Source organism: Elaeis guineensis, chromosome 9, assembly GCF_000442705.2.
Source record: "Elaeis guineensis isolate ETL-2024a chromosome 9, EG11, whole genome shotgun sequence".
NCBI lineage: Eukaryota > Viridiplantae > Streptophyta > Magnoliopsida > Arecales > Arecaceae > Elaeis > Elaeis guineensis.
The window spans coordinates 64,446,126-64,518,214 of NC_026001.2; positions in this window are offsets into that span (position 1 = coordinate 64,446,126).

Genomic DNA, 72,089 nt, shown 5'->3' on the forward strand with positions numbered 1-72,089 from the left:
TTCTTGATTTTTATCAGCTCATCCCTAGCCAGTTTAGCTTGAAGGGTGTTCAGATAATTATAGCCTTTATTGTCCTTTGTATTTTGATCGAGACTGAGTCGAGGTGCTTGCTATTTTGAGCATTCTCATCTTGAAGAGGCACCCTCAAAGTAAAGATTGGTAGTACTTCACCCCTCATGGGGGCTATCGCTTCATTATGAGGTTGCTTTCCTCTATTCATGGCTGAAAATGTCATTTCCTTTTCATCTCTTTGAATCTCCCGCAGGCTGGCTTCAATTAGATCTGGAGGTACCCATGGACCTCCTGAAAGAAGCATGTGGAGCCACTGCCCGAAGATAAGGAGCATCTCCATAAATTATGGTATATGATTCCTCCATTGAAGGTGCTCCTATCTGAGCAAGCTCTATACAATGCCAGTGTTAGCTCAGTCAGTCCTTCAGATATGGTCGAACTCCCTGACTTGAGCTTTTTGTTTCAATTTTGCTTTCATGTTCGACTGAGTACTGACTTCTTATTTGCTATTGCAACGATGAGGTCGACCTTGGAGTTGTTGCGATCCACTCTGAAGAAAAGGTTTGGCTCTTCTATTGGTGAGATATTAATGCTGAAGAAGAAGTGGGTGGCTGCTTCTCCACCCAAGCCGATGCTAATTTTGGGATTCTCCAGCAATGAGCCACTGGAGGTCAATGACGAGCCAGAGGTGGTTCCTGCAGTGCCGTTAAGATCAACTCCACCAGCCTCCCTAAAGATAGGCTAGGCTTGGAGTCTAAGAATGCACCATGGCCATTCTCCACTTTCAACACTGGCTCCAGTGTCGAGGACACACCATCTCCATTCTATTGAAAATTGCATCCCAAAGCCAATCGTCAGCCTATTAACGATTGAGCTAATTATTATAATTATAAATAAATTATTAGATTAATAAATATTATTTAATTTTTTCATCACTCTCTGTACATCTTATTTGAACTCCTATTTTGTGATAAAGTCATTAGGACTATTTGAATCGATATAGGAGGATATATCATTTAGTCCTTAAATCCTACTTCATGATCAAAGATATGCTATTATTAGGATGATAGGTGTTGGGTATAAAATATCCCCCAGCCGAAGTTTGTGACGGGAGTGACCCTCCGGGGATCCAACTGACTCTCGACCTCTGGCAACATCTCTTCGAACCTCCCAGGCGGTCGAGCCTCTGCCACACTCCCAAGTTTTGCCGACGGGCAGGACCCCGCCAGCGTCGACCGGATTCTTCACGGCGTCCGAACTCCTACGGGAGCCAGACCTCGCCCACGACTTCACTGCAGACTCCGCCCGGGCTCCTACAGGAGTCGGACTTCGCCCATGACTCCAGCTGCAGGTAAACTTCATCCGGACTCCTACGGAAGCCAGACTTCGCCTCTAACTTTAATTGCAGGTAGACTTTGTCCGGACTCCTACGGGAGTCGGACCTCGCCCATGACTTCACCTGCAGACTCCGCCCGGGCTCCTACAGGAGTCGAACTCCGCCCACGACTCCAGCTGCAGGTAAACTTCGTCCAGACTCCTACGGGAGCCGGACTTCGCCTCTGACATTAATTGTAGGTAGACTTTGTCTGGACTCCTACGGGAGCGGACCTCCCCACGACTTCGCTTGCAGACTCCGCCCGGGCTCCTACGGGAGCCAGACTCCGCCCACGACTCCAGCTGCAGGTAAACTTCGTCCAGACTCCTACGGGAGCCAGACTTCGCCTCTGACTTTAATTGCAGGTAGACTTTGTCCGGACTCCTATGGGAGCCGGACCTCGCCCACGACTTTGCCTGCAGACTCCGCCGGGCTCCTACGGGAGTCGGACTCCACCCGCGCTCTTACGGGAGCCGGACTCCGCCCATGACTCCAGCTGCAGGCAAACTCCGTCTGGACTCCTACGGGAGCCGGACTTCACCTCTGACTTTAATTGCAGGTAGACATTGTCCGAACTTTACGAGAGCCGGACCTCGCCCACGACTTCGCCTGTAGACTCCGCCCGGCTCCTACGGGAGCCGGACTCCGCCCATGACTCCAGCTGCAGGTAAACTTTGTCCGAACTCCTACGGGAGCCAGACTTCGCCTCTAACTTTAATTGCAGGTAGACTTTGTTCGGACTCCTATGGGAGCCGGACCTCGCCCACGACTTCACCTGCAGACTCCGCCCGGGCTCCTACGGGAGCCGAACTCTGCCCACGACTCCAGCTGCAGGTAAACTCCATCCAGACTCCTACAGGAGCCGGACTTCGCCTTTGACTTTAATTACAGGTAGACTTTGTCCGAACTCCTATGGGAGCTGGACCTCGCCTACGACTTCTCCTGCTGACTCCGCCAGGGCTCCTACGGGAGCCGAACTCTGCCCACGACTCCAACTGTAGGTAAACTTCATCCGGACTCCTATGGGAGCCGGACTCCACCCATTACTCCAGCTGCAGGTAAACTTCATCCGGACTCCTACGGGAGCCAGACTTGCCTCTGACTTTAATTTCAGGTAGACTTTGTCTGAACTCCTATGGGAGCTGGACCTCGCCCACGACTTCACCTACAGACTCCGTCCGGGCTCCTACGGGAGCCGGACTCCGCCCACGACTCCAGCTGCAGGTAAACTTCATCCGAACTCCTACGGGAGTCAGACTTCATCCTTGACTCTAATTGCAGGTAAACTTCGTCCAGACTCCTACGGGAGCCAGACTTCACTCCCAACTCCAACTGCAGGCAGACTTTGCCCGGACTCCTACGGGACCCAGGTCTCGTCCCCAACTCCGACTGAAAGAAGACTTTGTCCGGACTCCTACGAGAGCCAGACTCCAAGCTCCTCTCGGACGGGTGGTTAGCCACCTCTCTCCGCCAGACACTCCAGCCGAACTCTGACCGACAGGCCTGGACCCCCTGGCAGGCCGCAGCAACAGCCACGACTCTTTTCCACCTCCTACAACAGATTTCGCACGGCTCCATCACCCCCTGTCAGGCCACGGTAACAGCCACGACTCTGCTCCACCTCCTGCAACAGATTTCGTGTGGCTCCATCACCCCCTGTCAGGCCGTGATAACAGCCACAGCACTGCTCCACTTCCTGTGATGGATCCCACGCTGCTCCATCGCTCCCTGGCAGGCCACAATAATGGTCACGATTCTGCTTCACTCCCTGGCGAGTCACGACAACGGACGTCGCTCCACTTCATGCAACTGATTCCACATGGTGAGCCATGGTGACAGCCACGACTCCACCCCACTACTCTTCATGATAAACTCCTCCTGACTCTGGGCGGCCCACCGCCAGACGGTTACAGACATCGCTATCAGTTTGTTGCCCCCTCCGCCTATAAAAAGGGGATCCCAGATACGTTATTCTCTAAGCTCTATTTTTCTATCCTAAAACTCTACTAAAATTTTCGTTCGAGCACTCCATTCTTGTTGAGGCAGAGAACTGACTTGAGCGTCGGAGGGTCTTGCTGGAGCAACCCCACCTCGATTTAGACTTCTTTTGCAGGTCCCGACGGCGACCGCGGCTCCCTCGACTCTAGCTCCTTCGTGCAGGCAGATTTTTGTACCAACAATAGCAATATCAAGTATAGGTCATTATGTGTCATGTGGGTTGGTTGTCCTCTTAATCAAGAGTATGGAGACACTGGCATGGCATGCAAGTGAGATATAGGGGTACATCTCACTGAACGTGACCAACTATTGAGCACTCTGCTATCAAAAATAGCTCTCAAAGGATATAGGTATAATTGTCCCTCCAACTTGAGATCACCACGATGACTTGCAAGCAACTCACTATGCTTTGGTGTCGGACTATCTGAATTTCTATTTCAGTGATGAAAATTTTTTGGACACAGTCAAGTACTTACAAAATCGATGTGTGAGTCAAGATGGAATTGATCCCTCCGAATAAGTAGGAGTAAATGTATCAATGTATTTCAGTTTTATAAAATCTCGATCGGGATAATCCATATGATGGAATTTAAAAAGTTAAAATATAATATGGATGTTTTTTTTAGGATTGATAGTTAAACCCTAGGTCACCTTGAGCATTTGGATCAAAAGAATGAATTATACGGTAACCATATGCCAATAGGTTCTTGAATGATGCTTTGCAATCTTTCGAACTATCCAAACATCGGGTACCATTGCTAGATGATCACTTTGATTAGTATAAAAAGATTGTTCTTATACTACCAACTTAGATTCGAATCTATGGGATCACACTTAAAATAAGTCTCTAACTGATCATGTGGTTGATCGACGATTGAGAATTATTCTAGGATATAATCATCAATTTGATTGAGATTAACTTTGTGCAAAAGTTATAATAAATTAATTCATTAATTATTGATGAATTATAGGAGGATTGATTAGTGTTAGATTGTTAATTAGCTTAATTTAATTAAGTATTAAGATTTGGATCAAATCTAATTAAATTAGATTCAACTTAGTTTGACTCGATTAGGTTACGAGAAAACCTAATCGCTAAGGATGTTCGATTTCTGATTTGATCAAAACTTGAGTTCGATTAATTTTTAATTTGATTAAGATTTAATAAAAATTATTTGCTACCTAATTAGATTAGATTCAATGATCTAATTGGGTCTAACCTAATTTGGTTGGATTAAGAACCTAATTGGATGAGAAATCAAATTCGAGTTTCAAACTTATCATGTCCCTGCGCCTCTTTTCTCTGTGCCATTTTTTTCATCACGCGAGAAGTGTCTTTGCATGAATTTTTTCTCACACCCAGAAGTACCTTGATGCCTATTCTCTAGTCCTCAAAGGATTAGGATAAGTTTGTTCCATTTTTCAAATTCAAATGGTTTGAATTTGACTTGAAACAACCTTACTCTTATCCCTATCCTTAGATTGTCGCCTACACCCTTTGGAAGACTGATTTTTGTGTGATGATTTGAGGAAGAAATTATTAGGAATTATGTTCTAAAACCAATCATGTGATGATTAAATTTTTTTAAAAAAATTATTGGAAATTATTTTGATATTTTTTATCATAAAATAACATCTTCTTTGAACTCTTGTGCTATGATGAAGTTCTTAGAACTATACCAGTATACGATAAAGAGAAGATTTATTGTATAGTTCTTAAACATATTCACGACCAAATGATAGGTCATTACAGGATGATGATATTTATCGAGTGAAGATCATTGTGTGCTATATGGATTAGTTGTTCTCTTAACCAAAGAGTGTAGTGACACTGGTATGATATACAGATGAGATGTAGGGGTACATCATCACGAAATAAGTGACTCACCTACTGAGCGTTCTGTTGTCAAGAGGTACTCGCAAAGTATATGGTTATAAGTGTCCTTCAGACTTGAGATCACCACAGTGACTTGCAAGCAACTCAATGTGCTTTAGTGCCAGACTATCAGGATTTCTAATGCAGTGACAGAAGGCTACAGGTACAGTCAAGTACTTATGAAGCCTATGTGTGGATCAAGATGAGATTGATCCCTCTGAATTATTAAAGTTGATGTATCACTGTATTTTAATTTAGCAAAATCTTGACCAGGATAATCTATGAGATGAATTTGATAGGTTGAAATATAATATGGATGAAGCAATCTTGGTTGACAGTTAACCTGAGACCATCCTAGAACATTCATGATCAAAAGGATGAATTATGTGGTAACCACGTGTATGGGTTCTAGAATATTTCTTTGTGATAATTTAACCTATCTGAACATCAAAAATCATTGCTAGATGGTATCTCGATTAGTGCATGAATTGGTTCCTACGCTACCGGCTTAATGTTTGAATCTATGGAGTCATGCACATAAGTCAAACAAAGTAGGAAGGAATTGACTTATGTTTATATGTCCAATTTGAAAGTATTTAATTTGATTGAATATATAAGCTAACTTGAATGAGAATTTAGTTATGGGTCAAATGGGATTAAAGGGTTGAGTATGTCTAGCTAGCACTACACATGAGGTTCAGATTCGATCCTGAGGATGAATAATTTTTGATCTATGATTCATGGAGCATATGAAAGATTAAATTTAAGTACTGATTAATTTTAAATTAGATCTGAATTAATTAGGCTTAATTGAATCCAAAATCTAAATTATACTAGGTATAAAAGTCCTAAAGAGTTTGGGATTGACAGCCTTTCAAAATTGTTTCAAACCAGCTTCAAATTGGATTCGAATTAGATCTATTTTTTATGAGACATGAGAAATCTTACTTGCACTAAGATTCTCCTATCATGTGGGCTAACCAACACCTAGAATGGTGCTGGTTTGGGGCATCCCATGTGGGTGAGGGAGTTGGTGCAAAGTGGTTGTCATAAGTGATGGCAATTCTATCTCATGTAGGAATCCTTATTTTATGAGTATTGGACTGATTCAAATCAGATTTGAGATAGAACTCCTATACTTATTGGGTAATGAGATTAATATATAAATAGAGAGGGTCTCTACCTATGGATGCATAGTAAATAATAAACAAATCAGATTGAGAGAAGGGAGAAAGAGAGAGAGAGGCGTGAGAAGAGAGAAGCACTTCTTCTTCTCCTTAGCCTCTCCTTTTGGTGCCGCCCCTTCTCCCTTAGGCATGGGCCCTCCTTGGGCATCCCAACCACTAGTGTAAGGTGTCACACCAGTATATCTCCTCTCTCATTTGATTGGGTTGCGAAGATCAGAGTTCATCTTGCTTTCTTGCGACGTCTGGCGTGCATGCGAAGTAGAGGGTCTGCACATCCAGACCTCTGTGAAGATTTATATTAGATTATTTGAGATTCAATCTCTGGTTTTATTACTAATCAAGTAAGAATTTAATTCTTATTCATATAGATTAATAGTAAAATTTTTAGATGCAACCTGGGTTATCCGAAGAAAAATAGTTTCCCTTTCCTTCAATTGGTATCAAAGCAGGTCTGAAATACATATATCCATAACTAAATTTTTTGAGATTAGTTATGCAAGATGTAATTAAAATTTTTTATTAGAATTAAAACTAATTTAAATCTATTTATATAAAATTTTTGATCTGATTTTGATTGATTAGATGAGCCTAATTAATTATTGATTGAGGTTGTTATAAGTTTGTTATAACAGAATTCTGCTGTTGCTAAATTTTTGATAGAATAATTACATAAATTAAAATATATTTTAAATTTATTTTAATAGAATTTTAATAATATTATTTTCATTATGAAGTAAGATTTATTTCAAATTTGAATTAGATCTATTTCGATGGATATTTAGATCTAAATCCTATCGAAATTTAGCACTGCGCAAAAATAGATTTTACCAAAAATTTATTCCTTGTGCATTAATGTTTGCATCTAATTAATTTTTTATATGATATCAAATCTAAAATTGATATTTTATAATTAATATAAGATATATTTTAGATCTGCTATAATATATATGATACATCAAATTAATTAGATTAGATGAAGAACATAATTGATAAAATCAAAGATATGTTCATGACACAAAATTATTTTATCAATAATTGTATGTTGATGTAATTATATATAAAATTATATTTTAGATCTTAGTAGTCTAGTACTTAGATTGATAAGATCATCAGACCATCCGATCATAAAAGATTAAAGAGATTAATCTCTCTTTTGCCTATTCGATGGGTTCTCTTATGACGTGTAGGGCTGTCATTGTGATTCGATTTCTTGAAAAAAAAATGAATAAATTTTTATGTATTATTTTGATCATAAATATATTTAGATTATATCTAAAATGATTTATGATTCATTACAATGAGATAAAATTTAAATATAAAATTATTTTAGATTTGAATTGCATATTACATAAGATGTAATCGGTATTGATCTAAAAGTTGTCATGATGCGTGAGATGTATGTATGAAGTTTAGATCATACCTATATATGTTTAATTGTTAAACATATTATGAAAATTTATTTTCATGGATTGAAATATATGGTATACTTCATCTGAAATCTTTGTAGAATGGTTCTACAGACTGAAATACACGTTTCACACACTTAATTTTGAATTAAGTTTGAATGATGTAGATTTGAGAATTGAACATCATTAAGATACCACATAAAATAATAGGCAATGGGTTAGCTTGAATCAGATCCTTCTAATGGGTTAGACCTAAGGTTAAAAATACATTGGATCAAATAGAGAAATTAATTAAATCTAATCAAGTATTGAATTAGATTAGGTCAGTATTTCACTAAATCAATCTCCCATTAAGATACGTGATAATGAGTCCAATATTCTAAATAGGCATTGGAGGCACCACACACCTTGTGTCTATTACGTATTGGAATTATCATTCATCATATGACCATCATGATGTACCTTCAGATCAATGCTCAAGTTGGTGAGCCATACTCGGGTCTGGACATCCGTTTGTTGGATGTACTTAGTGTGTCATGTTAATGGTTGGACCTAACCAGAATTTTCAGTGGAGGTGCCACCGCCTGCTAAAGGGATGCCTGGGGCAAAACTCAATTGCTAGAAGTTGTTTAAAAAAATAATTGGTTAAGAACCTACCTATGGATGCTTTAGGGTTGGTTGAGCCATACTCGGGCCCGAATGCAATCCATGTGGATTCTTGTACCTGCTAAGGAATTAGCATAATTCTTCGAGTTGGAGATAGAGGCTACCAATTTGTAAAAATAGTGAAAAGACCTTTAGACTAAAGTTCATATCTTTGAGATTAAAAATATTTTATATACTAATAGGCTAATATTTTTTCTTTCAGTTATGGCCAACATACTATCCCTCCATTCACTGTTGGACAGCAATAAGCTCATCGGATCCAACTTCGATAGCTGGTATCTAAAGTTGAAGATCATCTTGGAGCATGAGAGGCTTTTATACATCCTTACGGATGAGGTACTTAAAAAATCTATAGCCAATGCTCCACGTGCTATGAGAGACACTTACATGAAGTAGTTCAATGACTGCACGACTGTGCGTTGTGTGATGAGGGTAGCTATGAATGATGAACTTAGTCGTAAGTTCGAGGATGCGCAGCTAGAGGAGATCATTAAAATATTGAATGAGTGTTTCGGCGTGCTTGAGGATGTGGAGAGACACAAAACCTCCTACGTAATGTTCAATGCCTGAATGCGAGAGGGGGTTTGAGTCATCGGTCATGTATTGTACATAATTGAGTAGATTGAACGCCTTAGCAAACTTGGCTTTCTATTGAATGAACAGTTAGGCAAGGATGCTATTCTCAATTCACGATCGAAATTTTACCTACTTTTTCTTAGTCATTATAGAATGACGAAGCCTACGATGAACTACCATGATTTACTAGGGTTACTGCAGACTTTTGAGAAGGATCACCAACTCCAGAAGGAGCCAGTAAATTTAGTAGGAGGTTCATCTGCAGGATGTCGATCCTCTAGAAAAGGAAAGAAAAAAAAGGTGTAGAAATTTTGTGCCACCAATCCTATGCAGAGCAAACCATCAAAAGTTGATAAGAGTCAGGCAAAGTGCTTCTTCTACAAGAAGTTGGATCATTAGAAAAAGAATTATCCTACTTATATAGCCACCCTTGACCCAAATAGGCCTAAAAATAAGAGAAAGAAGCACATGGTTGCTTCGTAAGGTACTTATATAATAACACCTTATAATTTTTCTGTTTGTGATACTACTATCTTGGTATTGGATACCGAAAGTCTTATTAATATATGCAATTCATTATAGGGACTACCGATAAGTAGGAAGTTTCGAGAGGGCGAGCAGTTCCTTAATATTGAAGATAGAAGTCTTGTTCCAGTTCTGACCTTGGAAACTTTGCAGCTTGTCTTCGAGTCTAGTAGTGTCATATTAGATGATTATCATTATTATCTCTCTTTTTTGATGAATGTCATCTCTGTAAGCCTTTTGGTCAAATTTGGTTACAAGTTTATAATAAAAGATGATTTTTGTGATATCATTATGAATGATACTACAATTATACGTGGATAATTAAAACATAACATATACATAATATCACAGACTATTAATGTAATGTATACAGCCAGTAAATGCCCTAAGTTAGATAATGTCAGTGAATCCTACCTTTGGCATTGTAGGCTTGGTCATATGAACAAGAGTAGGATTGACAGGTTGATCAAGGAACGTGTCCTTAAAATAGATGATTGTGAATCATTACCTACCTACGAATCATGCCTACTTGGTAAGATGACTAAGTCACCTTTAAGAAAAAAAGTGAAAGAGCCAGTGATGTTCTAGGTCTAATACATACTGATGTATGCGAACCAATGAACATAAGTGCCAAAGAAGGATACTACTACATTATATTTACAAACGATCTATCGAGGTATGAGTATGTCTATCTTATGAAGCATAAATCAAAATTATTTGAAATATTGAAATGATTCCATGCTAAAGTAGAGAAACAAACTAAAAAGAGTATTAAGACCCTTCGGTCAGACTGAGGAGGTGAATATCTCACCAGTGAATTTTTGACATATCTGGAAGAGAATGGAATTCTCTCATAGTGGACCCCTTCTGGAACACCACAACATAATGGGGTGTTGGAGAGGAAGAATCGAACCTTGTTAGATATGGTCCAATCTATGATGGGCTTTGTGAGTTTGCTAATCTCTTTTTGGGGATATACTCTAGAAACTGTTTGCTACATTTTGAATAAGATACCAAGTAAGTCTGTCGATAAAACTCCGTATGAGATATGGACTGAGCATAAGTTGGTGCTCTCACACCTTAGGATTTGGAGGTATCTAGCTTATGTCAAGTATTTAAAGATAGATAAGCTTAGATTGAAGTCTGACAGATGCTTGTTTGTAGGATACCCAAAGAAAACTAAAGGGTACTACTTTTACCTCGCTGCAGAACAAAAAGTATTTGTTAGTAACCGGACAGTCTTTTTGGAAAAGGAGTTCTTTAGTGAAGGAGCCAATGCTTGTAAAATTGAACTTGATAAAGTTCATGAGGTGGAAGGACTGACACACATAGAATTAGATTTGATTGGTGAATCAAATCCGAAGCCAATAGAGGCACCATTAAAGAGATCTGCTAGAGTATCACATCAGCCAGACAGATACTATAATTTTTTGGTCCGGAATGGTGACCCCATCGAACATGATAAGAACGATGAGGATCTGATCTCCTATATGGAGGTCATGCAAAGGCCCGACTCTTAGAAATGGCTTGAGGCCATAAAATCTGAGATGGAGTCCATGAAGATCAATGGTGTATGGATACTAGTTGATCTACCTAAAGGGATAAAATCCATAGTGTACATGGATTTTTAAGAAAAAAAGAGGAGCAGACGAGAAGGTAGAGACCTATAAAGTCTGTCTAGTTATCAACGGATACTGTCAGTGTTATGGTATCGACTATGATGAGATGTTCTCTCCTGTGGCAATGCTCAAGTCCATCTGGATTATGCTTGCTATCACTACACACTTAGATTATGAGATCTGACAGATAAATGTCAAAATTGCTTTCCTCAATGGAGAGCTAGAAGAATAGATGTATATGATACAATCTGAAAGATTCACATCCACAGATAAGTCGAAAGTGTGCAAGCTGAATAGATCTATTTATGGACTTAAGCAGGTATCTAGGAGTTGAAACATGCATTTTGATAAGGTGATCAAAATGTATAGCTTCATTAAGAATGGAGATGAGCCTTGCATCTATAAGTGAGCTTTTGATTCTGTAGTCATCTTCCTTGTATTGTATGTAGATGATATACTATTACTAAAAAATGACATCTCGACTTTGCAGAGTGTGAAGCTATGGTTATCATCATAGTTCTCCATGAAGAACTTAAGAGAAGCATCCTACATCATAGGGATGAAGATCTATGAGGATAGATCTAGAAGGTTGCTTGGATTATCCCAATACACATACATTGATACTTTGTTGAAGTGATTTAACATGGATAATTTCAAGAAAGACTATCTTTCGATAGGTCATGGAATTACTCTTTCCAAGAAGGATTGTCCGACAACTCCTGAGGAGAGAGAGCACATGAGTAAAATACCATATGCTTCGATAGTGAAATCTATCATATATGCTATGATATGTACGAGGTCGGATGTGGCCTATTCACTAAGAGTAGTAAGCAGGTACCGGTCTGATTTGGATGAGAAATATTGGAAGATTACAAAAGCAATTCTTAAGTATTTGAGAAATACTAAAGACCAATAGCTTATTTATGGAGAAATTGACTTGAAACTTATGGGATATACTGATTTTAATTTTCAGTCAGATTGTGATGATAGTAAAAGCATGTCGGACTATGTATTTATCTTGAATGGAAGAGTTGTTTGCTAAAATAGTTTCAAGCAACATACTATGGCTGATTCTATATACGAAGCAGAATACATTGTTGCATCAGATGTTGCAACATGTTCTGCGTTGCTATCACCTGATGGAGAGATCATGAACCGAGGTGATATCGAGCTTTAGAAGATCGACGGAAAGAAGAACTTAGCCGACCTCTTCACTAAAGCTCTCAGGATCAAAAAGTTCGATAATTTCAAATGAAAGATGGGTATAAGATACTGCCCCGATTGGCTTTAGTCCAAGTGAGAGTTGTTGGAAATTATGTTCTAAAATCAATCATGTGATGATTGAGTTTCTCTTTGTATATAAATTATTGATTAATGAATAATAATTATTTTGATATTTTTCATCACAAAATAACATCTTTCTTTAACTCTTGTGCTGTGATGAAATCCTTAGAACTATGCTAGTGTATAAAGAGAGAATTTATTATATAGTTCTTAAACATTTCACGATCAAATGATATGTCATTATAGGATGATAACATTTATCGAGTGGAGGTCATTTATGCCATATGGATTATTGTCCTCTTAATCAAGGAGTGTAGTGATATTGGTATGGCATACAGGTGAGATATAGAGGTACATCATCACTGAACAAGTGACTCACCTGCTGAGCATTCTACTATCAAGAGCTGCTTCGAAGCACATGGGTATAAGTGTCCTTTAAATTTGAGATCACCATAGTAACTTGCAAGCAACTCACTGTACTTTGGTGTCAGACTATCTGAATTTCTAATGCAGTGACGAAAGGTTACTGGGTACAGTCAAGTACTTACAAAGTCTATATGTGGATCAAGATGAGATTGACCCCTCCAAATTATTGAAGTTGATGTATCACTATTTTTTAATTTAGCAAAGCTTTGCTAGGGTAATCCATGAGATGGATTTGAAAGGTTGAAATACAATGTGGATGAAGCAATCTCGGTTGATAATTAACTTGAGACCATCCTTGAGTATTTAGGGTCAAAAGGATCAATTATGTAATAACCATGTGTATGGGTTTTGAAATATTTTGTTATGATAATTCAACCTATCTAGATGTCAGAAACCATTGCTAAATGGTATCTCGATTAATGCAAAAATTGGTTCCTGTGCTACTGGCTTAGTGTTTGAACCTATGGAGTCATGCACACAAGTCAGATAAAGTAGGAAGAAAATGACCTATGTTTATATATCTAATTTGAAAGTATTTAACTTGATTGAATATATAAGCTAACTTGATTGAGAATTAAGTTATGGATTAAATGGGATTGAAGAGTTGACTATGTCTAACTAGCACTATACATGAGATTCAGGTTCGATCTCGGAGATGAACAGTTTCTGATCTATGATCCATGGAGCATATAAAAGATTAAATTTAAGTACTGATTAATTTCAGATTAAATCTAAATTAATTAGATTTAATTGGGTCTAAAATTTAAATTAGACTTGATACAAAAGTCCTAAAGAGTTTGAGATTGACAGCCTTTCAAAATTGTTTCTAACCAGCTTCAAATTAGATTCGAATCGGGCCCATTTTCGATGAGATATGAGAAATCTTACTTACACTAAGATTCTCCTATCACGTGGGCCGACCAACACCTAAATGGTGCTGGTTTGGGGCATCCCATGTGGGTGAGGGAGTGGGTGCAAAGTGGTTGTCATAAGTGATGGCAATTCTATCTCATGTAGGAATCCTTCTTTCATGAGTATTGGATTGATTTAAATCAGATTTGAATTAAGACTCCTATACTTATTGGGTCATAGGATTCATCTATAAATAAAGAGGATCTCTACCTATGGATGCATAGCAAATAACAAACAAATCAGATTGAGAGAAGAAAGAAAGAGAGAGAGAGGCGTGAGAAGAGAGAAGCCCTTCTTCTTCTCCTTAGCCCCTCCCTTTTAGTGCCGCCCCTTCTCCCTTAGGCATGGGCCCTCTTTGGGCATCCCATCTGCTGGTGTAAGGTGTCACACCAGCACATCTTTTCTCTCACTTGATTGATTTGCGAAGATCGGAGTTCATTCTGCTTTCCTACGACATCTGACGTGCATGCGAGTAGAGGGTCTGCACATCCAGACCTCTGTGAAGGTTTATATCAAATTATTTGAGAATTGATCTCTAATTTTGCTACTAATCAGGTAAGGATTTGATCCTTATTCATATAGATTAATAGTAAAATTTTTAGATGCAACCTAGGTCATCTGAAGAGAAATAGTTTCTTTTTCCTTCAGAAATGGTGCGAGAAATGTCTCACACCTCAGCCCTTCTAATGCCCCAATTGGATAAGGATCAGTTGGTTGAGTTTTGAATTCAAATTGATTTGAATTCAATCTAGATCAAACCACTTAATCCTTATCCTATCATTTCTCCACACCACACTTTAAATCCTTCTCATTTTATGCTACAAAATATTGGAGTTTTATCATGAAAAATAGTTTCTCAAATAGAGGGGGCATTAAATAGAGAGGGGCAGGCTTCTGTGCATGAAAAATAGAGGAAGTGACCTTCCTCTTTGGGCGTGAGGTCTGGGGTGGGTTTTAGGGTTTCGATTCTAGTCTTTTGTGTGAGGAAAAATACAAGAGAGTCTTGTTTTAATCTCCTTCACCACCACCTCCTCAAGTAGCTCCATCTTCTAATCCAAAAGTATCCGGGTGATCCAAAGGAAGGAGCTTATTTCAGCCATCCAGTGCCTTCTGTGTGAGCTAGCACTCTCGAGAAAGACGATCCGATCAGAACTTTGAGTGGACTATTTATAAAGGCCAGACGAGCTGTGCAGCTACTTGACATCAGAAAAAATCTCGTACCATACCTATCAGTAGTAGTGATGATCGATCCATGATAAGATAATGAGTTCTGAACTCATCTGATCAGATCTAACTGTTAGATGTAATCTAGGGCATTGATGTGATCGATATAATTTTTTTTTACATCAGATTTTTGTATGCAAAATTTTGTATCATAGATCCTAAAAGGTAGTTTAGATCTGATCTAAAGTATGTGTAGGAGATTAAAATATTTAATCTACTATCTTTGTTGTGCAAATTTTTAAAAAATGCATACTTTGAACTGTTGATTTTTCTTCAAATGGTATCAAAGCTTCGTTGCTCATGACATAAAATTATTGCATATAATCTGATTTTAATCTAATTTTAATTATTTAGATTAGATCTAAATAATTAATTTTATGTCCAAGTAGTGCAGTAATCGAATTGGATAGATCGCCATGGCCGTCCGGTCATAGAAGAAAGTAGAATTTTATGGCCCTCTCCTTCCATTCGATGGGGATCTCCTATGGCGTATAAGGGTGCCGCATAATTATTTTCCATGAAGATGAACAATGAAAAGAGATTAATTTTTTTTTTTTTGGATCTGATACAATGTATGTTAGATCTAAAATTAAAATTTATTTGATTGTATGACAATCTGTAAAATTATTTTACAAAATTTGAAACTATTTTCAAATACCGAACCCCAACTTATGTCAACCTAAAACTTAATGGAGAATTAAGTGATCTAGATTTGAGGATCAAAGATCTAAGGCCTAATTTTCATAAATCATGGGTTTATGGGTTAGCTTGAGTAAAGTCTGTTTAACTGGGTTAGATCTAGGGTTAGAAATCATTGATAATGGACTATGTTAGTAATTGATCAAATCTAATTAATAGTTAATTTTGATTGGATCAATTCTTCTCTTGATCAATTCTCAATAGTTGTAGTTGGTCAGAGTCCATGTCTTTGATTAGACCAAGATGGACCTCGATCATAACTCCATGGTCGAACCCAAGTCTATAAGTTGATCGAATTGAAAATGATTAACTAGTTAGTATCTAAGGTAAGTATGGCAATCTTGATCGATGGTCATTAATTGTGAGCTACTCGTATAGATTGAGTCTATGGCGAGTTAATGACATATTCCTCCCATCGATCTCACTTATTTAGCCAACATGGTGAATCATATTTTGATCAGATCACTTCATAATTAGGGTTGACCAATGCTAGCTAGGAAATTAATATGACTGATTTAGGTGCTCCTAGTTTGACTTGTCTACAGTCCTCTTCATGACTTGATGAAGTCAATGGGAGGATTGTGACTAGTCAGCTAGACCAACTTGTATCTAGTCATCTTTAATCTGACTTGATGAAGTTAGTAGGAGGATTATGATTAGCTAGTTAGCCTTTTCTCTTCTCTCAATGCATCTAACTGAATCCTCTAAAATTATTAGGTCCTAAAAATAAAATAGTTATGGTGACAACTAGATCATAGCCTCCCATTAGCATAATAATAGGTCCAATAGCTTAGATGATCATTGGAGGCACCACACGTCTGGTGCTCATTTGGCTATCAAAATTATCATTTATAATATATTGATTTAGATGTGTCTTTTCAATGATAGTCAGGTTGGTCGAGCCACACTCGAGCCTGATCATTTGTTTATCAGATACACTAAATTCTGACATGTTAATGGTTGGACCTAACAAAGACTTTCAGTGGAGGTACCACATGCCTGCTGAAGAGGTGCCTGGGGCAAAATTAACTGCTAGAAAATTATTTGGTAAAATAATTAGTAAAGAACTTATCCAAGGATGCATAAGGATTGGTCAAGCCACACTCGAGCCTATGTGTAGCCTGTGAGGATTCTAGTATCCGTTAAAGAATTAGTGTAATTTCTCAAATTAGAGATGAGGCTATCAATTCGAATAAAATAGTGGAAGAACTTTTAGACTAAAGTTCATGTCTTTAGACTTAATTAATTCATATACTAACTAGATTTTGAATTTTCTTTTACAATTATGGCCACTACCTTATCGCTCCGATCACTATTAGATAGTGATAAATTGATGGGATCCAATTTTGATAGTTGGTACGAAAGCTAAAAATAATCTTGAAGCATGAATAGATCTTGTACGTACTAACAAATCCAACACCCGAGGAGCCAGCTCTGAATGCCCACAGTATAGTCTGAGATATTTATCAGAAGTGGCTTAATGATCGAACTGTGATTCGTTGCATTATGCTGATGGTAATGAATGATGAGTTCATTCACAGATTTGAGAATGCTCAGCCACAGGATATGTTACAAATGTTGAACAAGTCTGTTGGCACACCCGATAATGTTGAAAGGCACAAGACGAGTTGTGCCATCTTCAATGCTCGAATCATGTACTATATATGATCGAGATGATCAAGCGCTTGAGCAAGCTTGACTTTTCGCTACATGAATAGTTGGGGAAGGATGTCATTCTGAACTCTTTGCCCAAATCCTACCTCTCCTTTCTTATTCATTATCGAATGACAAAGCCTACAGTCAACTACCATGGTTTGTTGGGGTTGCTGCAGAACTTTGAGAAGGATCACCAGCTCCATAAAGAGTTGGTGAATGTGATGGGAGGGTCTTCTTTTGGATATCAACCCTTTAAAAAAGGGAAGAAGAACAAGAAGAATAAGAAAAAGATGTAAAGTGCTAGGATGCCTAAGCCCTGCCAGACTAAGAAATTCAAGTCCGACCACAGTCAAGTGGAATGCTTCTACTGCGAGAAGCAGGGGCACTGGAAGAGGAACTATCCTCAGTACATTGCCTCCTTAGATCCAAATAGGTCGAGAAAGAAGCAAGTTATTACTGGATTAGATAATTATATAATAGCATCTTATAATTTCTCAATTTGTGATTCTACTACTTGGGTATTAGATATCGAAAGTTCTTTTAATATTTGCAATTCATTGTAGGGTTTGCAGGTCTATAGGAGATTTGAAGAAGGTGAAAGATTTCTTAATATTGAAGATGGAAGATTAGTTCTAGTTCTAGTGTTAAGGATTATTAAGGTTGTATTCAAGTTCAATATAATTATTCTTAGTAAATGTTGCTTTTGTCCTTCATTTTTATTAAATATTATTTTTGTAGGCCTTTTGGCAATATACAGTTATGAGATTTTAATAAAAGAAAATATTTTTAATATCATTATGAATGGTGTTAATGTGATGAATGGATAATTGAACAATAAAATTTATATTTTGTCACAACCTATTAGTATAATGTACACGTTCAGCAAACACCCTAGAATTGATGATGTCATCGATATCTATCTTTGACACTGTATATTAGGTCATGTTAGCAAAAATAGAATAAATAGGTTGACTCAAAAGAAAATCTTCGAAGTCTGTGATTCTGATTCACTTCTAGCCTGTGAGTCCTGTTTACTGAAAAAAATGACTAAGTCATCTTTTACTGAAAAAGGTAAGCAAGCTAGTGAAGTTTTAGATCTGATATATACTGATGTATATGGACCCATGAACACTAGTGCAAGAGGTGGGTATTATTATTTCATTACGTTTATAGACGATCAATCGAGGTATGGGCACGTCTATTTAAAGACACATAAGTCAGAATCGTTTGAAATATTTAAATGATTCTGTAATGACGTAGAGAAATAAACTAAAAAGAGTATTAAAACTCTTTGATCCAATCAAGAAAGTGAATACCTCTCTAGTGAGTTTCTGACATACTTAGAAGAGAATGGGATTCTCTCGTAATAGACCCCTTCTAGAACACTACAGCAAAATGGTGTGTCGAAAAGGAGGAATCGAACCTTATTAGATATGGTTCGATCCATGATGAGCTTTGCAAGTCTGCCGATCTCTTTTTGAGGATATACACTCAAGTCAGTTTGTTATATTTTAAATAAAATTTTGAGTAAGTTTGAAAGTAAAATACCATATGAGATGCGGACAGGACGTAAGCCAGTACTCTCTCACCTTAGGATTTGAGAGTGTCTGGCTTATGTCAAATATTTGAAAACTGACAAGCTTAGACCTAGGTCTGATAAGCATCTATTTGTAGGATATCCAAAAGAGACTAAGAGATATTACTTCTACCTTACCGATGAATAAAAAGTGTTCGTTAGTAATAGGACAGTATTTTTAGAAAAAAAGTTCCTTGGAGAAGGAACTAATGTCTCTAAGATTGAACTTGATGAAGTTCGTGTTGAAAATTATGTCCTAAAATCAATTGTGTGATGATTGAGTTCCTTTTTATATATGAATTATTGATTAATGAATAAAAGTTATTCTGATATTTTTCATCACAAAAGTTACATCTTCCTTATAGAACTCTTATGTTGTGATGAAGTCCTTAGAACTATGTTAGTGAACAATAAAGAGAGGATTTATCGTATAGGTCTTAAAACATATTCACGACCAAATGATATGTCATTATAAGATGATAACATTTATCGAGTGAAGGTCGTTGTGTGCCATATGGGTTGATTGTCTCTTAACCAAGGAGTGTGGTGACACCGGTATGGCATCAGGTGAGATGTAGGAGTACATCATCACTAAACAGGTGACTCACTTGCTGAGCATTCTACTGTCAAGAACTGCTCATGAGCATATGGGTATAAGTAATTTTCATATTTGAGATCACCATAGTGACTTGCAAGCAACTCACTGTGCTTTGGTGCCTGACTATCTAGATTTCTAATGCAGTGACGGAAGGCTACTGGGTACAGTCAAGTACTTGCAAAGTCTGTGTGTGGATCGAGATGAGATTGATCTTTTTGGATTATTGAAGCTGATGTATCACTGTATTTTAATTTAGTAAAGCTTTGGCCAGGATAATCCATAAGATGGATTTGAAAGGTTGAAATACAATATGGATGAAGTAATCTCGATTGACAGTTAACCTGAGACCATCCTAGAATATTCAGAGTCAAAATGATGAATTATACGATAACCATGTGCATAGATTCTGAAATATTCTTTTATGATAATTCAATCATCTAGATGTCAGAAATCATTGCTAGATGGTATTCCGATCAGTGCAGAAATTGGTTCCTATGCTACCGACTTAGTATTTGAACCTATAGAGTCATGCACATAAGTTAGACACTGTAGAAAAGTATTGGCCTATGTTTATGTGTCCAATTTGAAAGTACTTAATTTGATTGAATATATAAGCTAACTTGATTGAGAATTAAGTTATGGATCAAATGGGATTGAAGAGTTGACTATGTCTAGCTAGCACTACACATAAGGTTCAGGTTCAATCCTAGGAATGAACAATTTCTGATCTATGATCTATTGAGAATATGAGAGATTGAATTTAGTACTGATTAATTTTAGATTAGATTTAAATTAATTAGACTTAATTGGATCCAAAAATTCAAGTTAGACTGGGTGTAAAAGTCCTAAAGAGTTTGGGATTGACAATCCTTCAAAATTATTTCGAACCAGCTTCGAATTAGATTCGAATTAGATCCATTTTGGATGAGATATTAGAAATCCTACTTGCACTAAGATTCTCCTCTCCTTTGGGCTGACCGATACTTGGAAAGGTGCTGGTTGTGGGTGTCCCATATGGGTGTGGGAATGGGTGCATTGTGGGCATCTTGTATGGCTCCAATTCTATCTCATGTAGGAGTCCTTCTTTCATGAGTATTGGACTGATTCAAAGTATATTTGAATTAGGAGTCCAATACTTATTGGGTCATAAGATTATCTATAAATAGAGAGGGTCTCTACCTATGGATGCATAGCAAACAAATCAGATTGAGAGAAGAGAGGAAGAGAGAGAGAGAGGTGTGAGAAGAGGGAGCTCCTTCCCTCTTCCCTTCCTTGGCATCTCCCCATCATTGCTGCCCATCTCTCCCTTACCGTGGGCCCACCTTGGGCCTCCCCCTTGCTGGTGTGAGGCATCACACCAACACCTCTCTTCTCTCATTTGGTTGGGTTGCAAAGGTGATTTAATTGGATTTATCCCGCTTTCCTGCATTGTCTGGCGTGCATGCGAAGTAGAAGGTTTGCATTTTCAGGCCTCTATGAAGGTTGATTCTAGATTTTTAAGATTTGATCTCCTATTCTACTACTATCTAGGTAAGAATTTGATCGTTATTCATATAGATTTGTAAAAATTTTTAGATGCAACCTGGGCTATTCGAAGAAAAATAGTTTCCCTTTGCTTCAATTGGTATCAGGACAGGCTTTTGATACATGCATGTATAACTAATTTTTTTTTGAATTATTTACATATTACATATAATTAAGATTTTATATTAAATATTAAATCTGATTTAAATCTATTTAAATAAAATTTTTAATCTAATTATGATTGGATTAGATGATCCTAATCAATGGTTGATTAAGATTGTTATAAGTTTGTTATAACAGAATTTTACTGTTGCTGAATTTTTGATGAAATAATAATATGAATTAAAATTTATTTTAAATTTATTTTAATATAATTTTAATATTATTATTTTCATTAAAGAGTGGAGTTTATTTCAAATTTAAATTGAATCTATTTCGATGGATATATAGATCTGAACACTAATGAAATTTAGCACTACATGAAAACAAATTTTATCAAAAAATTATTCCTTATGCATTTATGTTGCATCTAATTAATTTTTTATATAATATTAAATCTAAAATTGATATTTTATATCATTATAAGATATATTTTAGATCTGATATGATGTATATGATGCATCAAATCTAATTAGATTAGATAAAGAACATGATTGATAAGATCAAGGACATGTTCATGACATAAACTGTTTTATCAAAATTGCATATTGATGTGATTATATATAAAATTAGATTTTAAATTTTAGTAGCCTAACACTCAGATTGATGAGATCATCAGACCGTCTGATCATAAGAGATTAAAGAGATTAACCTCTCTTTTGCCTATTCGATGGATTTTTTTATAATGTGTGGGGGTGTCATTGTGATCTAATTTCATGAAAAAAAAAGTGAACCAATTTTTATGAATTATTTTGATCATAAATATGTTTAGATTAGATCTAAAGTGATTTATGATTCATTACAAAAAGATAAATTCAGATATAAAATTATTTTAGAATCTGAATAGCATGTTATATAAGATGTAATCTGTATTGATTTAAAAGTTGTTGGGAAATGTGTCCTAAAGTCCATCATCTAAGTGGTAGATGATTGGAATTAGTATATGAATTATCTAATAATAATAGTTATTTGCGAGTTCATCAAAAAAGTTCTATCTTCCTTAAATGAACTCCTAAATTATGATGAAGTCCTTAGAACCACAATCAATCGATAAAGAAAGATTTATCGGATGGTTCTTAAATTGTTCACGACCAAATGATAAGTTATTAACAAGGACGATAACTTATCAAGTGTAGATCCTGTATGCCATATGCGTTGGTTGTCCTCGTAACCAAGTGGTATGGAAACACTGGTATGGCATCTAGATAAGATGTAGGAGTACATCTGTATTGAACGTGATCAATGTAACACTCTACTATCAAGAGTAGTTAGCTAAGACCAATGGGTATAAGTGTCCCTCTGACCTAAGATCACCACGGTGACTTACAAGCAACTTATTGTGCTTTGGGGTCAGACTGCCTGTATTTTTAATATAGATTCGAAAGATTTTTGGGTATAGTCAAGTACTTGTGAAGTCGGTGTGTGAGTCAAGATGGGATTGACCACTCTGGATTAACTTCAGAAAGAGAATGTCTCACTGTGTTTCAATTTAGCAAAATCTAGGCCTGGGTAATCCTCATGAAGAGTCACGAGATTTGTAAAATTTTGAGACATAATAGAGATGACTTGTATGAGTGATTGACAGCATACTCGAAATCATCTTGAGCATTATTGATCAAGGATGAATTATATGGTAACCATGGGTCAGGGTTCTTAGAATGTTGCTTTGCATACATTCGACCTATCTGGACGTCGGAAACCATTGCTAGATAGTTACTTCGACTGATACAGAAATTAGTTTTTGTACTCCCAGCTTAGGTTTGAACCTATAGCATCACATACATAAGAGATTGTAACCTAATTAGATGGTTAATCGACGATTGAGAATCATTCTAAGGTTAAATAATCAATGTGATTGATGTTTGACCTAATGCAAGTGTTGCAGGAGGATTATTAGCAATTGAATTGCTAATTGGCTTAATCTGATTGAGCAATTAGGCTGAGATCAAGTATAATTGAATATGATTCAATTAAAATTGATTTAGATTTAATTAGATTAAGTCTAATTGGTTTATTAGATAAGTCAGTTGCGAGGGAGAACAAGTCCCTATTTGACTAGGACTTATATGCACCTAATTCCTAATTAAGTTAGGATTTAAATTAAATATGATTTAATCTGATTTAATTAAACTCCTAGTTAGACTAGAATCACCATTAATTAGGTTATAATTAATTTAAATTGGGTTCAAAGTATTTGACCTAATCTAAATAAAAATCTTAGTTAGACTAGGATTCCATCTTCTCTTACGCCACCTAAGAAAATCAAAGCCCACACCCACTAATTAATTCTAGATAATTTTTCTATAATTTTTATATTTAAGGAAAGTAACCTCACACCACTTATTCTAGAGATTTGAATTAGATTTGATCTTGTTTAATATGAAAATTAATTTGGTTCATTGTGCAAAGTGGTTTAGACTATTTCTCTTTTTGAAAGAGTCCTCTTCACAAGGACTCTTCCCCTCCCTCTCTTGTGCCAACTTTTTCCATGTTTATCCTCCTTTTTGTTGCCCCTTTTGTGGTTATTTTCATGCTATCCATAAAATAAATGAGATAGGGGGCATCCAAGAGTTGGACGCCCCAAGGACTCCTTGTTAGACTAGGTCTTATGACCTAGTCTGCTATAAAAATGGAGGCCACCCTATATGCCATGATATAGGAGTCAAAAATTTATGGAAAATTGAGAGACTTACCAAAGGAGAATGAGGAAGACCTGGGAGGTTTTAGGCACCAAAATTCATGGAGGAGAGTCCTCTAACAAGAGATCAAAAGTTGATGTCTTGTAGAGAAGAAAGGTAAGAGAGAAGATTGTCTTCACTTATTGGTTTTCTTTCATATTTTTTTCTCTTTGTTTTTGTATTTTTATATGATAAAAATATGAGAGAGAAAGAAGGATTACATGTGTTGCTCCTTGGATTAATTTTGATGATTACAAAGTATTTGAAGGAGTACTAATGATTTTCACTTAAAAAAGACTTATTGCTCTTTAGGGTCAAAATCATAATTTTACCAAAACCCTGATTTAAAAGTATCAAATGATAGAACAAAAGATTTGTGATCCATTGGTGAAAATTTTATTATTTTTGGACTTATATTTTGAAAGATATGCATGTTTGAAAATCATGAGTCGACTCATGAGTCAACTCATGGCATAATGAGCTGTTTGGCACGCAGATTTTTTGGCTTGGCACAACCTGTGAGTCGACCCATGAGTCGACCTCCAAAGCATGAGTCGATCCATGAGTCGACCCTTGCTATTTTTAGGCCAAAAATCACAGAACCTTATCTTCTGGTTGTTTTCTGGTGTTCTTCCACAGAGGTCAACCCATGAGTCGACCCCCAGGCATGAGTCGACCCATGAGTCGACCCCTGTGATGGGATTTTTTCACAACGACTAATTTTTAACCCATTTTAAGTACTTTTAATGCTCATTTAATGTGGTCTAACGGCTCTATTTTAGCCTAGAATATTTTTCACTATTTCTTGAAGCTATAAAAGGGACAAAAAGGTGGGAATCAAAAAGAAGTATCAAGAAGAGAGATTTTGAAAAAGAGATTTCAAGCAAACTTTTCAGCCCTAAGCAAAAGCTCACTCAAAGCATTCAAGAAGCCTTTGATCCAAGCTCACCAACTCCTCAAGTGCACATTCTAGTCTCCAACCACCTTGAGGAAATCAAAAAGGGTCTTCTTCTTCTTGAGTAAAGAGTATTTAAAGTCTCATACGCTCATTAAAGGAGTTTTTTTTATGCTATTCATTGTTATACTTTGTTTTTTGTTATTATTTTTATTTTGGAGGGTTTTAAAATAAGGGAAGGTTGATCCGAACCTTGAATCAGAGTGTATTGGGTTGGCTTGTAACCAAAAAATAAGTGGACTAGCTTGGGATAGCTAGAGTCAGAGTTTTCGATGTTTGTATTCGGGTTGAATACAAGATTAGTGGATTGGAATTCCCAAGTAGGAGCTTGGAGAGTGGATGTAGGTGCAAGGTTGGCACCGAACCACTATAAATCTTTTTGTTTGTGGTGTGTCTAATTGTTCTTCTTTAACTCTTCATTATTCTTTTGCATTCTAGCTTTTAGCCATTAGCCTTGAATTAATTTTACTCTCCCTATTTATTTAGCTTTTGTCAAACATTTTTCATAAGTCATAAGTCAAGCTTAAAATTTTTAGAAACCCAATTCACCCCCCCCCCTCTTGAGTTGCATAGCTGGGCAACAACATGGGTGGTTTGAGGTACCAAAATCCTTGGAGGAAAGTCTTCAATCAAGAGATCAAAGGTTGATGTCTTGTAGAGAGAAAGGTAAGAGAGAAGATTGTCTTCTCTTATTATTTTTTTCTTTCATATTAATATCTCTTTATTTTATGTCTTTTTATATGATAAAAAATCTGAGAAAGAAAGAGAGATGGCGTGGTGGATTCATGCTCCAATGAGTTGGGGCATGGTGATCTTATTTTGGACATGATCTGATCATGTTCTGATGAGAGAAAAAGAAGAAAAGGTCTTTTCTTAAGGTTTCTTTTAGAACCCTTCTTCTCCATAAATCATGAGATTTTTCTATGAGCAAAAATTAAATATCATAAGATCTAAAAATTAGAAATATATCAAGAGAAGAAGGTCTTCTCATGTCCTAGCATAGAGAAGTTTTTAGGATATCAATTGTTGATGTACTAAAGGAGAAGATCTGTCTTCTCTAAGGACCCTTTTCTATTAAATATTAATTTTGATTTTAGAGAGGTAAAAAGGATTGACTTCTCTCTTATTCCTCCTCATATTCTTTATCTCTTAAAATATCCAAGAGATCCGAAGAATATTTTTTAGATTAACCATCTGGAGGGATCTGCAAGAAGCTAGCACTTCGAGCGGATCTTCGTTCGACGAACCTCTGATTTTGTTGCAGCCTCATGTGGATCACCTATAGAGGCCAGACGTATGTGCGGCTTTAAAGACAATAAAGAAAATTAATTGTGGAGTTCTCGACCCGCATGAAGGTAAGAGATCTGATCTCTTCTTTTATCTAGATATGATCTAGGTTTTAGATCTGAAACTGTTTCAGATCTAGGGTATTGATTTGATCAATACCAAATCTTTTATTTTCTGATTTATAAATATAATATGACATGTTATAGGTCTTAATTATAGAATTTAGTAATTTGATTACATATATTTATAGATTAAATTATTTAATTTACATATTTCACTGCGTTATATTTCAAAAAAAAATTAAAATTCATGCATAAAATTCTGCACCTTTTCCAACAAAAGTTGTCATAATGCATGAGATGTATGTATGAAGTTTAGATCATACCTATGTATGTTTAATTATTAAACATATTATAGAAATTTATTTTCATGAATTGAAATATATGGTATGCTTCATCTGAAATCCTGGTAGAATAGTTCTACTGACTAAAATATATATTTTTCCATACTTAATTTTGATGTAAGTTTGAATGATCTAGATTTAAAAATTGAAGATCATTAAGATATCACATAAATTGATGGACAAAGGGTTAGCTTGAATTAGGTTCTTTTAATGGGTTAGAGCGAGGGTTAGAAATACATATGGATCAAGTAGAGAAATTGGTTAAATCTAATCAAGTGTTGAATTAGATTAGGTCAAAATTTTTCTAAATCAATCTCAATAGTTGAAGTTTGATCAAGTCCATGTGTTTGACTCTAATAAATGGACCATGATCATGGCTCTGTGGTTGAGTCTGAATCTTTCGATAGACCAAATCAAAACTAATTAACCAATTGGTGTCTAAGGTAAGTTTGGCATATTCGATCAAGTAATTTTTAATTGAAAGCTACTCACCTAGATGCATCTACGGTGAGTTAACGGCATATCCCTCCCACTGATCTCACTTACCTAACCGACAGAGTAGATTATATTTTGATTAGGTCACTAGTCAATTCGAACCAACCCATGCTATCAAGGTTAATCAGTGTGACTGATTTAGGTGTCTTTAGACCAGCTTGTATCTAATCTCTACGTGACTTGGTGAAGTCAGTGGGAGGATTTATAATTTGCAGGTCAACTTTTTCTGTTATTCTTAAATCAATGAAATCAAATCTTCTAAATTATTAGATCCATAAAATGATACAGTTATGGGATAACTTGTTCATTGTCTCCTATTAAGGTGTGTGATAATGAGTCCAATATTTCAAATAGGCATTGGATGCGCCACACGTCTGGTATCTATTATGTATTGAAATTATCATCCATCATATGACCATCATGATGTACCATCAGATCAATGCTCGATTGGCCGAGCCACACTCAGACCTGAATTTTTGGATGCACTTGATATTATCATGTTAATGGTTGGACCTAATCAGAATTTTCAGTGGAGGTGCCACATGCCTGCTGAAGGGATGCCTAGGGCAAAACCTAATTGCTAGAAGTTATTTAGAAAAATAATTGGTTATGAACCTACCCATGGATGCACTAGAATTGGTCGAGCCACACTCGGGCTTCAATGCAGTCTGTGTGGATTCAAGTACCCGCTAAGAAATTAATGTAATTTCTTGAATTGGAGGTAGAGGCTATCAATTCATTAAAATAGTGGGAGAACTTTTAGACTAAAGTCCATATCTTTGATATTAAAAAGTAATTCATATACTAATAGGCTTATATTTTTTTTTTTCAATTATGGCTAACACACTATCCCTCTATATGCTGTTGGACAGCAACAAGCTCATCGGACCGAACTTCGATAGCTGATATCACAAATTAAAGATCATCTTGGAGCATGAAAAGATTTTGTATATCCTTATGGATGAGGCACCTGAACAACCTACTGCCAACGTTCTGCGTACCACGAGAGATACTTATATGAAGTGGCTCAATAATTGAACGACTATACGTTGTGTGATAAGGGCAGCTATGAACGACGAGCTTAGCCGTAAGTTCGAAGATGCATAGCCTGAGGTGATCATTCAAATGTTGAATGAGTCCTTCGGCACCCTTAAGGATGTGGAGACACAAAACCTCCTATGCAGTGTTCAATGCCCATATGCGAGAGGGAACTTTAGTCACCGATCATATACTGTACATGATTGAGTAGATTGAATGCTTGAGCAAACTTGACTTTTCATTGCATGAACAGTTAGACAACGATGCTATCCTTAATTCGCTACCCAAATCCTACCTATACTTTCTCAGTCATTATAGAATGATGAAGCCTATAGTGAACTACCATGGTTTGCTAGGGTTACTATAAATTTTTGTGAAACATCACCAGCTACAGAAGGAGTTGATGAATTTAGTGAGAGGTTCATTAGCAAGTTATCGATCCTCTAGGAGAGGAAAGAAGAAGAAGGTGCAGAAATCCCATGCCGCCAATCCTAAGTAGAGCAAAACTTCAAAAATTAACAAAAGCTAGGCAGGATGCTTCTTCTGTAAGAAGTTGAGTCATTAGAAGAAGAATTGTCCTGCTTATATGGCCATCTTTGACCCAAATAGGCCTAAGAATACGAAAAAGAAGCAAACGATTGCTTCACAAGGTACTTATATGATAACTCTTTATAATTTCTCTATTTGTGATACTACTATCTGAAAATTGAATACTGAAAGTTCGATTAATATATGCAATTCGTTGCAGGGACTGCAGATAAATAGAAAGTTTCAAGAGAGAGAGCAATTCCTTAACGTTGGAGATGGAAGTCTTGTTCTAGTCCTGACCTTGGAAATTTTGCAGCTTGTCTTCGAGTCTGTTGGGTATAAAGTGCCCCCCGACCGAAATTTGTAGAGGACTGATCCTTCGGGGCTCCTCCGACTCCCGACCTTGTACGTGATGCCTCTCCAAACTCCCTCGGCCGTCCGGACTTCTTCGATGATGGGCCTCAGTGTTCACCCATCGGGCCGCCCCAAAGGCCCTCTGAGCCTCGCTGTTAGCCATCCTTCTACAGCAATCGACTACCCCCGAACTTCTTTCGGGCTTCGTTAGCATCCGAGCTTTCCCGACAATGAGATTTCTATAGTAACCAAGCTCCTTCCATGTTTCTACGGTGGTCGACCGCCTTCAGGATTCCAGCTGAGCTCCTGCGATAGCCGAACTTCTACTGCGAGCGGCCTACTCCGAACTTCCACTATGAGTGGTCTGCCCCAAACTCCTGCTGCGAGCAGTCTACTCTAAACCCTTACAGCGGACGGCCTACCTCAGATCCCTACTATAAGTAAATCCCATCTGAGCCTCTGTTGGAAACATATTCCTTCCGAACTTTCATTACAGGAAGACTTCAGCCGAGCTTCTTCGTAGTCAGTCTCACGACAACCAATCTTCGACCGAGCTTCTACAATGGGACAGGACTCATCGGCCAGGTCGCTACTCCTAGCTCCCACGACAACTGACCTTCGATCGAGCTTCTACAATAAGCAGTCTCCTTTTAGCCTTCTACAAGAACCAGACTTCGATCGAACCTCCATAGCGGTTGGATATTGGATGAGCTTCTACGATGATCGAGCTCCAGCAGCTGGATTCCTACAACGATCTATCACCTCTGATGTCTACCGAACCTCCCCAATGCCATCCGAAGTCCATCACCGACTGCCCTCCACCAGATCCTTCATAAAATCAAACTTTCCCAACGGATCATCTTCAGGTGAGTTTCCACATCGGGCGAATCTCAGACGGACTTCTCTAGCAATCGAATTCCTACCGGGCTTCGCCAATAGAAAGTCTCAATTCGAGCTTCTACAACAGGTGACTCTCACCTGTAGTATCAGCACCTAAGCTACCCGACAACAGTAGACTCGTTAGCAGCTTCGGTGACATTCGAGCTTCTCTCAGACCAACAATAGAGAGCCATTCCGCTCCATCAGATGTCCCAGTCAAGCTCCAGCCGACGGATTTGAGCTCTCTGATAAGTCACGACAAGAGCCGCCCTCCTGCTCCACTCCCTGCAATGGATTTCATGCAGCTCCACCACTCTTTGGCAAGTCCTGACAACGGACACCACTCCACTCTCCGCAACAAGCTCCACGTGGCCCTGAACGACCCCTGACGCCACTACTCTCCGTAACAAACTCCACGCGGCTCTAAGTGGTCCACTACCAGATGGTTACAGATGTCGCTGTCGGTTAGTTACACCCTCCGTCTATAAATAAGGAACCCCCAGACATGTTCTTCTCTAAGCTGGTAACTCTATCTAGAAATTTTGCCAATTTTTTGCTCGAGCACTCCATTTCTGTTGAAGCAGAGTACTGACTTGAGCATCGGAGGGTCTTGCCGGAGTACCCCCAACTCTGGTTTAGACTTTCTTTGTAGGTCCCGATGGCGGCCGCGGTCATTCCAGCTCCAGCTTCTCTGACTTCGATGAAATTCTGCACCAACATAATTGGTGCTAGAGGAAGGGGCTGTGTCTTTGCAGTACCCTTGTTCTTAAAGGAGTGTTCAACGGGACCGATTTCGATCATCTTCTTTGACATTCTCTTCTCCTTCTTCTACTAGATCCTCACCTGATGCCTCCCCGCAGAGCATCCACTAGGCGATCCACGGCCTCCGCGGCCAGATCTCAGGCTCCGACCTCACCTCCAGTTTCCCAGGCTCCTCCTCCTCCTCCTCCAGCAACGATGGTCGGAGCAGAGCAATTCAACCTTCTGGTTCAGCATGTCAGGGGCCTCACTGAAGCAGTGCAGGCCATGCAATAGTAACAACAGCCACAGGCGTCGGTGCGGTTGGAGAGAACATCGTCGGAATTCCAAAATCCGACGGTAGGGCGGGCCACTTGGGCCAGTCACCCCATCTTTCCCGAAAAGATGAATCCGAGGGTGGAGAGCCCTCAGTTCGATCATGATTCTACTCCCGGAGGATCTCTACCTCCATTCTGCTCGAAGACCCTCGAGATCCGCAGTCGCGAGGACTTCCTGGATTGAAGGCTCCAAGAGATGAACCGACGGATTGAAGAACTCCACCACACTCCCTCTACTTATGGTGAGGATATCTGTACTGACCCCCCTTTTTCTCAAATGATCATGCAGGAACCGATCCCGCCAAACTTCAAGCTCCCTCAATTCGAAAGCTATGACGGGACCTCGACCCGATCGACCACCTGGAAGCCTTCTGGACAATGATGCTGCTCCATGGCGTGTCAGACGCCATTCTGTGCCGAGCTTTCCCATCCACCCTGAAGGGAGTAGCAAGAAACTGATACTCGACGTTGAAGTCGGGTACCATCTTTTCCTTTGATCAAATGAGCCACCAGTTCGTGGCTCATTTTGTTAGCAGCTGGCATCTCCGGAGAGGTTCAGAGTCCCTCATCAACATCAAGCAAAGGGAGGGGGAATCCATCTGGGCTTATGTCAACCGTTTCAACGTCGCTGTGTTGGAGGTCTGGAACTTGGACCAATCAGTCGCGATGGTCGCTTTGAAGGGCGGCCTCTGGAAGAAGGACCTTCTGTTCACCTTGGAAAAGAAGTACCCCAGGGATTTCACCGATTTGCTGACTTGGGCCGAAGGATATGCCCGAGTGGAAGAAGCCTTCAAGATGAAGGATGAGGAGACCGTGAGAGAGCGACAGGCGGGAGACTCGAGCAAGCCCGCAACCGGAAAAGGGCCGAGTGAAGCTTGGCCACGCTCTCAAACTCCTCCCGGGCATGGGCACACTCGGACTCCTCCCCAAGCTCGTAAACAAAGAAGCTCGGACTGTCGAGTTCGGTGAGGCTCTCCTCCTGAGAGATTTCACAGCTACACCTCTCTCAACGTATCGAAAACTCAAGTGCTGATGGAGGTCAGGGAGCAGCTCCCAAGATCGGAGAGGATGTGCTCGCACCCCTGAAAAATGCAACCCGAACAAATTCTACCTCTATCATCGTGACCACAGCCATGATACGGAGGAGTGTATTCAGCTCTGAGATGAGATCGAGAGCTCATCAGATGGGATCAGCTCACAGATTCATTCGACGCCGACCTGAAGGAAGAAAAGATCAGCCTAGGGCCCCACCGTAGCCAGAACCGCCAAGGAGGGAGGAGCAGCCAGAAGATCGGCCTCCGATTGGGATTATTAACTCCATCTCGGGGGGACCCCGGTGAATAGCAGACCTTCCGCGGTTATAGAGTTTGAAAAATCTACGAATGTATTACCAATAACTTTATCTTGAATAAAAATTTTCTTCATATTTGTGCATTCTTTCTTTCAGTATGAGCTTACAACGATGGGAGATAACTCCCCCATACAAATGAAACTAAGCGTGTTAGGAACAGGAGGAGAACCTCATCCTGACATGAGCAAAGTCGAAGGCCCGATTTCCTAAAGATCGGATGGGGGGAGAGGCCCTTACAACGGCCCTTATGTGCCCCCACAGCCTTGTTAGGAACAGGAGAGAACCTCATCCTAACATGAGCAAAGTCGAAGGCTCGATTTTTTAAAGATCGGATGGGGGGAGAGGCCCTTACAACGGCCCTTATGTGCCCCCACAGCCTTGTTAGGAATAGGAGGAGAACCTCGTCCTAACATGAGAAAAGTTGAAGGCCCAATTTTCTAAAGATCGGATGGAGGGAGAGGCCCTTACAACGGCCCTTATGTGCCCCCACAGCCTTGTTAGGAATAGGAGGAGAACCTCATCCTAACATGAGCAAAGTCGAAGGCCAGATTTTCTAAAGACTAGATGGGGAGAGAGGCCCTTACAACAGCCCTTATGTGCCCCCACAGCCTTGTTAGGAACAGGAGGAGAACCTCATCCTAACATGAGAAAAGTCGAAGGCATGATTTTTTAAAGATCGGATGGGGGGACAGGCCCTCACAATGACCCTTATGTGCCCCCACAGCCTTGTCAGGAACAGAAGGACAACCTCATTCTGACACGAGCTAAAATCGACTGTCGGGAAGAGGGGAGGACCTCATCCTGATGCAAACAAAGACTCGGTTGATCGACAAGGAGGAAAGCTTCCTCAATGGCTCCTCCACACTCTCACGACTCGTCAAGAGCAGAGGGAAGATCCTCACTCAAAGAACAGAAGAAAAGGGGAGACGAAAAGAAAAGGCGACGAACTACACCGGAATAGGCGAAAAATGAACCACATCAAAGGCATAAGGGACCTCATCCCGATGAGAGAAAAAACCCTTGTCGAAAATCTCTAGTCCCTAAGGATAAATCGACACGGTGGCAATCAGGAACCTTCAAACTATGTCGGCAACGAACAAGACAGAAGACAGAAGAAGTTCGGTGAACGATGAATCAACGCAAGAATCAGCAATGAATTACAAACTACGTCGATGCCAAACAAGATGGAAGACAAATGGAGTTTGGTAAACAACCATTCAATACCAGAATGGGCGAGGTAATAAATGATTTCATTCACATTTCATTGGTGAAGTATGCATTACAAAGCCTTAAAGGCCAAAAAAAAAGAAGAAGAAAAAGAAAGAAGAAGAAGAGGCTCTAAGGAAGCCCATTTTCTTCCGACTTCGAGCTCTCGATTCTGGCCCTTGCTATGGATTGCCTTAAATCTTCGACTTCCTCTTCTAGTTTCCTCTTTTTCAGTAGCATATCTTGGAACATCTGATGGAACTGCCGGTGCTCATCCTCTGACTCTCGAAGCCTCCTCCTCAGGACCTCAGACTCTGCCTCGGCATCCTTGACCATCTGCTGCTCGTGGACTAGCTGAATCTTCAGCCACTGTAGTTCGACCTGCCCCCACCCAAAGGCCACAGACAATTCTGCCATAGTCTCCCTCAAGAAGCAGAGTTCATCAGAGCCTCGTGCAGAGGCAGGCTGGACTCTCCTAGACAACTGCCTCCGAAGGTGGGCTACTTCATCGGTCGCCGTCTGGAGCTTCCTTCGGTAGTCCTCTACCTGTCCACTCCAGCCGACTCGGTAGGTGTTATAGTTCGCCTCAATGTCTTGCAGCTGCTTTTGAAGGTTGGAGAACTTCTTCGACCAGTCTCGATCGGGTCGGCTTGGACTGTGAGCCAGGATGAGCTTCGTTCCAGCTGCCGATCTTCTCCCGTGCAGCCGCCAGCTTGACCTCGAGATAGCTGATATTGGAAGCTTGAGCCCAAGATCGGTCGCTGGCATGCTTTCGGAGTTCCTCGAGCTCTGTCATGAAGTCGGCCTTCTTCCAGGTGAATTTCATGAGCCCCTTTTTGTGGAGGTCCTGAAGGTGAATAGCCTCCGCTGTAACTTTCGAGTGGCTCTTCCTCAGCCGGTGAAGTTCATCTTCCAACTTCTTAGATTTTCCTATCAACCGACGAACTTCCCTTTGGAGGTCTCATATCATCGACTTCATGGGAATACCCTTCGACAGGGGAAGAGCTTCGGCAGGACACTGTCGTTGGAAGACAAGAGCGCCACGACTCAAATCAATGCAAGAAGACAAAAAAAAAGAAAAGAATACGAAAAGGGGGGAGGGACCCTCCGTAAAGATGAATCCAGCTTCATTGATCAAATAAGTTTCAAGTATAAGAGAACAAAAGAAATATATATATCACCACAAAGGAGAAATACAAAGCTAGAGGTTCCGAACCTCTGGGATAGATGTAGAGGGGGTCGGCATCCCTGGAAGATCATCAGCGGTGGCCACGGCAGTCAACGAGGTCCCGACTGGAAGAGGATCGACGGTGACTTCGGATGGTCCGGCCTCATCGTCGGATGCCTCATTAGGAAGCCGAGATCCAATTCAGAAAACCTCCCAGCCACCTTCTCTTGGCAGAGTTCAAACCCCTTGATGAAGGCATCCTGGCCGAACTAGACCTTTAGATCCTCCATCTCGGAGGAGGCTTTGAACTCTTCCACTGCTGAGCCCTTGCCTCCGAGACCAGAGATGGAATCCGTGCTTTCAGCTCGAAAACCTGCACCCTCAGTCCAGAGATTTGGCCTCAGCCTTCCCTCTCTCCTCCTCCAAGGCGGTCCTCAGATCAGACAAGGTTTGTCCCTCCTTTTTCAGCACCTCCTAGAGGCTCCGGACCTCGGTGATCTTCTCCTCAAGGCGGGCGGCCTCGGCAAGATGACCTTCTTCTTCCCGAGCTGCCTCTCTTTGGGCGATCTTCGCTGCCTCGATGTTGGTGACGAGCTGATGCCCAATCTGCAAGAAAGGTCGGGGAGTCGATATAAGGGCTGAAGAATAAGCTAAAGAGGCAAGAAGGAGGAAAAAGGGTGAGTTAACCTACTTCGAGGAAGGATCCCAGGGAATCCCAGACCCACAGTTCGGGATCGGTGAGGACGATCCTCTCGACGACCTCGAGCAGGATGCACCCTTCGACCAGCCTCTTTATCAAGTCCCTGTTGTTGAAGGGATTTTCTCCCAAGTCTTCCTCAGAGCCGCCGACCCCCTCGGTGGCAGCCCTACGACTATGACTCCTCCAGGCTAGGGTCTTCTTTCTCTTCCTCCCTTCGGCCCCAGGCGTCCCCTCGGGACGAACCTCCAAAATGGGACCCTCGACCGGGGGGCTCTGTGAAAGGGTTCGGGGGACTTCAGATTTGACGTCGAAGGGGACTTCGACGGCGACGGGCGTCGGAGCATGCGCGGCCGAGCTTGTCCCCTCTGTCCTGGCTTTCTTCATCGAACCCAAAGTTGAGGCATCCTTTCTCTTGCGGGTCTTGAGATCCTGGGCTAACCTCCGAGCCACACTTGCGTCTATGTCTGCGATAAAAGAAGATCAGCATGGCTTCAAGATGGAATAAGAAGAAGGAGAAGTACTATAAAAAAAAAAGAAGAAAAGAGAGAGACAAAAAAGGGAGAGGTACCGACAGGGTTAAGGGGGCTCAGGCCGACGTTGAACAAAATTTGCTCCTTCAGAAGTTCGGGGAGGAGGGGGGCTCGATAGGCCTCGAGCTTTTTTGAGGCCTCGAGGTCATCCCTTTCCAGGCTAGAGGCCCGGTGGGCAGAATCCCTCAAGAACCCCAAGGGGGTAACCCTAGCTCTAAGGTTGGGCATCAGACGTAGAAGAACCTCTCCTTCCAGTTATGGATGGAAGAGGGGGCACCTTTCAGTAACCTCTTTTTATCGAACTGGGGGGAGAAGTACCACCAATTTCTTGTCGAGGGATAGCGTTTGAAGGTGTAGAAGCTCCTAAACAAAGAAATAGTCGGCCGAACTTCGACTAAACTACAAAGGGAAAGAAACCCTATCGAAAACCTAAAGGAGTTCGGTACAATGGAAGCTAGAGAAATATTCAGAAAATGAAAGAGAGCAACAACAAAGGGCGGCAGCGGGAGCCGAAGTCTGGCATAGAAGGCCTCCTGATACAGATAGAAGTGACCGAGAGGAGGGGTGCTAGCCCGATCAGATGGCCCGGGAAGCTCCAGCTCGTACTCCGGAGGAACTCCATATTGAATCCTTATCAGTGAAAGTTCATCCGGAGTCAAGGAGCCAGGGATGGTATCCGGCGCAAAGGCCGGACAAGGTTCGATTCTAGCTACGGGTTCGTCTATGATACCAGTACTATAGGAAACTGGAGCTGACGAACTCCTAGAATTACTAGAAGAGGAGATATCAAAAGATATTTTGGATCGAACAAAGGCTACAAAATCTCAAAAAAATCAAAAAAATAGCGAACAGGCCCTTAAGGAAGCTAAACGAATAGGGCACAAAAAAAAAATTGAAAAACAGCAAGAAGTTCCAAGAGTAACCTAGGTTGGCCTGGGAGTGCGGGAGGGTGGCAAGGATGATGGGAGACCCAGAGGATGCTTAAGGTCGAGAAGGATGCTAGAGAAGGCTGGAGCTCTCGGGGAAGAAGAAGGGACCGAAGGACTCTCTCAGACAGGGTGAAACCCCTAAGGAGGAAGACGTGTTTAAATAGGCAACAGGACCTGGAGCGGTTATGATCACGGATCTCCTCTGACCGGCCTGTACCTGCGCGTGTCCCACTCACTTTGACAGGCTATTGAAAATGGCTGGCAGCTGACAAAATAATTATTGCATCGTACCTAGAGCCACACCCCAATGGAAATTTCAAAAAGAAGAAACCTTTTTCAAAAAGGCTCCAGTACTAGCATACTGAGCATCAAAATATCTGGCGATTGCTGAGTATGAAAATTGAGGAGAGCAGCTTCGATCGTGAGAAATTCTCTGTACTTCCTTCGTTCAGAATCCGAACTCGAAAGTAAGGGGACCGTGATGGGTATAAAGTGCCCCCCGACCGAAGTCTGCAGAGGACTGATCCTTTGGGGCTCCTTCAGCTCCTGACCTTGTACGTGATGCCTCTCCGAACTCCCTCGACCGTCCGAACTTCTTCGACGATGGGCCTCAGTGTTCACCCATCGGGCCACCCCAAAGGCCCTCTGAGCCTCGCTGTTAGCCATCCTTCTACAGCAATCGACTACCCTCGAATTCTTTCGAGCTTCGTCAGTATCCGAGCTTCCCCGACAATGAGATTTCTACAGTAACCAGGCTCCTTCCATGTTTCTACGATGGTCGACCACCTTTAAGATTCCAGCCGAGCTCCTGCGATAGCCGAACTTCTACCGCGAGTGGCCTACTCCGAACTTCCACTATGAGTGGTCTGCCCCGAACTCCTGCTGCGAGCAGTCTACTATGAACCCTTACAGGGATGGCCTACCTCGGATCCCTACTGTAAGCAAATCCCATCCGAGCCTCTGCTGTAAACATATTCCTTCTGAACTTCCATTAGAGGTAGACTTCAACCGAGCTTCTTCATAGTCGGGTCCCCGACAACCGATCTTCGACCGAGCTTCTACAATGGGACAGGACTCATCGACCAGGTCGCTACTCCGAGCTCCCACGATAATTGACCTTCGACCGAGCTTCTACAATAAGCAGTCTCCTTTCAGCCTTCTACAAGAATCAGACTTGACCGAACCTCCATAGTAGTTGGATATTGGATGAGCTTCTATGACGATCGGGCTCCAGCAGTTGGATTCCTACAACGACCGATTGCCTCCGATGTCTGCCGACCTCCCCAATGCCATCCGAAGTCCATCATCGAACGACCCTCCATCAGATCCTTCATAAAATCAAACTTCCCCAACGGATCATCTTCAGGTGAGTTTCCACATCGGGCGAATCCCAGACGGACTTCTCTAGCAATCGGATTCCTATCAGGCTTCGCCAATGAAAAGTCTCTATCCGAGCTTCTACAGTAGGTGACTCCCACCTGTAGTATCAGCACCTAAGCTACCCGACAATAGTAGACTCGTCAGTAGCTTCAGGGACATCCGAGCTTCTCCCAGACCAACAATAGAGAGCCATTCCGCTCCATCAGATGTCCCAGCCGAGCTCCAGCCGATGGATCCGAGCTCTTTGACAAGTCACGACAAGAGCTGCCCTCTTGTTCCACTCCCTGCAATAGATTTCATGCAGCTCCACCACTCTCTGGCAAGTCCCGACAATGGACACCACTCCACTCTCCACAACAAGCTCCATGTGGCCCTGAACGACCCCTGACGCTACTACTCTCCGTAACAAACTCTACGCGGCTTTGAGCGGTCCACTACCAGACGGTTACAGACATCGCTGTCGGTCAGTTACACCCTCCATCTATAAATAAGAATCCCCAGACACGTTCTTCTCTAAGCTGGTAACTCTATCTCGAAACTCTGCCAAAATTTTCGCTCGAGCACTCCATTTCTGTTGAAGCAGAGTACTGACTTGAGCATCGGAGGATCTTGCCAGAGCACCCCCAACTCTGATTTAGACTTTCTTTGCAAGTCCCGATGGCGGCTGCGGTCATCCCAGCTCTAGCTTCTCCGACTTCGACGAAATTCTACACCAATAGAGTCCATATTGGATATATGCCCTATAAGCCAATCTTGGCTAATACATATTATATTTTTAAGATATATTTTTATACTTTATGGGCATTAATATTATCATTCATATTTTATATGTCCATGAATCATCTAAGGGATTAACAAGATGATGACACATATTCTCAAAGAGTTGAGAATTTGAGACATGTGTCATTGATGGTTAATTCCTAAATTACTCCTGATCATAGGATCATTATGGGGATGGTGATTGATCCAGATAGACCAGTGCATGGATCGCTTTCTTCAGATAGATGAGTCTCAAGTTTGTGGTGTAGTGACACTAGAGCGAGAGTGCAGGTGGTTGTTAAAGAATAACTAGCACTGAGCGTGACCAACACGAGAAGTCACATAGACGTCTGCTCACTCATTAGTGACTTTCTCGATGCTGCATTGTATGACTAGTCTTTTGATTTGAGATGGCACTACTGCTCGTAGTGAGACTGCTGGAGTTTGATGGATATATAAACATTGGTCTCAATGAGCCATTATAGTGGATGTCGGTGATAGTTGATCCACTGTAGGAGTAGGGTGCACATCAAGATAAAATCTATCGATCCTAGCAGAAGGGAGTAGTCCTATGGAATTTAAGAAGTTGAGTCTTTAAGTCTATGGCCATAGCAGTGTGATTAATGGAAAAGAGTTTTCATGATAATCACATATGGACTCGAGCTGATTGAATCTATATATGATCGATGATGAGGTTTGATGATTCATTCATGATCTGCCATCTGGTCGGGGCTCATAATAGAGGGACTGTATCATATGTTAACTGCTAGGTATCACTGGTGGATTGTGAGACCCACGAGCATCATCTTGATGATCGATGATCTTTGATGGGCAGAGTTGGAATAGTTTCAATCCATTGAAAGAAGTTTTGATGATATTGTGATAGAGATTACAATATATCATACTATCAGACATAATAGAACCTATAAAATCACACACAAAGAGATTTTCGACTGATCAGATGGTTGAATTATGATTATAAATCATGTTAGAATTTGATTATCAATTTGATTGATAATTGATCCAATGCAAAAGTTGCAATAAGTAACTTGCTAAAGAGCTAGTGAGTTATAAGAGGATTAATTAGTAATTGGATTGCTAATTGATTTGATTTGATTGAACAATAGGGCTTGTATCAAGTCTAATTAAATTAGATTTAATTTGATTGACATGAATTTGATTTGATGAAGCCTAATTGCATTATGAGATAACCAAAGTGCGTGGGAGAATGATTCCTTGTTGACTAGGATTTGAGTTTGATTTAATTTCTAATTAGACTAAGATTTAAACAAGAATGTTTGAGTTCCTATTTGGATTAAGAATTTTCATCTTCATGGGTGCACCAAATCTTAATTGGATTAGGATTGAATTGAGTTTGACTCAAGCACCAAGAGAGAGTCCAAAAGGACTAGGACTCCTTTAATTAGGTGACATCTAATCTAAATAGTTTGGGCTCTAAATCAGATTTAGATTTTAATCTATTTGATCTAATCAATTTCTAATATGATTAGAATTGATTAGAGTTTAAATTAGTTTAAAATAACCACCTAAAAGAAGAGTCCCATTAGATTGAAACTCTTCTTTTCCATGCGCCAACTAAGGTCCCATGCCAACCAGACTTGGATGCTATATTTTTCCACACCCCCTCTCTTATTTAGCGTGTAATAGCCATAGGAAAAATTCTCTTTTTCATGAGAAACCTGGGCACAAAAACATAAAGGGTGGGGCGGCATAAAATTTCTAGAGTCCAGAGGAGTTTGGACTCTTATCTCCTATCTAAACTCTATCCCCTTTGCCTATTTAAACCATGCACCTTATGAGGCATTGGATGGGTTGATTGTGATAAAATTTGAGAAGCCAAAACAAGAGCAATGTGTGCATAGAAAATTGCAAGGGAGAGGGTGTGTTATGAATGTCGTGGGCGTGAGGTAAGTGAGGTGGTATTTTTTCTTTCTTACCAACAACCAAAGGTGTTTGTTTGGGGCTTCTTCTCTCTCTCATTTGTTTATGTTTGGACATGAGTTTTTTCTCTCTTCTTTATCCAAAAGTTGGATAAAAATTCTTATATCTCTATCATAGAGATTTGGTGCACGAGTTTTAGAAAGAAAAGAGAAGAAAGGATTCTTTTCATGATCTTTAGTGTAGAGATCAGCATCATCCTATTTTCTTCTTCTTCTCTAAGAGTATCTTAGAGAAAAAAAAATTTAACCATTAAGATATAATCTCTGTAAGGAAGCTAGCACCCCGATGAGATCAATAAGCTTCTAATCAGATCAAAGTCTCATATGGATACTCGTAGAGGTCGGATGCTTGTGCGGCTTCAAGGGACCTTTGGAAGACATCCATGATTATCAGTTCACGGTAAAGATTGACTTGTGCCAAGGTATGAAGCCTATTTTTTTTTTATTTAATTTCTATATCTGAATCCTATCTCACATATGTCGATCTTGTTTATGATTTTAAGATTTGATCTTATGCATTATTAGATTAAATCAGATTTAATCTAAATTTTTAAATTTTTACTGCAATTTATTTTGAAAAATTTTTGCATGCATGAAACTATAAAATTTTAATAGTGGTATCAGAGCCATGTCATATGCATGAGATTAAGATTTAGATTTGAAATCTGTAGAGAAAAATTTTAGGTCTAAAAATTTTTGATATCATTCTGATATAAGGTTGCCCTGACATAGCTTGTTTTGCTGTATGGTTGTCCTAGAATGATATTAAAATTTTTAATTAAATAAAATTTTAGATCTAATTTTTTAGCATATATGTGATATATATTTTATTGTTTAGATCTAAAAAGAGTTTCGAGATCTATTTGTTGAAAAATATATCCTAAAGCTAATCATGTGATGATTGCACTAATTATAAATATATATGAATTGATAAATAATAAAAGTTATTTGGTAATTTTCATCATAAAGATACATCTTCTAGCGAACTTTTATATTGTGATGAATTTCTTAAGACTACTTTGATCAATATAGGACGATTTATTGGGTAGTCCTTAAACTGGTTCGCGACCAAACAATACACTATTACTAGGACAATAGCGATATCAAGTGTAGGTCGTTGTGTGCCATATGTATTGGTTATCCTTGTAACTAAATGGTATGGAGATACTGGTATAGCATGTAAGTGAGATGTAAGGGTACATTGTCACTGAACATGACCAACTGTAGAGCACTCTGCTGTCAAGGGTAGCTCGCGAAGGGTATGAGAATAAGTGTCCCTCCGATCTGTGATCACCACAGTGATTTATAAGCAACTCACTATACTTTGATGCTAGACTAACTGAGTTTTTAATTCAGTGATGAAAGATTTTTGGGTATAGTCAAGTACTTGTCAAGTCGATACATGAGTCAAGATGGGATTGATCCCTCCGAATTAGTAGGAGATATTATCAGTGTATTTCAATTTAGCAAAATTTGGACCCGAGTAATCCATATGATGGATTTAAAAAAAATTAAAATATAATGTGGATGACTTATCTAGGATTGACAGTTAAATTCTAGGTCATCCTCGAGCATTAGGGGTAAAGGGATAATTATACGGTAACCATATACAAATAGGTTCTTGAATGTTGCTTCACCATCATTCAACCTATCCGGAGTCGGATCATCATTGCTAGATGGTTACGTTAATTGGTTAGAAAGTTATTCCTATGCTACTGACTTAAATTCGAATCTATGGGGTCACACTCAAAAATGATTTCTGACTGATCATATGGCTGATCAACAATTGATAATTATTCAAGGGCTTAATCGTCAATTCGATTGATGGTTAACTTTATACAAAAGTTATAATAAATTAATTCACTAAGTGTTAGTAAATTAATAAAGAGATTAATTAATAATTAGATTGCTGATTAGCTCAATTTGATTGAGCAAAAAAAAAAAATAAAATCTAATTGAATTAGATTCAATTAGGTTTGACCCGATTAGGTTATGAGATGACTTAATCGCTAAGGAGAATTATCTTTGATTTGATCAAGACTTTAGTTCAATCAATTTTTAATTTGCTTAAAATTTAATTAAAAATTTATAAATCTAATTAGATTAGATTTTATATATTTTATTTGGGCTAAACTAGATGTAATTTGGTTTGGATTCAAATAAGGAAACACAGAGTCCTTATTGGAATAGGACTCCTCTCCCCTGTGCCAATCCAGTTTGCACGCCATATATCTCCATGCACAAAATTGTTTTGTATGAAATTTTTTTATACTAAAGATTTATTTTTCTTTTCTATCTCATACTCAAATTTATTTAGTTTTGATAAAAGAAAGAATCTAAAATTAGATTTTAAAATATTCTTTATCAGGAGAATCTGTTCTCATCCAGATCAACCTCTCTATGCCAATAAATTTTTTTCTCCTTATATGTGCTATATTTTGATGTAATTTTTTGTAGAAGATCAGTTGGAGAACTATTTACCATAGAAAAATATAGGAAAGGGTGTCCCATATCTTTTTAGCATGTTTTGGGATGTGGAATTGTGAAGGGAGGCAGAATCCTGTAAGAGTCCAAGATCATTAGGACTCTTCACCCCACTTCCTTACAAGCATATAAAAGGGGCTTTTGTGGTTTTTTTTATGTATGTAAGATACTAGAAGAGATATCTTCATGTGATAAAAATTTAAGCATGGTTCATGATGTGAAAAATAGAGAGGAGTGTCCTTTCTCTTGGGGTGTGTGCAAAAACTTGAATACCAAATTTTTAGTTCTAAAGGTTTGGAAAGAGAGAATAAATTAAAGAAAAATTATTTTTTTCTTTATCTTTCTTTTATCTCTTCATTTTTTTTAGAAGTCTATCTTCAATCTCTGAAAAAATTCTAGAGATTTGAAGAAAGAATCCAGATTGGTCAAGAAGAAGGTGTTCGCGCAGCTAGCACTCCCGAGAAGACTGATCAGATTGGGGCTTCGAGTAGATTTTTTATAGAAGCTGGATGCGTGTGTGGCTGCAAGCAACTAGCAAGAATCTTCTCTACCATATCTCTAAGTAGTGGAGATCATCAATCTGTGCTCAGGTATTGAGTTCTGAACTCAGATTAGAAGTAGATGTAATCTACTGCTCACATGCATGCATGCTAATTTTATCTTCAGTATTTTTTAGATCTTAAATGAGACATATCATATCATAGATCTTAGAATAGGTTAATTTGATGATTAGCTTTATGCATCTTAGATTAATTTGATTTGATTATCTTTCACTGTAATTTTTTCAAAAAATTTTAAAATACATGCATAAAATCACCTACGCATCCCAACAGTGGGTTCAAAGCTTAGGTTCATTATGACATGTTATATGTGCATATTAAATCTAAAATTTAATTTTATTTAGATCTAATATGTGATATCTTAGATTAAATTTAATTAATAATTAATTACATAAACTAATATAAGGTTATCCTGCTGTAGGGTTTATCCCTTATAGTGAAAAGGTTGTTCTAGTTTATGCTGATCGTTGATAAAATTTGATTTTATGTCATGCATGTGATATTTATGATCTGATTTAGATATGATCTAAAGTTATAATCAGATCTGATATAATTTTGATTAGATCTAAATTCATATATATATGACATGTGATTAGATTAGATGATCCGATTAGTAAGTACTTAAATTGGGTTGATCACCAGGCCGTCTGGTCATAGGAGCAAGAAGGGTTTAAAGGTCCTCTCTTCTCATTCGATGGGGTGCTCTTATGATGTGTAGGGGTGCCATATGATTAGATCCCATGAAGAAGAGCACGAAAGGAAGAACTTATCTTTCTACAAAATCTTAGATCTTGAAACCATAGGTTTGTTATATGTGATACAAAATTGTATAAAATGTAAGACATCTAATCTATATGATTAAAATTATTTTAATCATGAAAAAATAAAATCTTAAATCATAAAATATTTTAGATATAATCTAAAAAATATTTATGATTGATTTTATTTTAGTGTTATACAAAAATTTTCAGATCTGAAATTTCTTGAATCGTGCTCGCAAAATTTTAGTGTAGAATCGATTAGATTTAGAATTATGAATTAAAGATCTAATATCATTCGCATAAAACATGGGGGCATGGGTTAGCTTAAATCAGGTCCTCTTAATTGGGTTAGACCTAAGATTAGAATCAAAGAGTTAATGGACTAACTAGAGAAATTGATTAAATCTAACTAAATATTGAATTAGATTAAATCAAGATTTTTCTAAAATCAATACAATAGTTATAGATGGTCAAGTTCATGTCTTTGATTAGATCAAATGGATCTTAATTGTGGCTTAGTGGCTGAACCCGAATCATTAAGTTGGTCAAATCGAAACTAATTAACCAATTGGTGTCTAAGATAAGTTTGGCATTTCGACCGGTGGTTTTTAATTGGGAGCGGCATACCTGACCATTTCGATGGTGTCTAAGGCAAGCTTAGTGGACCCTCCCATCGATCTCACTTACCTGGCTAATTTGATGAATTATATCTTGATTAGATTGCTAAGTAATTCGAGTTGACCCATACCATTATGGTTGATTAGTGTGACTGATCCAGGTGCCAGTTCAACCAGCATAACCTTAATCCAATTCAATGACTTGGTGAAGTCAGTGGGAGGATTGTGGTTTACTCGTTGATCTCTTCTCATCTCTTCTTGAAATTAATTATTAAATCTTCTAAACTATTAGGTCCATAAAATAAGTAGTTATGAGGACAACTAGATCATAGTCTCCCATTAAGGTGAATGATAATGAGTCCATTATTTCTGATTGAAATTGCAAGCACCATCCATCTGGTATTCTCTTTGAATGATGGAGTTATCATTCATCATATGATGACTCTGTTGTACTATCTAATGATGGTTGTGAAAGAATAATACCCTATAAGCTAATTGCATATGGGATGTGATAGGGTGTTTATTGTAATTTATCTTTCAGACTCATGTAATTGATATTTATGATAAAATAATTTATTTTTGTTTCATTATATGCTGCATCTTATTTCTTTTAAGATTGTAATGAACCCTATAGGTTTGGGCAATGATTTTAAGAACCTGATGAGATCATGCCAGTGAGACCTAATTCCTTGATAGCCCTAATCTAAAATATTCTTAGTCGTTGGTATATTGAGTCAGAGATCAATGATATTGGTAAGACTGGCATGTCCTATGTATGCTCAAAAATGAGGGTGGTTGATCTCACAACCGCTTATGTAGTGACACTAATACAAGGATATGGGTGCTCATTAGAGAATGAGTTTACTAAATTGACCTACGAGAGAATATTAGATAGAGTCTTATTTACATGTCAACTGATGCTTCTCTAATGGGAGTTGTGTAAGTGATCCTTAGACCTGAGGTCACCATGGTACCTTGTGTACATAGATCCATATTTTGGTTCACTACCTAACTTGATTTTTTGATCTTTATGTAGGGTGTTTTGGATATGGTGAAGTGTGCATGGATGTTATGAGTGACTAATAAGGGATCAGTCACTTCTAATAAAGGGAGCGAACATCCTATGTGATCTCATAAGATGGTGATTCTGAAAGTCTTTGGCCAAAGCAAGATGATAATTCGAAAAAAAATTCTAATGTATCATCAACTGAATCATCATCTTCTGATCGAGATACATAATGATAAGTGATTGAGTTTGACATGTTTCCATGCCCATAGCTCATCTAGGATGTTGTTTGACTGAAAGATTGAATTATACGAGAACTTGCCATTGAAAGATATTTTGATAATTTTTTATCAAAAATTTAAATCTTTTGGGTCATCATGACATGTTGCTAGATGTCAATCTTAATTTATGAATTTATCAGAATTAAAAGAATTTAATTCTGGAGTCAATTTGGAAGAGTCCAAGTTGATTAGGACTCTTCGGATGACCTAATCTCATCAGATTAGGGTTACGTCAAAAGTCTTGATCTACTGTTGGCTAGATTTGAAATTCAATGGATCACACACTTTAGAATTTGACCTTGGTTTAATTTAATTAGAGTTTAATATAAATTTTATGGGTTAATTTGATATGCTAGCATATTGTATTAACCCAAGTTCCTAAATTGATTTAGATCAAATTGTTTGAGCTAACCTAGACCAGTTGCCTTTGACATAATGGGATTGGGCCAATTTGAATTGGATCCTTATCCAACTTGGATCAGTTTTAAGTGGAGAAGGACTCCTCTATGCCTATTAAAACCCATGCATAAAATAAATGCCGCCCCCTTTATTTTTGGCATGTGAGAGGAAGAGTCCTTCTTAAAGAAGGCTCTTAATTTTTACGCGTTCCCATAATTTCCCAACCAAATCTCTTATGTTTTGATGCCAAAATTAATTAATTTTTTTTATGAAACATAGAAAGGAAGAGTCATTCTATTGCAATATCTAGAATTCCAAAAATTTACTTGATAAATTTATTTGGCATGTGGGAAGTTGGAGCGCCAAAGCTTGGCGCCCCTTCATCCCATGTGATATCTCTTGGTCCCCTATTTATAGGGGATTTCTCACTAGATTTCCTATTGATATTTTTGGTTAAAATTAGAGAGAAGGGATGTGAAAAATATAAAAAAAAATTTGAAAAAAATTGAGAAAAAAAAAAGAGGAATTTGAGTGGCAAAAGTTGCAAGAAGGGTGGTGAGATTTTCAGCAAGTGTTGCTTGAGTGCACTAGGATTTATTTTTTTCATGTGTTAGAGTTAAAAATTAAATCCTAAGTTGTATGATATCTGAAGAGTGTCTTCTTGGTATTGTTCTAGTTGTAAGATCAAAAGCAACTGGGCTTTGACACGATCATGATGCAAGTTCAAAGCCGGCAGTGTTCTTAAGAAGACCAGGCTGCGGTAGTGCACCAGTTGGGAAGGACCTTGGCCAACTTTCGTGTGAATCACCATTGGAGGACTTCTACCTTAGAGTCTGTGGAGAATACCAATATGCCACTTTTTTATTTTGGTGAAAGTATAAAATTCTATCCCTATGCATGCTTGTCTTTGCTTTGATCGTTATCGACAAGGTGGTTCTAGGATTTGGATTTCGGCTCGATAGTTTTATGTGATAGAACTACTGATTTGTATAATTTTAAAATTTTTAAAAATTACTTTTCACTATGTGGATAGAACCCAACAGTGGTATCAGAGTCAGATTTGTTTGATTCGATCAAACAAGTATAATTTTGTAGCATAGAATCTTTCTTGTTCATATCCTGCCAAAAATGTAGCATTATTTTTAGCATCGATTCTTCAGACTCAAAAATTATTTTTGACTTTTAGTGAATTATGATTTTAAATTTTAATTATTAAATTATAAATTTATGATAATTTGAAATTTTTATTATCATGGTATCATGATGCTTAAATCGATGTATAAAAAATAAGGATGTTATGCATACCTAATTAGATTAGGATTTATTATATTATATGAATTTGTTAGTCAATGTTATGACTTTGAATGCATCCTTATATGATTTTTGACATGATAATATGATTGCTATTGTGAATAGTTCAAGCATGCAAATTTGCATAATTTGTAGTATACATTTTATATGCTTATAGTTAGGATGTGCCGAGATCAGTTTAAAGTTCCTCATTTAATTATATTAAGTTGTAATATCGGGATTCACTTTTTAATCAAAAGTTAAACTCTTAAGATCAATTGGTGTTGAAAAAAGTGTGAATGATGATTTTTCTAATTAGGTCCATATGCTGGCCTGGCCAACTCTGTTGGTGTTTAGAAAAGCTATGGAAAGCCTCCCACCTACTTACCTAGCCAATTTGGTCTTGTTGAATTTCAGACTTAGATTGATTAAGTGATGTAGACATTACAAGGGCCCTCCTTCAAACTTGATCGATAGAGTATGTCAAGATCTTAGTGAGCTTGTTGTGCTATCCACAAGACTTATTATAGAAATTGACATGATGTTGATCAAGTGCATATTGATGCTTATGGTATATTTGAATAGTATTACTTTGTTATGCTATCCACAAAGGCAGTATTGTTTAAGTATGACCATATGGATTGAATGGTCAACTTAACTAGAACACTATAGTTTGTGTACTATCTACAAGACTATATATGTCCAGAGGGCAGAAAGAAAGATGTTGAGAATTGTAGAGGTATAATGGTAAAGAGTTACCTACTCTTGAACTCATGAATATTTGTTGTGCTATCCACAAAGTGTTTATGAGAAATTGAGATCTCAACCCCACTAAGAAATATTAGTATGTTTCTCAATTTTCATATTTGAGGGGTATAAAGTTCGATAAAATAGTGGGAGACACAATTAGATAAAAGTCTTAGTCTAGTTGTACATGTCATCATGAGTTGACCGCTTATATTGTTCTTATTATTATAGATTAACTACACTCATGGCATCCTCACTTTCACTTAGAGATACTCTAGATGCAAACAAGTTGACTGGACCCAACTATATGACTGATTAAGGAACCTGAGAATTATTCTCACTCAAAAAAAAGTCTCCTATATTTTGGATACACCTACTCTAGATTCTCTTAGGAAAGATGCTTTCGAGGAGGAAAGGACCGTATATAAGATGTAGAAAGATGACAGTATGACTGTCAAATGTATCATGCTTAATTCTATGAGCAACGAGCTTCAGAGACAGCATGAGGACATGGATGTTCCCTCTATTCTCTTTAATCTTAAGGAGTTATACAGAGAACAAAGTCAAACTGCTTGATATGAGATATCAAAATAGTTGTTCCGTACATGCATGATTGAAGGCACCTCCGTGCAAACGCATGTCCTTAAGATGATTGATTTGATCACTCATCTACGATAGCTAGGTTTTGCCATGGATGATGAACTGAGTCAGGATTTAATCCTACAGTCTCTCCCTGACTCTTTTTCTCAGTTTGTTATTAATTATTATATGAACAAACTGAACATTAGCCTGTCTGAGCTACTGAATATGTTGAAAATAATACAGTGTCATTTCAAGGGTGAAAAGGCTCAAGTCTTTCATGTTGATAAGATCAACAAGAAGAAGGCAAAGAAGGGTTCTAAGAAAAAGATGAACCCTAAGGCTGGCATCTCCAAGAAGAAGGCGAAGAAGGTCTCCGTCAAAAGTACTTACTATCAATGTGGCAAGGAGGGCCACTGGAAGAGCAATTGCAAGGCATACCTTGCAATCGTGAAATCAGTAAATGTTGCTAAAGGTTTGTATATGATACAAACTAATTTATCATTAAGTACTTCAATGTCAAATTCTTGGGTATTGGATACCGCCTGTGGTTCATACCTTTGTAAATCATTGTAGGGTCTACAGGAAGTGAGGAATGTGAATAAAGGTGACTTTGAGCTATTCAGTGCTAGTGGAGAGTCCATTCAGGCCGAAGCCATTGGAATCAGGATTTTGAAGTTACCTTTGGGCAAAGCTTTGGAACTGAAGACCTATTATTATATTTATGATATTATTAGAAATATTATTTCTGTACCATTATTATTGAAACAAAGTTTTGAAACAATTGCAAAGAACAATGGTTATTCTATTTACTTTTCTAATGAATATTATAGAAGTGCTTTTATTGATAATGATATTTTGTTTCTTTCACTTAATGATAATGCATTTCATATTGATAATATGAAGAAAAGAAAGAGAGAGGATGTGAATATCATATATCTCTGACACTGCCGACTTGGCCATATCAATGAGTCAAGGATTAACAAGTTATTCAAAGATAATTTTTTTTGATCCTTATGATTATGAATCATATGAAACTTGTGAATCTTGTCTCATAAAAAAAATGACCAAGACTCTATTTACTGGATATGGAGAAAAGACAAGTGATATTTTGGACTTTATACAAACTGATGTATATGATCTGTTGGGTATAAAATACTCCCCAGTCGAAGTTCGTGTCAGAAGTGACCCTTCAGGGATTCTACCGACGTCTGACCTTCAGCGACATCTTTCCGAACCTCCCCGACGGTCGAGCCTCCGCAACGTTCCCAAGTTCTGTCGATGGATAAACCCCTACCAATGTCAACCAGATTCTCTACGATGGATGGACTCCATCCAAGTTTCTACGGTGGTCGACCACCTTCTAGACTTCATCCGATCTCCTACGGGAGCTGGACCTCTTCCCCAAACTCCAACTGCAGGTAGCCTTCATCCAGGCTCCTACAGGAGCCGGACCTCTTCCCCAAACTCCAACTGCAGGTAGCCTTCGTCTGGGCTCCTACGGAGCTGGACCTCTTCCCCGAACTCCAACTGCAGGTAGACTTCGTCCGGACTCCTACGGGAGCCAGACTTCTTCCCCGAACTCCGGCTACAGGTAGCCTTCATCCGGGCTCCTACGGGAGTCGAACTCCTTCCCCGAACTCCGACTGCAGGTAGACTTCATCCAGGCTCCTACGAGAGCCGGTCTTCTTCCCCGAACAGGTAGACTTCGTCCGAGCTCCTACGGGAGCCGGACTTCTACCCTGAACTCCTGTTGCAGGTAGACCTCACCCGAACTCCTACAAGGGCCGAACTCCGAGCTTCTACTGCAAGCGATCTACTCCGAGCTTCTACTACAAACGATCTACTTCAAATTTCTACTACGTGCGGTCCGCGCCGGATTCCCACTGTAAGTCTTCACCCGAGCTTCCATTGTGGATGAATTCCTTCTGAATTTCTATGGTAGGCAGGCTCCGATCGAGATTCCTCGATAAATGATCCCCATCCGGGCTTCTATGGAGATCGGACTCCGATCAAACTTCTGTAGCGGACAGATTCCGGGCGAACTCCTACGACACATGGAATCCAGTAGCTGGACCCTCCAGCAGATGAACCTCTCCAGCACCGTTCGACATCCACTGTCGGTCGACCCTCTGTCGAATTTTGCACGAAATTGAACTTCATCTGTGGAAAGCCTCTGACCGAGCTCCTACGGCAAGTGGCCCTCGCCTGCAGTATTAACGCCCAAGGCACCCAACGGTAGAAGGTTCGCCAGCAACATCCAAGCTCCTCTCAGATGGATAGCTACTTCTCTTCGCCAGGCACCTCAACCGAGCTTCGGCCGACAGGCCTGGACTCCCTGGCAGGCCACAGTAATGGCCATGACTCTGCTCCACTTCCTGCGATGGATACCGCGTGGTTCCACCACTCTCTGGCAGGCCACAGTAATGGCCACGACTCTGCTCCACTTCCTGCGATGGATTCCGCACGGCTCCTCCACTCTCTGGCAAGTCGTGACAACGGACACTGCTCCACTCCCTGCAACAGGCTCCACATGGCAGGCCACAGTGATGGCCACGATTCCACTCCACTACTCTTCATAACAAACTTCTCCTGGCCCCGAACGGCCCACTGTCAGGTGGTTACAAACGTCACTATCAGTCTGTTGCACCCTCCGCCTATAAAAAGGGGACCCCATATACGTTATTCTCTAAGTCTAATTTCTATCTCAAAACTTTGCTAAAATTTTTGTTCGAGCATTCCATTCTTGTTGAGGCAGAGAATTGACTTGAGTATCGGAGGGTCTTGCCGGAGCACCCCCAACTCCGGTTTAGACTTCCTTTGCAAGTCCCGGTGGCGACCGTGACTCCCTTGACTCCAGCTTCTCCGACGTCGGTGGATTTTTGCACCAACAGGATTGGCGCTAGAGGAAGGGCTGTGTCTTCATAGTACCCTTGTTCTTAAAGGAGCGCTCAACAGGACCTTCTCCTGTCATCTTCTCTGACATCCTCTTCTCCTTCTCTACCAGATCTTCGCCCGGTGCCTCCCCACAAAGCATCCACTCGGTGATCCATGGCCTCCGTGGCTAGATCTCAGGCTCCGGCCTCACCTCCAGTTTCACAGGCTCCTCGTCCTCCTCCGGCAATGGTGGTTGGCACGGAGCAATTCGACCTACTGGTTCAGCAGGTCAGAGGCCTCACTGAAGCGGTACAGGCCATGCAGCAGTAGCAATAGCCGCAGGCGTCAATGCGACTGGAAAGAACGTCGCCGGAACCCCAAAATTCGATGGTAGGATGGGCCACTTGGGCCAGTCTTCCCATCTTTCTCGAAAAGATGAATCCGAGGGTGGAGAGCCCTCAGTCAGATCATGATTCTACTCCTAGAAGATCTCTACCTCCATTCTACCAGAAAACCCTCGAGACCCGTAGTCGAGAGGATTTTCTGGATTGAAGGCTCCAGGAGATGAACCGTCAGATCGAAGAACTCCGCCACGCTCCCCCCGCTTATGGTGAGGACATTTGTACTGACCCTCCCTTCTCTCAAATGATCATGCAGGAATCGATCCCGCCAAACTTCAAGCTCCTTCAATTTGAAAGCTACGACGGGACTTCAGACCCAGTTGACCACCTGGAGGCCTTCCGGACAATGATGCTACTCCATGGCATGCCAGACGCCATCCTGTGTCGAGCTTTCCCATCCACCTTGAAGGGAGTGGCGAGAAACTGGTACTCAGTGCTGAAGTCGGGTACCATCTTTTCCTTTGATCAGATGAGTCACCAGTTTGCAGCTCATTTTGTTAGCAGCCGGCATCCCCGGAGAGGTTCGGAGTCCCTCATCAACATCAAGCAGAGGGAGGGGGAGTCCATTCAGGCTTACATCAACCGTTTCAATGTTGCCACATTGGAGGTCCGGAACTTGGACCAATTGGTCACGATGGCCGCTCTGAAAGGCGGCCTTCAAAAGAACGACCTTCTATTCTCTCTAGAGGAGAAATATCCCAGAATTTTGTCGATTTGCTAGCTCAGGCCGAAGGGTACGCCCAAGCAGAAGAAGCCTTCAAGATGAAGGATGAGGAGACCGCGAGAGAGCGGCAGGCGGGAGACTCGAGTAAGCCCGCAGTTAAAAAGGGTCGAGAGAAGCTCGGCCACATTTTCGAACTCCTCCTGGGCACAAGCGTACCCAGACTCCTCCCCGAGCATGCAGGCAGAGAAGTCCAGAGTGCAGGGTTCGGTGGGGCTCTCCCCTAAGAAGATTCCGCAGCTACGCCCCCCTCAACGCATCAAAAATCTAGGTGCTGATGAAAGTCGGAGAGCAGCTCCCAAGGTCAGAAAGGATGCGCACACACCTCGGGAAGCGCAATCCTAACAAGTTTTGCCTCTACCATCGTGACCACGGCCACGACACAGAGGAATGCATTCAACTCCGAGACGAGATTGAGGAGCTCATCAGATGAGATCGGCTCGACAGGTTCATTCGACGTCGGCCTGAGGGTAGAGAGGATCGGCCAAGGGCCCTGCCGCAACCTGAGCCATCGAGGAGGGAAGAGCAGTCCGTATATCGGCCACCAATTGGGATCATCAACTCTATCTCTGGAGGACCTTGATGGGGAGCAGACCTTCTACAGCCCTGAGATTTGAAAAACCTGTAAATGTATTGCGAATGATTTCGCTTTAAATCAAGATTCCTTTCAGATTTACACATCTTCCTCTTTTGGCATGGACTTGTAATGACAGGGGATAACCCCTTCAGACAACGAAAACAACACCTAAAATGGGCAAAATCGAAAGTCTGATTATTTTAAGATCGGACGGGAGGAGAGGCCCTACAACGCCCTTATGTGCCCCCACAGCCATGTTAGGGATAGGAGGAGAACCTCGCCCTAACATGAGCAAGGCCGAAGGCCCGATTATTTTTAGACTGGATGGGGGGAGAGGCCCTACAATGCCCTTATGTGCCCCCACAGCCCTATTAGGGACAGGAGGAGAACCTCGCCCTAACATGAGCAAAGTCGAAGGCTCGGTTATTTTTAGATCAGATGGGGGAGAGGCCCTACAACGCCCTTATGTGCCCCCACAGCCCTGTTAGGGATAGGAGGAGAACCTCGCCCTAACATGAGCAAAGCCGAAGGCCCGATTATTTTTAGACCAGATGGGGGGAGAGGCCTTAGAACGCCCTTATGTGCCCCCATAGCCCTGTTAGAAATAGGAGGAGAACCTTGCCCTAACATGAGCAAAGTCGAAGGCCCGGTTGCTCTTAAGACTGGATAGGGGAAGAGGCCCTACAATACCCTTATGTGCCCCCACAGTCCTGTTAGGGATAGGAGGAGAATCTCACCCTAACATGAGCAAAGTCGAAGGCCTGGTTACTCTTAGATCGAATGGAGGGAGAGGCCCTGCGATGCCCATATGTGCCCCCACAGCCCTGTTAGGAATTGGGGAAGAACCTTGTCCTAACCTGAGCTGAAATCGACTGCATCAAAAATGGGAGAAGAACCTCGTCCTGACACCAACTAAGGTCCGGCCATTCGAGATCCGATAAGAAAGAAGAGAATCTTCTCGACGGCCCTTCTACGCTACCGCGACCCCGTAAAAGGCTAGGGAGAACCTCTGCTTAAAAGGAGGAGGGAGATGTGAGGGAAAAGCGGTGGACTAAACCAGCAAAAAATGGAGGCCGAACTAAACCGAAGACACAAAGGACCTCATCTCCGCGAAGAAGGAGAAAGAGAAAGAGAGATCTACGATCACGAACGAAAAGGCGAACCAACACGGCAATGGCTAGGAACCTTCGAATGATGTTGACGTCGAACAAACCAAAAAATACAAGAAATTTGGTAATGACGACCTAATACAAAGATGAACAAGGAACCTTCGACCAACATCGACATCGAACGGGACAAAAGATGAAAGAAGTCCAGTGGATGACAATTCAACATGATGCGCGGGCAAGGTAACAAAGATCTCCTTTTCATTTCATTAGCAAAACATGCGTTACAGAGCCCAGAAGGCCAAAAAAAAAAAACAAACAAACAAAAATAAACAAACGGCAAAAGAAGACACATAGAGGGACGAAAGGCAAAAAGAGCCCTAAGAGGGCCCGGCTTCGTCTTCAGATGCCTCGTCCAAGAAGCTGAGGTCGAGCTCGAAAATTTTTTGACCATCTTCTCCTGGCAGAGCTCGAACCCTTTGATGAATGCATCTTGGCCGAACTTGACGTTCAGGTCCCTCATCTCCACAGAGGCCTTGAACTCCTCCACCGCTAAGACCCCAGCCTCGAGATCAGAATCGGAATCTGTTCCATCAAATTTGCGACCTCGGCCTTCGTCTTCCTCACCATCTCCTTCGAGGCCTGCTTTTCTTTCTCAAGGGCCTCTTGGAGGTTGGCTACCTAGGCAGCCTTTTCTTTGAGGCGGGCGGCTTCGGCCCGACGACCCTCCTCCACCTGGATGGCGTCCCTCCTCGCCTGGTTCGTCGCCTCGATGTTGGCAAGGAGCTGGTGCCCGATCTACAAGGGTGGCCAGGAGGTCAGAACGAAAGTTGAGAAGCTAATTAAATAAAGGTGCGAGGGGCAGGAGGAAAGTGAATCTATTTACCTCGAGAAAGATCCTAGAGAGTCCCAAACCCACTGCTCGGGGTCGGCGCGAACGATCCTCTGGACGACTTTAGGCAGGATGCAGCCGTCGACCAGTCGCTTTATCAGGTCCCTATCATTAAAGGGATTCTCCCCCGACTCTTCTTCGGAACCGTGGGACTCTTCGATGGCGGCTCGATGGCCACTCACCCTGCGGGCCACCGTCTTCCTTCTCCTCCCCCTCTCAACCCCTGGCACCTCTTCGAAGCGGGCCCCCGAAGCAGAAACCTCAGCGGGAGAACTCCTTGAAGAGGCTCGGGGAGCCAGAGGTTCGGCGTCTGAAGGAACGTCGACCGCGAGAGCCACCTAGGCAGGCATGGCCGAGCTCGTTTCCTCCGTTCTGACCTTCTTTGCCAACTCGGAGGCCGCAGCGCCTTTCCTTTTGTGAACCTTGAGGCCCCTGGCAAGCATCCATGCTGCTTCGGTATCCATTCCTAAAAAAAAAAAAAAAGAGAAGAAAAAAAAGAGAGAAAAAAAAAGATCAGCAATGGGATGAAAAAGGAAGAGGTGACGCGCAACAAAAAAAAAAGAGAAAAAGAAAAAGAGAAAGGGGAGAAGAAAAGGAGAAAAGAAGAAGAAATTAAAGATGGAATACTCGCAGGATCCAAGGGACTCAAGCCGATGTTGAACAGAAACTACTCCTTCAGAAGGTTGGGAAGGAAAGGAGTCGGATAACTAAGAAGCTTTCGGGCAGCCTGAAGGTCGTCCTCCCCCAGGCTAGGAGCCCGACGGACAGAGTCCCTCAGGGAGCCCCAAGGGGGCAATCCCAGCTTTAAGGTCGAACATTGGACGTAGAGGTACTTTCCCTTCCAGTTATGGATAGAAGAGGGAGCACTTTCAGCAACCCTTCTTGCCGACTGGAGGAGAGTACCACCAGTCCTTTGCCGAGGATGGCGCTTGAAGGTATAAAATATCTAAACAAAGAAAGAGATGGCTGAACTTCGACTACGTGGCAAAGGAGAGGAACCCTATCAAAAACCTAAAGGAATTCGATGCGACTGAAGCTAAAGAAATATCTAGAAAATGGAAAAGAGCAATGACGAAGGGCGGAAGTGGAAGCCAGAGCCCAGCACGGAAGGCCTCCTGGTACAGGCAGAAGCGACCAGATGGGGGGGTGCTGGCCCGGTTAGCGGATCGGGAAGCTCCAGATCATACTTCGGAGGAACTCCATACGGAACCTTTATCAGTAAAAGTTCATCCGGAGTCAGAGAATAGGGTATGGTGCCCGACGTAAAAATCAGATGAGGCCCAGCCCTAGATGTGGGTTCGTCTACAATATGAGGGTTCTGGGGGACTGAGGCAGACGAGCTCCTGGAACCGCTAGAGGCGGAGGTGCCAGAAGATATTTCAAGCAAGAACCCTAAAAATCCCGAAGAGATCAGGCAAAATAAGAGCCAAAAGGCTCGTGGGGGACCTAACAAGAGGAATGCGACAGAAGGAAAATGGGGGAGAAGGGGCACCTAGATGGCAAGAGAAGGAACAAAAGTTTCGGGACTAACCTAAGTTGCTCCGAAGGATGCAGAGGCGCAAGGATAGGGATGACTCGAAGAACACCTAGGGCCAAAACAGACGCCAAGGAAGGTCAGAGCTTTCGGATAGAAGGCGGCCACCAACAGGACTCTCAAGTAGAATGAAACTTCTGGAGGCGGAAAGGCAGGTTTAAATAGACCCTGGGATCTGACGCTATAATGATCGCGGATCTCCCCAGGCCGACCCATGCTCGCCACGTGTTTCACTCACCACAGCAGGCAGCTAAAAGCGGCTGACAACTGACAAAGTCATTACGTGCCGTACCTGGGATAATGCTCCAGCGAGAATTCTGAAAGGTCTCTTAGGATCGCTCCGATTTGAAAAGACTCCAGCACGCGCGCATTAAATGCCAGGATTTTCGAGGACGATCGTGCGCGGGATTCAAGGGAGCAACTTCGGCTGTGAAAATTTCTCTGTACTTCCTTCATTCGAAACTCAAGCTCGGAAGTAGGGGGACTGGTGTTGGGTATAAAATACCCTCCAGCCGAAGTTCGTGTCAGGAGTGACCCTCCAGGGATTCTACCGACGTCCGACCTTCGGCGACATCTTTCGAACCTCCCTACGGTCGAGCCTCCACGACGTTCCCAAGTTCTGCCGACAGATAAACCCCTACCAATGTCAACCAGATTCTCCACAACAGATGGACTCCATCCAAGTTTTTATGATGGTCGACCACCTTCTAGACTTCGTCCGGGCTCCTACGGGAGCCGGACCTCTTCCCCGAACTCCAACTACAGGTAGCCTTCGTCTGGGCTCCTACGGGAGCCGGACCTCTTCTCCGAACTCTAACTGCAGGTAGCCTTCATCCGGGCTCCTACGAGAGCCGGACCTCTTCCCCGAACTCCAACTGCAGGTAGACTTCATCCGGACTCCTACGGGAACCAAACTTCTTCCCCGAACTTCGGCTGCAGGTAGCCTTCATCCGGGCTCCTACGGGAGTCGAACTCCTTCTCCGAACTCTGACTGCAGGTAGACTTCATCCAGGCTCCTACGGGAGCCGGTCTTCTTCCCTGAATAGGTAGACTTCGTCTGAGTTCCTACGAGAGCCAAACTTCCATCTTGAACTCCTGTTGCAGGTAGACCTCACCCGAACTCCTACAAGGGCCGGACTCCGAGCTTCTACTGCAAGCGATCCACTCCAAGCTTCTGCTACAAATGATCTACTTCAAATTTCTACTACGTGCGGTCCGCACCGGATTCCCACTGTAAGCCTTCACCCGAGCTTCCATTGTGGATGAATTCCTTCCAGATTTCTATTGTAGGCAGGCTCCGACCGAGATTCCTCGACAAATGATCCCCATCCGGGCTTCTACGGAGATCGGACTCCGACCGAACTTCTGTAGCGGATAGATTCTGGATGAACTCCTATGACACATAGAATCCAACAGCTGGACCCCTCCAGCGGATGAACCTCTCCAGCACCGTCCGACATCCACTGTCGATCGACCCTCTGCCAAATTCTACGCGAAATTGGACTTCGTCTGCGGAAAGCCTCTGACCGAGCTCCTACGGCAAGTGGCCCTCGCCTGCAGTATTAACACCCAAGGCACCCAATGGTAGAAGGTTCACCAGTAACATCTTAGCTCCTCTCAAATGGATAGCTACTTCTCTCCGCCAGGCACCTCAATCAAACTTCGACCGACAGGCCTGGACTCCCTAACAGGCCACAGTAATGGCCACGACTCTACTCCACTTCCTGCGATGGATACCGTGCGGCTCTACCACTCCCTGACAGGCCATAGTAATGGCCACAACTCTGCTCCACTTCCTGCGATGGATTCCATGCGGCTCCTCCACTCTCTGGCAAGTCGTGACAACAGACACTGCTCCACTCTCTGCAACAGGCTCCACGTGGCAGGCCACGGTGATGGCCACAATTCCACTCCACTACTCTTCATAACAAACTTTTCCTGGCCCCGAATGGCCCACTGCTAGGCAGTTACAAATGTCTCTATCAGTCTGTTGCGTCCTCTGCCTATAAAAAGGGGACCCCAGATACGTTATTCTCTAAGCTCTAATTTCTATTTCAAAATTCTGCTAAAATTTTATTCGAGCACTCCATTCTTGTTGAGGCAGAGAACTGACTTGAGCATCAGAGGGTCTTACCGGAGCACCCCCAACTCTGGTTTAGACTTCCTTTGCAGGTTCCGACGGTGACTGCGACTCCCTTGACTCCAGCTTCTCCGACGTCGGCAGATTTTTGTACCAACAGGATCCAATGTCGACTCAAGCCAAAGGTGGATACTCATACTTCAGTACATTTACTAATGATAGGTCTAAGTTTGGATATGTATATTTGATAAAATATAAATTTGAAGTCTTTGACAAATTTAAAGAGTATCAAAGAGTGGTTGAAAAACAAACTGGTAAAAGTATTAAAGCTCTTCGATCTGATCGAGGAGGAGAATACTTGTCTAGTGAGTTTCTTGATCATTTGAAACAAAATGGAATACTCTCTCAATAGACACCTCCTTATACTCCATAATTAAATGAAATTACGAAAAGGAGAAATCGCACCTTATTAGATATGATGCGGTCCACGATGTGTTTCATAGATCTTTCGATATCCTTTTGGAGATACACCCTCGAGGCTACAGCATATATCTTAAATAAAGTACTTTCAAAATCTATTTCTAACACTCCATATGAAATATGGAAAGTAAAAAGATCCAATCTTAAGCATGTTATGATTTGGGGTTGTCTAGCTTATGTGAAAAATATTGATAGATATAAGCTGGATGCTAGATCAAAAATATGAAGGTTTGTAGGTTATCCCAAAGAGAGTATAGGATACTACTATAACCCTATTCAACAAAAGATGTTTGTTGGTAGGCATGTTGCTTTCTTAGAGAAAGAGTTTATCCAAGAAGGAGGCAGTGGGAGGTCTGTTGAACTTGAGGAAGTTCAAAACCTACAATCCATCCAGGACTTATCAAATGGTTCACAACCAGATGTGCCCATTGTTGAGGTACAGCCACTACACACACTTCCTCTTCGAAGATTGAGTAGAATGCGTAATGTACCATTCAGGTATGGATTTATCATTGAGAATGATAATACAACCCACATCTTTGAGAATGATAATCCCATGACCTATTCGGAAGCTGTCATGAGTAGTGACTTTGACAAGTGGCTCAATGCCATAAAATCTGAAATAGACTCCATGTATGACAACCAAGTATGGATTTTGGTTGATGCGCCTGAGGGTGTGACCCCAATAGGCTACAAATGGGTCTTCAAAAAGATGATTGGAGTAGATGGCTAGATGAGACCTATAAGGCCAGATAGGTGGTCGAAGGTTTCAGACAAAAATAAGGTGTTGATTATGAAAAAATCTTTTCATCGATAGCCATGCTCAAGTCTATTCGGATAATGCTTGCTATAGCAACATACCATGACTGTGAGATCTGGTAGATGGATGTCAAGACTGTCTTCCTGAATGAAAATCTTGAGGAAGAAGTCTATATGACTCAGCCAGAGAGATTTATCTTAAGTGAGAGAGCAAATCAGGTATGCAAGCTCAATAGATCCATTTATGGATTAAAGCAAGTATCGAGGAGCTGAAACATCCATTTTGATGAGACAGTCAAATTGTTTGGCTTCATCAAAAATATGGATGAATCTTATGTGTACAAAAAGAATAATGAGAGTACTATTATCTTCTTAGTCTTGTATGTGGACGACATACTGCTCATTGAGAATGATTTTCTGATGTTGCAATCGGTCAAGATTTGGCTATCACAAAAGTTTTTCATGAAAGACTTGGGTGAGGCATCCTTTATACTTAGTATAAAGATCTATAGGGATAGATCAAATAGGATGCTTGGCTTGTCCCAATCTAGGTACATTGATTTTGTGTTGAAGAGGTTCAATATGGAGGGAAGTAAAAGAGGTTACTTGCCCATAGGTCATAGCATATAACTCTCTAAGAAGATGTCTTCTAAGACACCTGAAGAGAGAAATAGAACGAGTTCTATTCCTTATGCTTCGGCAGTAGGATCAATAATGTATGCTATATTATGTACCAAACCTGATGTTGCTTATGTCTTAGGCATTGTAAGCAGATTTCAGGACTGATCTTGGAGAGGATCATTAGAAAGCTGTGAAAAATATACTCAAGTACTTGAGAAGGACTAGAAATATTTTCTGATATATGATGGATCTAATTTAAAACTGAAAGGTTATACTGATTTTAGTTTTTAATCTGATTTGGATGATAGCAAATCTATATCTAGATATGTGTTCACCTTGTATGGTGGTGCAGTAAGTTGAAAAAATTTCAAACAGCAAACTGTTGCTGACTTGATCACTGAGGCTGAGTATATTACTACAAGTGAGGCTACTAAGGAGGCCGTCTAGATGAAAAAATTCATCACAGAGTTGGATGTGGTTCTAGAGATTGAACAACCAGTGCCCCTTTATTATGATAATACTGGAATACTGCTCAAGCCAAAGAACCAAGGTCTCACCATAAATCCAAGTACATCTTAAGATGATTCCACCTCATTCGAAAGATAGTCGAAAGATGCGATGTGATCGTGGAGTGAGTTGACATCAAGAATAATATAGCAGATCCATTCACTAAGACCTTGTCTGTAGTAGTTTGACCACCATCTTGAGAGCATGGGTATCAAGTATAGGGGCAATTGGCTTTATGTGCAAGTGGAAGATTGAAAAAATAATGTCCTACAAGCCAATCGCATATAAGATGCGATAGGATGTTTATTATAATTTATCTTTCAGACTCATATAATTGATATTTATGATTAATAAAATAAGATATTTTTATTTCATTATATGGTGCATCTTATTTATTTTAAGATTATAAAGAACCCCATAGGTTTGGGCAATAGTTTTAGGACCATGATGAGATTACGCTAGTGAGACCTAATTCTTTGATAGCCCTAACCTAAAATATTCCTAGTCATTGGTATATTGAGTCGGGGATCAATGATATCAAAAAGATTGGCATATCCTATGTATGCTCAGAAATGAGAGTGATTGATCTCACAACCACTTATGTGGTGACACTAATACAAGGATATGGGTGCTCATTAGAGAATGAGTTCACTGAATTGACCTACGAGAGAATATCAGATGGAGTCTTATTTACATATCAATTAATGTTTCTCTAGTGGGAGTTGTGTAAGTGATCCTTAGACCTGAGGTCACCTTGGTACATTATGTACATGGATCCATATTTTGGTTCACTTCCTAACTTGATTGTTTGATCCTTGTATGGGGTGTTCTGGATATGGTGAAGTGTGTATGAAGGTTGTGAATGGTTAATAAGGGATCAGTCACTCCTAATAAGGAGAGAGAACATCCTATGTGATCTCATAGGATGGTGATTCTGGAAGTCTTTGGCCAAAGCATGATGATAATTAGAAAAAGATTTATAATATATCATCAACTAAATCATCATCTTCTGATTGAGATACATGATGATAAGTTATTGGATTTGACATATTTTTATACCCACAGCTCATCTGAGATGTTGTTTGACTGAAGGATTAAATTACACGAGAAGTTGCCATTGAAGGATATTTTGATAAATTTTTATCCAAATTTTAAATCTTTTGGATAGGCATGACACATTGCTAGATGTCAATCTTGACTTGTAGATTCATCAAAATTAAAATAGTTTAATTTTAGAGTCAATTTGGAAGAGTTCAAGTTGATTGAAACTCTTCGGATGATCTAATCTCATCGGATTAGGGTTACATCGAAAGTCTTAATCCACTGCTAGCTAAATTTGAAATCTAATGGATCACATACTTTGGGATTTAGCCTTAGTCTAATTTAATTAGAGTTTAATATAAATTTTATGGGTTAATTTGATATGCTAGCATATTGTATTAACTCAAGTTCTTAAATTGGTTTAGATCAAATTATTTGAGCTAACCTAGACCAGTTGCCTTTGACCTAATGGGATTGGGTCAATTTGGATAGATTCTTATCCAACTTGAATCAATTTCAAGTGGAGAAGGACTTCTCTATGCCCATCAAAATCCACACATAAGATAAATTCTGCCCCCTTTATTTTTGGCATGTGAAAGGAAGAGTCCTTCTTAAAGAAGGCTCTTAATTTTTACACTTTGTCATAATTTTCCAACCAAATCTCCTATATTTTGATGCCAAAATTAATTAATTTTTTTATTAAATATAGATAATAAAGAGTCCTTTTATTTTAAGTATCTAGAATGCCAAAAATTATTCAGTGAATTTATTTAGCATGTGGAAAGTTGGAGCGCCAAAGGTTGGCACCCCTTCATCCCATGTGACGTTCCTTGGTCCCCTATTTATAGGGGATGCCTCACATAGTTTCCTATTGAATTTTTTGGCTAAAATAAGAGAGAAGGGATGTGGTAAATATAAAAAAAATTTTGAAAAAATTTTGAGAAACAAGAAAGGGGAATTTGAGTGGCAAAAGTTGCAAGAAGGGTGGTGAGATTTTTAGTAAGTGTTGCTTGAGTTCCTTAGGATTTAGTTTTTCTATATATTAGAGCCAAAAATCAAATCCTAGATTGTTTGACATCTGAATAGTGTCTTCTTGGTGTTGTTTTGGTGGTAAGATCGAAAGCAACTGGGCTTTGACGTGATCGTGACGCAAGTTTGAAGCCAGCAATGTTCTTGAGAAGATAAGGCTGCAGCAGCGCATCGGTTGGGAAGGACCTTGGCTAACTTCCATGTGGATCACCATTGGAAGACTTCTATCTTGAAGTCTCATGGAGAACACCAACATGTCACTTTTTTATTTTGGTGAAAGTATAAAATTCTATCCCTGTGCATGCTTGTTTTTGCTTTGATCATTACGATAAGGTGATTTTAGAGTTTGGATTTCAGCTCGGTAGTTTTATGCGATAGAACTATCGATTTGTATAATTTTAAAACTTTTAAAAATCACTTTCCACTATGTGGTCAGAACCCAATAGGTTGGATTGATCGAGACATCCTCGGGCCTGATCATTCATTAGTTAGAAACACCAAGTAGGTTCATGTTAATGTTTGACCTAACTGAAACTTTCAGTGGAGGCCCATAGCCTACTGAAATAAAATTTGGGATAAAATTAATTACTAAAAATTATTTGAAGAAATAATTAGTTGAGAACCTACCCATAGATGCATATGAGTTGATCGAGCCATCCTCAGGCTCGTATGCAGTTTGTGTGGATTCTAGTACTCGCTAAGAAATTAAGGTAATTCCTCGGATTGAAGGTAGAGGCTACCAATTTGACTAAAATAGTGAAAAAATCTTTAGACTAAAGTCTAAGTCTTTAGGCTTAATCAATTCATAAATATAGAGATCTTGTATTTTTCTTTCAGTTATGGCTAGACGTATGTTGCTCCATTCACTATTTGACAGTGACTGATTTATAGGATCCAACTTCGATAATTGATATCAGAAATTGTGAATAGTTCTAAAGCATGAATAGATCCTACATATGATTATGGATCCAGCACCTGAAGTTCTCACATCCAACACATATGATGCAATGAAAGGTACTTATCAGAAGTGGCCAAATGATCATATCACCGTGTGGTGTTATTGAGAGCAGCAAAGAATATGAATTTAGTTGAAAATTTGATGATGCTCAGTGGGAGAAAATTCTTCAAATGTTGAAGGAGTTTTTTCATACATTTGAAGATGTGTCTTCAGTGTAGCAATAATTCTTTCAGAAAGAAAAAAGAAAAGAAGGTGCAAAGAGTCGTGCTTGGGCTAATGAGTCTGAACTGACAAAAGAGTCTAAGATTAACTTAGTTTGGCAGAGTCCCTTGATCTGATCAGGCAAAGAAAAAGAAATTAGCAAAAGATTGCTGGACAAGGTACTTATATAATAACACTTATGATTTCTCTATCTGTGACACTACTACCTAGTTATTAGATATCAAAAGTCTATGCAAACTGTTGCAATGACTTCAGATTAGTAGAAAGTTTAAAAACAGCAAAAGGTTTCTGAACATTGGAGTTGGAAGTTATATTTCAATCCTGATTTAAAGAATCATCAAGCCTATTTTTAATTCTAACAATATCATTTTAGTGATTGTCACTATTATCTAATGATTTTGTGATATCATTATGAATGATGTCAAAATCATGTGGATAACTGAGAAATGACATTTATGAATAGCACAGCCTGTTAGTATATTATATACAATCAAACAAACTCTCTAAAGTAGATAATGTCATTAAAGCCTATCTTTAGCAATTTAGGCTCGATCATATAAATCAAAATAGGATCAACAGGTGATAATTCTTGAGGTCAATAATTGTGAATCATTGTCAACCTGTCAATCCTATCTCCTTAGTAAGATGACCAAATCACCTTTTGCTGAAAAAGGTGAATAAGTCAATGATATTCTGAATCTGATACATACTGATGTATTGGATCTACGAACATATTTATCATAAATTTAGATTATTTAAAATATTCAAATAATTTCATAATAAGGTAGAAAAATAAACTTGAAAGAGCATTAAATTCTTCAGTCAGACCAAAGAGGAGAATGCATTTCAAGTAAGTTTTGACATATCTAGAAGAGAATAGGATTCTCTCCTGTTGGAATCGACTTTATTAGACATAGTTCGATCCATGATGGGGTTTAAAAGTCTATCAATCTTTTTTTAAGGTTATGCTCTTGAGACTACTTATTATGTTCTAAACTGGATTCTGAATTAATCAGTCGCAATGACTCCATATGAGATATAGACTAGGCATAAGCCGATACTTTCTTACCTTAGGATTTAGGAGTGTTTGTTTTATGTCAAGTATTTGCAGATAGATTAGCTTGGATCTTGGTCCTATATATATTATTTTGTAGGATAACCCCAAAGAATCTAAGGGATATAACTTCTATCTTGCTAAAGAATAAAAGTTGTTCGGTATTCTTTTCAGAAAAGGAGTACCTTGATGAAGGTACTGATGCCTTTAATATGAAACAAATAAAGTTTGATAGATAAAAGAACCGACACAATCTAGTGAACCCATAGAACCAGATTTGATCAGATCAAAGTCGAAACCTATTGTAGAGGCACTATTAAGGAGATCCGATAGAGTACCACGTCCGTCAGATAGATACTTTGGTATCTAATTCTGGAACATGATACTATTGAACTCGATGAGAACAACAAGAATTTGATCACCTACATGGATGCCATACAGAGGTTTGACTTCGAATAATGGCTTAAAGCCATAGAGTTTGAAATGAAGTTCATAATGGTCAATGGTGTATGGACACTTGTTGATCCACTCGAAGGGATAATGCCCATAGAGTGTAAGTGGATCTTCAATAGGATCAGAGTAGCACAGACGAGAAGGTGGAGACCTACAAAGCTCATCTGGTTGCCTAAAAATATTGTCAACATTATCGTATTGACCATAACGAGACATTTTCTCTTATGGCAATGCTAAATATTATAGAGTTCAAATGTTCATTTTGATAAGTGATCAAAATGCATGACTTCATTGAGAACGAAGAAGAATCCTACAAATACAAATGGGTTAATAGTTTTATGAGTATATTTCTTGTCTTATATGTGAATGAAATTCTCTTAATCGAGAATGACATTTCTTATATTATAGAGAATAAAGGTTTCGCTGTTATTATTATTCTCCATAAAGGACTTGGAAAAGACATCTCTCATCCTAAAGATGAAGATCTATAGAGATAGATCCAAGAGGCTGCTTAAGTTTTTCCAGTCCAACATACATAGGGTATTTATGAGTAGAATATATTTTATCATGTACACTATGTTGAGATCGGATATGGTATACTCACTAGGGTAGTGAGTGGATACTTGTAAGATCCGAGTGAGAATCACTGGAAGGTCATCCTTAAGTATTTGAGAAATATTAAAGACCGGTGACTCGGTTATGAAAAATCTGACTTAAAACTTGTAGAGTGTGACTTCAATTTTTAGTTGGACATGATAATAGCAAGAATATTTCAGAATACATCCTTTTCCTAAATAATGGAGCAATCTGCTGGAAAGGTTCCAAGCAGAAAAATATAGCCAAATTTAAATTGTGAGACTGAATGCATTGCAGTATCCGATGTTTGGAAGGAAGCTATGCGATTGCATAGGTTTATTGACAAGCTAGGAGTGGCACCCTCCGATGATGGTCCTGCTGTATTGTACAGCACTAGAACCATAGCTCATGCCAAGGAGCCGAAGTCCCATTAGCTTACTAAGTATTTTGCATCGCTACCACCTTATTCGATAAATTTGTTAAGGTGACGTCAATCTTTAGAAGATCGATGGAAAGAAAAATTTGACCAACCCATTTACTAAAGCCTCGATATCTAAGAGTTCTGAGATGATAAATCAAAGATGGATATATGATACTATACTGATTGGCTTTAGTCCAAGTGGGAGTTGTTGGAAAATATATCCTAAAGCCAATCATGTGATGATTATGTTAATTATAAATATATATGAATTGATAAATAATAAAAATTATTTGATAATTTTTATCACAAGGATATACCTTCTAACGAACTTCTATATTGTGATGAAGTCCTTAGGACTACTTTGATCGATAAAGAAAGATTTATCACGTAGTCTTTAAACTGATTCATGACCAAACAATATGCTATTACTAGGATGATAGCGATATTAAGTGTAGGTCATTGTATGCCATATGTGTTGATTATCCTTGTAACCAAATGGCATGGATGAAGGAAACATAGGTAGTGCTATGCATGTAATTTCAAAATTTTTTCGCAGTGGAAGAAAAAGATTAAACTATTTAATTTAAATCACATGCATAAGATCTAATCTAGACTATCATACCATGAAGAAAAATATAAAATTTGATATACTTTAGATCTAAAAAATAAAAACATACATCAGTCTCATCGATGCTGAAATCCTAGATCTAACTATTAGATCTAATAATGTGATCAAGACAAGTTAGCAACAAATATCAAATCAATTTTATCTTGATTTCATCTGGTTCAACACTTAGAGAAGATATTCTTCAGATCACTTATAGCCACACGAAGATGTCTGGCCTCTACAAAAAAATTCATGCGAAGACTAACGCAGATCAAGGACTTGGAGGTGCTAGCCTGCAAGTAACTTTGACGGCTGATCTCTTCCCTTTTCTTCAAGCACTTTGGACACTCTAAAGGATGAAGGGATCTAGAGGAGGAAGAGAGGAGAAGGAGAAGAGCTCTGGAAAATAAAAAATCAGCAAGGGGAGAAAGGTATTATGCCATGAACAAGGGATCCCTTTTTATAAGCAAAAACTAGGTTTTAATCTAAGGAAAAGGGCACCACAATCACCCCACCTCAAACTATCTTTGGGCATCCCAAAATTTTTTGAAAGGGCTCTTAGGTGTGGATAAAGATTCTAGTATCTCACATACCCAAGGACTCTCCATAAAAAATAGGAAAAAATTCATTAAGGTGCCAACAACTTTCTTTGTATGAAAAATCTCTTTCCTTGTTTTTATCTTATCTCTAATTGGGATCACATTCGAATTTGATAAGAGATAGAATTATGAGTCATCAACCATTGCTGCCCACCCTCATTGAGTCTCCTATTTTAATAGCGAAAAGGTCAAGCCAAATCCTATTTGGCGTGGAGATATGGGCAAGGGTCCAATTATGGCGCAATGAGATAAGGATAGAGTCCTAGTTTGAGAAGGACTCTTCATTTCTAACTCAATTCTAATCCAAATCAAATTTGGATTGAACCCACTAATAGAAATAAATCTAATCAAATTATAAATCTAAATATCTCATCAAATTTCTAATCCAATTAGAAATTAGCCGAGTCCAAACTCTGATCGAATCAGGATCAAATTTCCTTTGTAATTAGGATTGATCATATCAAATCCAATCTGAGTCGAACTGAATCTCATTCAATTAGACTTATTCCAAAGCTCTTTACTCAATCAAATTGAGTTAATTACTAACTAATTCTAAATTAATAGTATAGTCCTAGTCCCAGTGGGACTCTCCTTCAGAGTCCTAGTCAGAATAGGACTCTTCACCAGAGTCACAATCCAATTGGACTCTTCAGTCATCTGATCTGATCAAATCTTTTAATGTGTGTGACCTCATAGGTTTGAACCTAGGTCGATAGTATAGGAATAACTTTCTATACTAAATGATATAACCATCTAGCAATGGTGACCCGACGATCGGATAGGTCAAAGCATTGCAAAGCAACCTTCTAGAATCTACTGGCATATGGTTACCGTATAATTCATCTCTTTGACCCTAATGCTCAAGGTAACCTAGGATTTAACTGTCAACCCTAATTTAGTCGATCATATTATATTTCAATCTTTCAAATCTATCTCATGGATTATTCTGATCAAGATTTTGCTAAATTAAAATATATTAATGCATATGTCCTACTAATTCAGAGGGGTCAATTCCATCTTGACTCACACACCGACTTGATAAGTACTTGACTACATCCAGTATCCTTTTGTCATTGAATTAAAAACTCAGATGGTCTGATATTAAAGTATAGTGAGTTTCTTATAAGTCATTATAGTGGTCTCAGGTCTGAGGGATACTTATACCCAAACCTTTACAAGCTACTCTTGACAACAGAGTGCTCGACACATGGTCATATTCGATGCGAATGTACTCCTACATTTCATCTGCATGCCATAACAGTGTCTCCATACTTCTTGATTAAGAGGACAAACAACTCATATGACACACAATGATCTATACTTGATATTGCTAAAATCCTATTAATAGCATATCATTTGATCACGAACATCTTTAAGGACTAAACGACAAATCTTCCTTTATCAATTAATTATAGTCTTAAAAACTTCATTACAACATAGGAGTTTAAAAATGGATAATTTATAATAAAAAATATCAAATAATTTTTATTAATATAAATTCATATATATTTACAAGAATGAGTACAATCATCTAATGATTGGCTTTAGGACATATTTTCCGACAAGTCCCACTTGGACTAAAGCCAATCGGTATAGTGTCGTATACCCATCTTCGATTTGTGATCATCAAACTCTTTGATTTTGAGAGCTTTAGTAAATAGATCGATCAGATTTTTCTTTCCATTAATTTTCTGAAGGTCGACGTCACCTTGATGCACAATCTTTCAGATAAAGTGATAGCGGCGCAGAATATGCTTGGTGCACTGATGAGACTTCGGCTCCTTGGCTTGAGTAATGGCTCTAGTGTTGTCGCAGTATAACAAGATAGGGCAATCAATGAAGGATGCCACTCCAATCTCGTCGATGAACTTCCATAGCTATATAGCTTCTTTCATAGCATCAGATGCCGTGACATACTCCGCTTCACAAATAGAGTTAGCCACAGTGTGCTACTCAAAATATTTTCAGCAGATTGCTCCACCACTCAAAATAAAAATATAACCCGACACACTCTTGCTATCGTCATGGTCTGACTGAAAGCTGAAGTTAGTAAACCCCATTAGTTTCAAGTTAGTTTCACCATATACAAACCACTGGTCCTTAGTATTTTTCAAATACTTGAGGATAGTCTTTACGACCTTTCAGTGGTTCTCTCCTGGATCAGATTGGTATCTACTCACTACCCCTAATGAGTATGCCACATCTGATTTTGTACATGTCATGGCATACATTATAGAACCCACTGTTGAAGCATATAAAATTTTATTCATATGCTCTCTCTCTTGAGGAGTTGTTGATGGGAAATATATCCCAAATATCAATCGTCAGCCTGTTGATGGTTGAGAAATCAAGTATTATAATTGATTTGTTAATAAATAAAATATATTTTTGGTATTTTCATCATAAGTTTTCATCTTCTAATAAACTCCATTATTATGATGAAGTCCTTAGGACTATTTAGGTTCGATAAAGAGAGGATTTATTGATTAGTCCTTAAAACTATTCACGATCAAATGATAGGCTGTTAATAAGGATGACAGCTTCTATCGAGCATAGGTCGCTGTAGGCCATATGGGTTGGTTGTCCTCTTAACCAAGGAGTATGGAGATACTAGTATGGCATACAGTTGAGATGTAAGGGTACATCATCATTGAACGTGACCAACTCCAGAGCATTCTGCTGTCAAAATATCTCTGATGGGATATAGGTATAAGTGTCCCTTAGACCAGAGATCGCCTCAGTGACTTGTAAGCAACTCACTGTGCTTTGATACTGGACTAACTGAATTTTTAATTTAGTGACCGAAGGCTTCTAGGAACTGTCAAGTATTTGCAAAGTTGAAGTGTGATCAAGATGGGATTGACCGCTCCCAGAG